Source organism: Buteo buteo, chromosome 2 (genome assembly GCF_964188355.1).
Source record: "Buteo buteo chromosome 2, bButBut1.hap1.1, whole genome shotgun sequence".
In the NCBI taxonomy this organism is placed as follows: Eukaryota; Metazoa; Chordata; class Aves; order Accipitriformes; family Accipitridae; genus Buteo; species Buteo buteo.
The window spans coordinates 59,434,261-59,489,136 of record NC_134172.1 but is presented as its reverse complement, the minus strand read 5'-3'; the positions used below and the strand labels follow the sequence as shown (position 1 = coordinate 59,489,136).

At 42.3% G+C, this 54,876-nt stretch overlaps 2 protein-coding genes across 3 annotated transcripts; one reads left to right on the top strand and one right to left on the bottom strand.

The window, feature by feature from the left end:
• Positions 1-6,338: 6,338 nt before the first annotated feature.
• Positions 6,339-17,229, bottom strand: SFRP4 (secreted frizzled related protein 4). The gene is made up of 6 exons (XM_075022525.1): positions 16,486-17,229; positions 16,249-16,329; positions 16,101-16,166; positions 13,228-13,426; positions 10,064-10,127; positions 6,339-7,568 (listed from the first exon to the last, which is right to left on the bottom strand). Exons 1-6 carry the CDS (start codon positions 17,045-17,047, stop codon positions 7,380-7,382), a joined length of 1,161 nt encoding a protein of 386 aa, XP_074878626.1. The 5' UTR covers positions 17,048-17,229; the 3' UTR covers positions 6,339-7,379.
• Positions 17,230-18,551: 1,322 nt separating this feature from the next.
• EPDR1 (ependymin related 1) lies at positions 18,552-52,428 on the top strand. Of its 2 annotated transcripts, XM_075056711.1 has the most exons (4): positions 18,552-18,992; positions 20,145-20,249; positions 47,166-47,374; positions 50,271-52,428. In XM_075056711.1, exons 1-4 carry the CDS (start codon positions 18,616-18,618, stop codon positions 50,459-50,461), a joined length of 882 nt encoding a protein of 293 aa, XP_074912812.1. In that variant the 5' UTR covers positions 18,552-18,615; the 3' UTR covers positions 50,462-52,428. The 2 variants fall into 2 exon arrangements, with proteins under 2 accessions (XP_074912812.1, XP_074912821.1); XM_075056720.1 differs by lacking the exon at positions 20,145-20,249.
• Positions 52,429-54,876: the final 2,448 nt, after the last annotated feature.

Here is a 54,876-nt window from a genome sequence, read left to right as displayed (position 1 = left end):
AGTGCTGAAGGGTAGTGGAGGCACCACTACAGCATTGGCAGGGAGCAGCAGCAAGTGTGAGAATGCCCTACATGGGAGAAGGAGCCAGGAGCCAAGCATGACCATAGTCCCACAGCATCCAAGCAGAACTGGGTAGCCACATCCATGAAGAATCCCAGACAAAGCAAATAATGAACCAGGTCCAGGACCCATTCAGGGGTCCAGTCAGGAACAACAGGCGAGAGGGCCAGAGACAGGTATTCCTGCAAAACAGCTCAAGCAAGGATTAAGCCCAAGTGTGAGCTTAAATGGGGCTCCTGGGCCCATTGGCCAACAGTATGGGTGTGCATCTGGGTGAGACTGCTCAGGGCTATTAAGGCCTATTGGTTCCCTCAGGGCCCTGAAAAACATTTGCATTGTTTATTTATCCTTTCCCTAAACATCTTCTAACGATTACTCTCACAGGTAGGATAACAAACTAGAAGGTCCTTTCCAGTACATTTACTGAATTCAAATATATCAGATGAAGTAAAATATAAAGTCAGCTCTTACATAACAGCTATTCCTGACATATACCTCCTTGCCAAACTAGTGAATTTGTATCCTGTCTCTGTCTAACTTGGCTGGCCTTTCATGAAGAACACAAATATTCTTCTGTAGCTGATATATTCTCACTTTTGCTGTCTGAGTCTGTTGAAGGTTGAGATACTGAAGAATGGCATTCAGTTAAAGCAATGTACTTACAGCATTGATTATAAGTGCAAAGTCCAGAAAGAGCGAAGTCTTTCTCACGCTTTCTTTATTGTTCCTATTGTATTTAATACAACTAGCTGTTATAAAGAGCTTCCTGACAAATGTTTCTGTTGTGATGGGTCATTTGTTATTATAGACATTCCTCCATCAGAAGTTGGACTGAGCATTCTCCTGGTGGCCCATTTTCACCTACAGCTGCTTTACTGCCATAAACTCAACTTGAGGCTAGCTAGCCTGTAGGAAGTTGTGATTAGCGCAGAATTTATATGTCGCCTCGGTGAGGTGAGTTCTGAGAAGCATACTTCATAGTTGCTGTATATTCTTTGGCTTGGTTTTTGCTTCAAAAACCCATTAAAACTGTTCTTCCTGGCATCATTTCAGTGCTCTGGGTCTTTTGGGTGCTGGCACATTGTACTTTAAACCAAGAAGCAGTCTCAGAAAAGGCCTGAGTAGGGCGATTTCACATACATCAATTCAGCTCATTTCCCAAGATCTTTGCCAAGTTAATGGCTTCTCTACCAGGGGGGCAAATACAATATTGAAAGTTTAGATGGGATTATTTTTTGACAGGAGCAGAAATGCTGAAAACAGCAAAATGTGTTTATGTCTTATTAAGAGTTCATGAAACTTCTGATGGAAGTTCACGATCAAATAGCTTGATAGGTATCATACACAGGTTTTGAATACTGTGGATCACTTATTGCACTGGTCTTAGAAATTGCAGTTAGCTGTAGGGGTACAGTAGCTCTGCCTGTTTAAGTGTGATAAAATTTTATATACTGTGTTATTGCTTGTTTAACCATCATTCTTCATCCTCTGTTACATCACCCTTAATCAATATAGCATTTTTTTTTTCAGTTTGGTTTAACTTTTAGTTGTTGAAAGATTCCATTTATTTGGGTTCATATATTCATGTGTGTCAATTGTGATCCCTGTTTTGTGCTTGGTTAAAATTATGCGGTTGGTTACATTGAAATATTTTGCATAGATCTACGACAGTTTTTATTCATGTTGCATAAGTATCCCAGCCCAAATTGAAATGTGGGAACATTTAATTTATTAATGCTTATTTTCTTCTTCTAAATATGTTCTTGATCTTAATGTCTTTCAGCAGCTTTGGAAAGGAGGAATTTAAGAGATACATTTCAAAACAATAAAAATAACTGTTTCAGTCAGCTGATGAAGAGATCTAGATTCATGAAGGTTTTATATCTTTGACATACAGACTTTTGTAGAATTATTAAAATCTAATGCATTCAAAAGCATGATAATTGAAATATTGACAATATTTTAGGAGATTACTTTGTCTCTTTAAAAGTTTAACTCAACACTTAGGTATTGTACACATAATCTAGACTGCTATCTGCTCTTCTCCAAATTTTACATGACCGTGACGTAGACATGGATGTAATTTTTAAGAATTGAGCACTTGTGATGGGATCAGCAAGCATTTGCATTTATAGAGTCGGGAGGAATGTGTTCCAGCATAAACTCCATTGAGTCTCACAGATTAAAATCTTCTCACAATTAAATTTACACAACTCTTCTGCCTACGAATTTAACAGAAAGTTTGACTCTGTCCTTTTATCCATATCTAAATGCCAGATCGAAGGAGAATGTGACCTTCACAACTGTTTATTTAGAAAATATCTTGTGGTTCAGCATAGAATTAGGTGGTGCAGAGATGTGATGAAAATTCGTCCAACACTAACAACAGATAACATAATTATTCTTCTGATTTTTGTCCCAGCAGGAGAGAAATGGAACCACAGGGCGTGTTTATTTGTACAACAGACCACGTATTTCCTTGTTTAGGAACTTTAATGAAATCATAATCTGACACTAAGACTGTATTAAAGATCTGTTTCAGATCAGAATGATAAAGAAGCTGGTTCTGAATCCCAGAATACTGTTTAAGGAGAATTAGTATGTCTGATTGTAGTGAGTATTTGCACTGAATTACTGCATAATGAAATAAGAGAAGTGGGGAAAAAGCTTTTTTTCCCCGCCAAGAAGATGGAGTCAATCAGCTTGTGGTTGTGTACCGCTGCACTGTTTTTCCTTTCCTCTGGCTGCTGAATGAGCTACACTGGCAAGTCAGACCTTGTAAGCATCTATTCACTTTATCCACAGTTCTTTGTCAGCAAATGATTAGCTTTCTGATTACCTTGCTCAGAGGATAAATACCGATGTGCTCTGAGCATCTACAAATGAAAGTTTTCATCATATTCTAACCAGAAGGGATGAAAATACTTCAGGTATTGGTCTGTTTGGGGCATCTCTTGATCACTCCGATGCATCCATTAACCTTCTATCTGTAACATAGACCCTCTGACATATTTAAGGTACTTTTGGGTTTCGATCTTAGTATTCTCATCTAGAGAAAAGGAGTGTGTCCTCCCTTCCAGATGTGTTCCTTTATGCTTATCACCATACTGGTTTATCCACAAGCCTTCTGGTAACACCAGCCAGTCTGGTATTAATAGATTACCTGGAAGCCTCTGAATTTACTGCATATGTAACAAGCAAGTTTGAAATCCTGTTTCACCTTCCAATATGGCTGGTGTTTAATTTCAGAGATGTTACAGGAAATATAGTGTCAGCAGTTGAAATTGAACGTGGTTTTTCCACAGAGCTTTGACTAGGTCTAATTAGAAGTAATGCACCTCTATAGAAATTAATAATTGCAAGTAATTGTTTTTTTTTTTTTACTATAAATGGAAACATAGTTTTGAATGTTTGTTGACCCATATTGATGCATTTATATTTATTTACAAAATTTATTGGAGCTGATGTGGTTTACCAGAAAAATCTGGTGAAGGAAATGTTTTCAGATGTGCATTTACATTCAGCTACTAAGCACAACCAAAAAGTGTGTCTCGGTTGTGCATAATTGGAGTAAATATTTTTTCAGGTTTCATTCATTTGGAATCTAAGTTACAATGCTGGATAAAATAATTTAAGAGCTGTTTGAGTATTTTGGACTGGAAAATCTTCTTTTTATTTGTACAGGAAGTATTTCTCAGTTATATGCAATGGCTGGACAAAAGTAACGAAGTTGCAACACTGAATTGAATTAAAGTGACCGGGTCATTCAGGTCTTGTTGAAGGGAGGTTTATAGGGTTTTTTTTAAATGTGGTTCATAAAAGAGTTCTGATTTGCATTTACAGTGACCTTCTAAAATGGTGCCAATTATTCACAGTTAGAGTAAATATTTTTTCAGGTTTCATTCTTTTGGAACTGAGGTTAGAACATTCACTGAAAATATTCAATGGCACCGCTTACTAAACTGGGCACATGTGTGGGAGGTAGTAAGAAATGCACTAGAAGCATATGTTCCATGTTCCAGGCAATTTTTATTTTATATTAAAAAAATGCCAAGCCCCTCAGTAAGAAGGCAGTTGTAACACTGAGAAAAAACATTTGGCACTTCCAAGTTTTGGCCTGTTAACTTTTCAGCTGTAAATAGGTACAGTAATTACTTTGGTCCATCAGCGAACTATTAGCCCGCTCTACTAAATCAAGGTTTCATGACTCTGGTGCTGGGTAACACAGCAATGACTAACCCTGGCCATGGATGCACATGAGGAGAGGTGAGTCTGACTTTTTGATGCATGCTGGGGAGTTGAAGTGGTGAGTGGGCCATGTGGGGATGCAGGAGGATGCACTTCCCTGCTCGAACAGCCCTCGCTCCTCCAACATCTGTTTCACACCTTCACAAGGGAAGGGCAGCGGGCTGGAGAGTGGGGATGTTCTGGGTCTGGATTCAGATGGCATTTGATGTTGCAGTGAGTTAATAATTGTAAGAGATTTTCATAATGGAGTGACTTACATTAGTCTTGAATTGAGTTGGCCCATGGCTTCTTAAAAAGTAGAAAAAAATGGATTTGGGAAAACACACTACCTTACTAATCCATCCCCCCTGTCTGCACATCTGTTCTTTATATTATGATATCCCCTGCTTTTTGTGGTATTGCCTTTCCTTCTGTATTTTTACCATATCATAATGAGAGTTAGTCAGCATAAAGCATACATAAAAATGTCAAGGGGTTTGGAAACACCGGGCTCGGTGCATTGAAGTTTATTCCAAAGTACTGGAATGGTCAGTCTAGTGACAGTAACTTACAGAAGGAATGGTGACTATTCTCTGGAGGAAATAATTTTTACATTTTTTTTCTCTGACATCAAAAAATGAAAAGAGTTTGATTTTAACAGTTGTAAAATATTATATGATGTTGCTGTGAAGCTTAGCTAGCTGTTCCAAAAGTTTCATTCAACAAACACCACACTTGACCATGTTCACAATAAAATTGGTTAAAGTGAAGTATCAGAACTTTGGTATTTGTTATTTCAACCTCACATTAATAGGACTGTTGCTAATTTTTAATAGCTAACCTCATAGATATTTATTGAGATACTTTAAATTGGGATCAATAGGTAATCAAACTTAACAACTCCTGCTACACAGTAGATAAAGCTATTTTAGAAGCTTTCCAATCATACTGATGTTTCAGATCTGATGACACAGATTAAGTCAGCATTTTCAAACTCACCTAACTTAGTCACCCACAGTGAAATTCTGTCTCCTTTGATTTCGATTTCAGGTTTTCCGTTTCATTGTACAGGATTAAGGTTTCACCTATAGTCTGTATTTAGGCACCTGTCTGTGGTCTGGTTTTTTAGACATGTCAGACATTCCCCCTAAAGTCAATAGATTAAATATATGTTCAGCATTCCTGGCACCTGGATTAAATTTTGGATGTAATTCTGCAGGTGTTCCATGAAGATAAATTTCTGCATCTGCCCAGATTTAGCAGGAAGGGCTACATTCAAATGCTGACCTTTGCATATTTTAACCAACTCCTCAAAGCTCAACCAGTGATCACGTAGGGTGGGGGTTTTTCCCCCAAACTACCCTATACACTATTATTCCATTTTTCTGTAACACCTCTGTCCCTTTGTTACAAGCATTCTAACTTGGCATCTATGTCTTCAGCTTGTGTTAGCATATTACCCAGTATATTACTGCTGCTACCAGTATCACTCCAGCATAGTCTGCCTTCAATTTCACGCACGCAGATTTAATGGGAATTCTTGTAATGACAAAGATCAATACACTGATGTGACCAATTGCAACTCCTTGTATTAACCTCCACAGAACTCTTTTTTTTTTTCCTGACATAGACCCTCTCTGTTTTAGAAATGCTCATTTTCTTTTATAGATACCAGAATTGCCAAGTCTAGTCCTTAGTTTTGATGCAGGAATTCTTGAAGCTCTTTCAGATGTCCATCATGAGCTCTTACAATGTTAATGTAGGTGATCTTCTTATGTGTTAACAGAAATCAGACTGTGCTATCCATACTGCCTCATCCAAGTACAGCTTGGGAGGAATAGCGTAAATGCCATCTTGGAGTTATGTCGATTAGATTTATATCACCTTTGCTATTTTAATACCTCACATGGCAAATGTTAAGTCAGTAAAACTTAGTACATAAATAAAAACATCTGCTTTGTCTGTGACCCTTTGCAGGGTAAATGTTACTGTTGGATCAGCAAAACTGCAGATAGCCAGTCGTTTTGAGAAGTTCATGAATAGGGACAAGCCTTATTTATTTATTTATTTATTTATTTGGTATCAGAGAAAGATTTAGAAATATGGTGTCAAATGATAAAAAATTATCCAAATGAACACTGAGCCACATGAAGCCCTATCTTCTCCTTAACACTGTACAGTAGCTGTCAGTTATGTTTAGAATAATGCTTCTATTCCAGTTTTCATAACAAAGCTATATTACAGCAAACATAAGTGTTACTTTTATGAATTCTACAGATCTTCACTTAAATCTGTCCTTTTAAAAAATACTGATTTTTCAATTAGATGCTTAAATATATTTGAAATTATAACAACAGAAGCCAGCCTGAAGTACAATAAAAAAATGAAATGTCTGCTTTCAATGCATTTTGCTACATGAACCCACAAGATCAAATACTAACACTGTAAGCATATTTTTAGCACACAGAGAAAAATAATCACATAATGCATACCCAGATGCTTACTGGTAAACTATACTTTTGAAGGCTCTGAACAAGGGCTGTGATTCCAAAGAGCAGATAGATTCAGCTCCAGCAGCTGCACTAGTTGCTGCCCGAGACGTCTGCCAGAGGTTGCCATTCTTCTGCTTCTCCCTCAGCTGCTATGGCTCTCAGCTCACCAGACTAATTCACAGACTAACTCACAGAATAACTCGCTGACTGCTACAGCACTGCACTTTCTGAGGAGAGAAGAGATGCCCGATGCAGCTCGCCAACCTCTGGCAGGGAAGCAGAGTAGGCAACGGGCACAAGGAGTTAAAACCTCTGGCAGGCAATTCTAGATCTATCTAGAATTGCAAATCAGACCCCTAAGATAAAGCTCAGTCAGCTTGAATACGCCTACCACATATTAGTGCAAACCTATGCTCTGTGGCTTGCAGTGGCTTGAAAGGAAAAGCAAACCTTTTAAAAGTCAAGTGCAGCAAAAAGGTCTATGTAGAAACTGCCGTGAGTTTTTAAGTCAATGAGTTCTGGATTAATAAAACAGGCCGAGCAAGCCAGATTGTGACCTTCATCGTGCAGGGAAAGTCTTTCCTTCTGGAAATTTCATACTCATACTTTTTTAGGGTTGATTTCTTTCTGGCCATTTCTTATTTTAATGGCCTTTTTGGGGCCACTGACCAGTGGGTTGGTGTTCTTTGTTGATGGTTTTGGGGCTCCGCTCCGACCACTGCGTCCTGCGTTCTGGTTCTTACTGCGGGCTGTTCGCAGCTTTTGTTCTTGCAGTCTCTGTTCCCACCTCTGTGGAAATGAGGAAGACAAAGAGGCTGAGTTGGGGAAGGACATAATCATAAACAATTATGTCTTAATCAAAGCTATGCTGAACCAGTGATACTAATGCGGCTTTTAATGGGTTTGTGCTCTATTCTGCGGGGCCATCGATGTCAGTGTGTTACAGCTGTCTGCAGGGGGAACCTGCCACATGATCGTGGGTGGGAGAATTTCCACGATATCAGCAGATGACAATGACAACTGCACACCTCGTGTGCAGTGTGTGTGTGATGTGTGTGTGTGATGTGAGTGTGCATCTCACGCCTTTTCAGAAAGCCAGGGGAGCTGGCACCATGCCATCAAAAAGACAGGGTCTGCACACTGGAACTCCTTTGCAAAGCCCTTCTTTGCTGTCTTACTGAACGTGCTACTTAACTTTTCCTCAGAAAAGTCTGCAGAAAGCAGACTGTCCTTTCATATATTTAAACACACAGCTACAAGGGAAGGTGGTATTTATTTTCTGCTTCTGCTATTCTCTGGGGTGGAGAGCACTGGGCATGAAAGAGCTTATGTTATGGACAGACAATGGAGATGACCACTGAAATCACAGTGTTCAGTGTTGCAATGGGATGGTTGTGAATAATGTATCTGCAGCTTTATTCAGCAGCATCCCTGAGAAATTTTGAAAAGCAATGAGATCAATGAGCCCACGAAAGAGAATAGCTGTCTGATTTCCAAACCCAAAAGTGCAGTGGTTAGAAAAGAGGTTAAGCGGTTAGGTGGTCCAAAATATGGAGAGATCCACAACACTGTGGCAGAGACTGCAGTCTTTCACTAGAAGTGAACAGAAATACCTATTTTAAGGAAAGCATGGTAGATAGTAGAACCTGGAAAGAGTCTCACCTCTGCCCTCTATTAATGAACTTTCTCTTCTGAAACTCCCAAAGGCAGGGGCTTTGCCCAGTGGTCAGAGCAAGAGAAGTGCTGTCCAGCTTTCCTATTTCATATCTCTGCACTGACCCTGTTGCAACTCAGACTCTTGCCCTGGCTAGAGGAGAGGCCAGCCATGTTGTGGTTGTGTTAACAGCTGTCTTCTGTAGTTCACAGACAGCTCCAAACATTCATTTTAAGTGGTAACTCAAGACAAAAGTTGGATGCAAGTCTTCAGGGATGAATGATGGGCATTAAAATGAAGCCACTGTGATACCTAGCTCCATACAGCTATCTTTGTGTCATCAGGGTCATTATATGTATCTTTATAAAACAAAAAAGGCATTTATACATGTCCCAGTCAAACATGTTTAAATGAGGATTTAATTTATGAAACTATTAATATCAGAGGGAATGACACATGCTTTGAGAATTATTTTGTTTGGCAGTCATGCATCTATTTGACAGTCTGGAAATGAATGTTCAAACAGGTTTCAAGACACAATTAGAAATGACAAAACAGTGTGAGGAGGCCACTAAAACACACTGTGTGCCAGTAACAGGCTATTAAGTTGACAGCTAAGGGATTTCAAGAGTCCAAGTCATACGTCAGTATTCTCCTAAATCCCTCATGGTATCATCTGCAATTGCAATGTATTTATTTTTTAAAGATTTAAAGCATGGTTTCTTTTTCACACATAGGTTTTACGTAAGTAAGTGAGGAGAAAAGGGAATGATAAAAGCATCAAATACAATTTCCACAAGGAGTTGGTCTGTAATCTAAAAGCTTTTGCGGATAGATACATACATCTTTTTTCCTCTTCTCTATCAATTGCCAATCAGCTCAACCCTTTCTGAGTTCCAGAGATAATTTTCTTCCATCTCTAAAAGTCTGAGGAAGACTCAGACACTGTCTTGATCCACCCTTTCTTTCCACTATAAAGAGGAGTTTTCAAGCAGGAAGTGATAGCAAGTGCTACCCTGAAGCCCCCAAAAGCAGGGGCATCTGCTGCTCCTGCCTCCCACGTCTCCATACCATAGACTTTTCCTTCCAATGTTCCCTGAAACCAGTGAGGGCCAACACTTTCAGTGGGTCTTTAGTGGGAAGTAGCCAGCGAGAAGTCTGCGCCTCCCACCTGCAATCTTTAATGCAGCAAAGCCCGTTTATCCAGCACAGTGGATTTTAACTTCCTTTCTTACCTAAAAGGTGAACTATATACTCCTCCGCATATCACCTACCTGACAGTTACTTGCCTTAGCAGTGATAGGAAAGAAATTCCTAGAGGCATTACTGTAATAAGCCAGAGTTCACACAAAGATCATCCAACCATAATATTTAGGGACAGTTTGCAGATAAAACAGAAATAAAATGGAAATAAAACTTTAGAGACCTTAAAATGCAAGACTAAAATTTTCAAATTTTCACTTACACTTCTATGTAATTATGAGGTATGAAAATGTTGAAGTGAAAATAATAATACCCAGAGGTGTTATGGATATCTGAAAGTCAAGCAAGTTATTCAATGCTGAAGCAGAGCGAAGGTGTTTAACTTTTTATCAAGAATATCAGCATTTTTTTCTTTGGTTGTATTTACCTTAAATCTTTTGTTTAGTTGATCCTTCCATTTTTCAACTAGACATCCATCAAGAAGCATCAACCTGAAAATTAAGAAATAAATATAAGTTATAGATATTTCTGGTTTTGATTCCCAAGATGCCATTCCAGATGATTTAACACAGCCCGAGGTTGAAATGCACCAGCAGGTACTGGTACTGACAGTTTCTCAGTATGGGATGATAGGCAGAAAAATATTTTTCTCCATGCGTAAATGCTTTCTAATGGATTTCTATAGGCTTATACTGATATTTCTGAAATCCTATTCTGTAAAAACAGAATACAGTTTTCAAAAGAAATCAGATTTTACAGCCAAATCTGCAGCTCACAGCCAGTGTTCAGAAAACATTTAGAGCCCTTTGTCCTCACCTGCAACTATTCTGCAGGGGGAAATTGTCTTGTCTTGATCACTGTTAACAAAAAGTGATGGGTTGGGTAACATCCCATGAAAATGTTTAAAGGTATATGTACATGTATTTTTACTTATGCCCACTATATATTTCTCTGTGTGTTTGTGTGCAGAAGAGTACTTGAAAGAAATGTAATTTACTTCTGAATTTTAAAAAAGCTGTTTCACATGCACCAGTTAATACAGCTTAGCTGACGAATGGTAACACCTTACCTGATCACTTACAACCTTCTCCATTTCTACCTATAAATACATGAGGACGGTATTATGGATTTCCTACATGTAACTACTTAATGAGTGCTTTAAAGTGAATTTGGAAAATGTATGGGCAGTGATATTGGCCTACCAATGAAATCTGGCTAGCTCCTGTATGAAAATACTGAGTCTAGGTGTTATGAAATAAACAAAACAAAAATGTAACTATTAACTGTAGATGCCTTAAACAGCTTCTAAAATAGTTTATTCTAAAGCAGTTTGATGTCACACTTTCTAAGTCCCAACCTAGAAGCAACTATTTTATAGCACAGGGATGCCGGAATTTCTGTATCTTCTCCACTGCTAACTATTTTAATTTTTTTTTTCTTTTCTTTTTTTTTTTTTTTCTAAGATACTGGGCCTTAATATGCCCTAATATCATTTCCCTAATTCTGGAAGGTTTTACTTAGACATCAGCGTTGGCTGGAGACATCAAAACATCATTATGTATGCACACAATTTCATACAGCACTTTGCTGGCGAGTGAGATTTACGCACCATAGCAGGGCCTGGCCTGCAGTTTCCATGAACAGTGTTGCTGCTCATACCAGTTCAAAAAGAGTACAAAATGCTGCCACTCGTAGCCATTAGCCACTGTGCATCCACTTTGCCCAAACATAAAAGGACTACAATGAGTGCAAGCCCTGGAGAATCAAGACCAACATGACACACACCTCATTTTCTTTCCCAGGAGAGGTTAGGTAATTAACATATAGGATTGAAGCTAAGGCCACATCATGATGAATGAAACCACAACACAGTGTGCATCTGATGCAGCTTCTGTTTGGGCCAAATAATGGAGTGAGACCCTAACCCTGCTGATGGGCAATGGGTGTTTTGCCATTGACTTCAGTGGAGATACAGCTTCTATCCGTTTTGCTTCTGGCATTTTTAAAAGCTGCTGTAACTCAAAACCTTCTGTTTGCATGCCACTGAGTTCAACAGGAAACACATATAATAGTTTATGTTTCTTTTTCAAATCCATTTTAGTACACTATATGAAATTAAAAACCTCAGTGGCCTTTAGAAACCATCACAAAATATTTAGTGAATGGTGTGTTTTTCCATAGTAATGGAGAAGCAGATTGCGATCTTTCACTTTTGAAATCTCCCCTCCCTGACAGCCTCCTGAGGGTCCTCTCCAACAAAGCTCTGCAGGTCAGAGCTCTTCAATTGCAATCTTGGCCGTGGTCCTTCTGCGTGACTCAGAGCATGTGTCCCTAAAATGGCTAACAAAAAGTAGAGCACTCTAAATTAATCTTTGTGAAATATTTCCAGACCTGGAGGAGCAAGGTGCCATGTAATAATAAAACACTGTGCCTGCTGGCTCACAAAAAAAGGGTAAGGTAATAAGGTATCAGATATAGAAACACCTATAAAACATATATCAACATAAAACTCATTGAAAATATAGATATGGCCCATCAAGTTCCACACATAGGTGTTCTATGGTCCTCAACAAGTGCGCATGATCAATTAACAGTCACATCACTGTGTGCAAAACCAGCCTGCACATTTTACAAACCTGCCTTACCTCTGACCCACGGCACACAGGCACATGTACCCACCACGCCACAACCCGTCCTGTTGCCATCTGTTGCTGCTGGTACATTTGGGGTGCTAACGGGGACGAGATGTCCCCTTCTGCCTCAGGGACACAGAGAGAAAAGGGAGCTGTGATTCATCACTCCCTCCCCTCCAGATCAGCATGCTGGATTTCCTTCCATGCCTGGGGCTAGGCTGACTGCCAGATGAAAGGTCTGGTAAAGTTAGTTTTGTTTTGCCTTTTAATCATACAGCAGGACTGGCAAGCTGCTCTGAGAGTATTTACTTTTCATCTGCCATCCGGGAGCCGGAGCTCCAATGGCTGCAGCTTTGGCTGGTCCCGGTACAGCTGTGGGATCAGAAACATCTCACCAATGGCACCGGTCCGAAGTATGGATAGGCCAGCAGAGAAAGCCTGGCTCTGTCTCCAGCAGCTCTGCAGACAGATGTGTATCATCTCTTATCCCCTTGCCGGAGGGGTCGGTGAGGCAGAACTGTGCCTTCCACGTGGTCCTGCCACTATGGACCACCACCTACAGCCACCATCGAGCTTGTAGCATGTGAAGCAGCTCATGCTGATGGAAAGCAGTCCTGGAAAAACACTCCCAAAAAGGCTGGAGATGCCTGAACTGCTGCATGATGCATTAAGCAATATGCTGCCTGCACCCAATGCCACCAGAGTTTATGCTCCACATGTGAGCCAGGTTTTGTAAACACTGCATCGTGATGCAGAGCTGAGGCTGATTAAGTGGAAAAAGTTAATTGCGAAGGTAATTGAAACATGTAGGTGTACATGTGAGTTATCTTAAGAAAAACTATCAGCAGTGTAATATTAACTATAACTCACAAAACATGCTCGTGACCAGAAAGAGAGCTCCTTCCCGTCTATCACAGCTAGCTATAACACTTTTCTGCACCGCATCGCCCGGGCTTACCTTGAGCGCCATTCATAGCACATGATGAGAACATCCTGCTTCGGTTGGAGAGGTGGACACTGGCAGGAGGAATTTGTAAGAAGAGGCACTTGAGACAGAGGAATTGACGTCGAAGACTTAAGTATGTCTTTGACTTCAACCAGAGTCGTTATCTCGTTGCAGTTCCCTCTTTCTATGCTTTTTACTTTAGCATGAATGACTGCGATTAGAAAAAGAGAGGTGTGAGAACAACAAACGGTCTTAGAAATTTAAACATCTCAAAATTAAAGAAAACATTAAATTGAAAGCTGTTGTTTCGGCTGTGAAACTAGAATTACTGCTTCATGTGAGGGCACGTACAGTGGCTTAGAATAACAGAGGCCCGATCCTGATTTGGTTTTCAGTCAGACTGTTGACAACTGTGAAATTAAACATGTGCTTAAATCTTTGCCAGATCAGGCCAAGCGATCTCGCCTGGAATCGCACACACTAACAGCTTCTTCGACTCAGACTTGAACAACGCCTCACATAAATCGGACCCGCTCTATAGCCGCATTGGCCCTTTTCCAATTAAGTAATGAATAATTTACCTCACAGACAGCTAACATGAATTCAGTCTTCTCAATAATAAAATCATTTCCCTGTAGGTTGCATCCAGGAACTAAAGTCTTTTCTTAAATATAAGAAGGGAAGGTTTGAAACAAGTAGTCAAAAACTAAGAGGCTTAGGATTGTGATTTACTCGGTCTATACTTTTTTCATCTTTTGCCTTTGGATTAGTCATCATTAGTAAGATCCTCATACAAAACAGACTCCAAAACGGGTTCTTCTGACTCTGAATACACAAACATTCATATCTTTACCTTTTCTTGAGGAATACTGCATGTCTGCATGGATGCAAGAAGGTGAAACTGTGTAGATTGCTCTAAGGATGAGCTCCCTAGCTAACTCTGTACCTGCGAACCCTGGCAGTACCTACCCCTGCAGCATTTTACCCCTTCTTCCTTGTGAGAAGTACCAAATCAGAGAAATGAAGCATGTTTTTTTACACAAAGGACTTTGTCTCTAGGAAATGTCAAAATAGGAACAATCCTATTATCACAAAATTCTTGAGTGGAAGAAGCGTCAGAAGTGTATGTACCATAGGGTGACCAGCCTGTATTGACTCTGCCCCTGGCAGCCACAAGGTCAAAAGCCTTCAAATGGACCTACAAAAGCTTGGAATAAACTTCACTCGTAGAAAACAGGAGACCAGCAATTTTAATGCTGTCTGGGTTTTATGTGCTAACTTTATCAGGACATGTGTAACAGCCACAAAACACATGAGGGATCTCAGTTTTGGAGACTCACAATGCATTTTCAAGTCTAATTGAAACCAAGTTCTGGCCAGCTAGAAAAGCAATTCGGCTGTATATATTATTTTTAAAGGATTTCAGAAAAAAGTGGATTTTATTTGCGACTTGTTCTGCCTTGCCTTGTCTCTGAATTCTTTTTCCATATGAGCATGTCCATTTGTTTCAGAGGAGGCTGAATAAAAATCTACCTCTCAAAAACAAAATCTTCATTACACAAAGTCAATGGAATTAAATTTTGGATCCCAACCTACAGTTTTTATTCAAGCAACACTCCCACTGAAGTCACTGGAATCAGTTTTTATATGACTAACACCTCTATTTCATTTCAGAATAGTAATTTTATATCACTGCTTTTTCATACATTTCAGACAAGTGTGGAAGTTCATTGTCCCACCTGGACATATCACTATATTCTCCTGAGATAGATTAAGGAATTATATAGAAGAAATATATGATATAAATGCACCAAAATGCCATAACAGAAAAAGTGTACAATTACCTAAGTTAGATGTTCAGCTTGATTATTCCCACCTAACTGGGGTCTGGATTTTTTTCCCTATACTAACAAAGAAGCAAATAACTACAAACTTGCTTTCATTTGATATCAGACAGAGAGGAATTGACTGGATATAATAACCCTATTACATAAGAACTCAATACATTCCTTGAAGAAACAACTTTTATCTGAGAAAAAGCCCATAAATTTCAAAAGACCAGGAGACTGCATGCTAAATTCACTGTTAATAGGGGATTTCTGTTGACATTACAAATATTTAATCTGGTATTTTTCTAATGTTAATTAGACTTTGTCCTGGCTCCCAGCATCAGAAAACCAGAGCGGGGGGAGCCAGGGGAAAAGAGGGGTAAATGCTTACTTATATTGCCAATAAGCCATGCAACATACGATAAAACTATCAGCCAACTCCTCAGCCGGCTGGTGCAAATTGTCACTGAATTCAGTTAATCTCTGACAATTCCGCACCAGATGAAACTCTGGCTAGTAAGTAAAAGAATATAGGAATTTCTAATAATAACTTTTTACCTTGCTTCAGCTTCGTTCACATTTACAAGTTTTGTTTGGGTGATAAACCTCTGTTTATTCCACCTGCTAGATGAAAACCGGAGCTGGCCAAGCAGCACATGGTCATGCTTACATCTCTGCACTTACTAGAGGGACCTTTGCAGTAGCAAGCACCCTTTCTGCAGAGCGACCTGTTGATGCCAGTGCACATTACTGACATTTCACTGCTTTTATCAGAAACACACCATCACCTACGCGACAACTGCTACCGCCTGCGCAAGGTGTGCGTGAGTGGCGGGTTTGGGAAGAGGACGGCTGGGTGTCCTCGGGCAAAAACCCACTTGGAAAGGCTGCGCTGGAGCGGTGTCCTCACGCTGCACTTGCTGGATGGGGCCTGGTGTGGGTGCAGCACCCAGCTGGAGCTGCCAAACTCGCGGGGGGGGGGGGGGCACGAAGAGGGGTGGGACCGGCAAAGCAAAGTATTTTTACACACTCCCCCCCCCCAGCCCATGCACTTACTGTAGCTGTAGTTCTTGGCCAGGTAGGTTGACAGCGTAGGCTTTGTCTTTTTGCACCTGCATCGCTCTTCAAAGGAAGAGAAGGGGAAATGGTTGAGGGGTGTCAGAGGGGGCCTGGCTCCGGGGATGGGGGGGGGCCCGAGGCTCACCCTGGCCACGGCTCCTGCAGTCGGGCTCCGGGGGTCTCTCCGGCACCAGCACGCCCTGCGTGAAGTCCGTCCACTTCACATCTGCAAACAGAGGGGCGGTGGGGGAAGGAAAGCTGTCGGGGAGAGGCTCCCGGGGCAGGGGTCCCGAAGCCTCTCCCCCCTGCCCGGGACGCCCGGCAGGGGGTAGAGGGTCTGACGGCCCTCCCCCGCCCCCCCGCCTCCCCCCGGGGCCCTCACCCTCGGGCAGGTCGGTGACGATGGCCTCCGGGGAGATGCAGACGCCGCGGTCGTAGACGGGGAGGTCGTCGCAGGCGAGGCTCTCGGGCCAGCTGTGGTTGTAACGGCGCATGATGGGCTCGCAGCCGTCGCGGGCTCGCTGGCAGACGGAGCGGCAGGGCTTGATGGGGTCGTAGAGGAACTCCAGGGTGCAGATAGGGGCATACATGGCGCAGAGGAAGAAAGGGAGGACCGGGCTGCAGCCGGTACCCACCAGCTCCTCGTACTGCTCGATGGCGAGGACGGCGTTTTCCTGGGTGCTGTGGTGGAGGTGGTTGGGCATGCGGGTGATGTTCCAGGGCATGGGGCGGCACATGGGGATGCGCACCGCCTCGCACGGCGCGCCCTGCGCCCGCGGGCTCACCCGCAGCCACAGGGACACCGCCACCAAGGCGCGCAGCATCCTCCTCCTCCTCCTCCTCCTCCTCCTCCTCCTCTTCCTCCTCCTCCTTGGCCGCCGCCCGGCTGCAGTCGAGTCGCGGGAGCCGCCGCGCCGACAGCCATGGACATCGCAGGACCGCATTTATACCGGTGGCACGAGTGACGTGGGGCCGATCGCGCTCCCTTGGCAGCACCGCTCCTCCGGGGGGTGTGTGTGTGTCTCTGTGTGTGTGGGGGGGTGCGTGTGGGTGCGCGCGCGTGTGTGTGTTTTGCTGTGCAGGCACGGTGACATCACCTCCACCCCGTTTTAATCCCCCGGCGACATCACTGCGTCTCTCCTCCGCGGCTCCAGCTCCGTTTCAGTTTTCATCTGTGTCATAAATTCCTTCAGGTGGAAGGAGCGGGGGGGGGGGGGGGGGGGTAGTGGTGCTGTGAGAAAAGCAAACCCAAACCACACGCATCTGCCGCGGGGCTGCGCGCTCCCACGCGGGGAGAGGGGAGGAGGAGGAAGCGGGAGGGGGCGCGGGAGCCGCCGCCGGAGCATCCCCCCCCCCATCGCCCCCCCTCCGCCTCCTGCGGGGCTCAACTTTACGCTGCGTTTTCCGAAGGGACACGGAGCAGAAACTTTTTGCGGGCTTGGGAGCTCGGCACGGACGGGGAAACGCGTGAGGCGGACCGGGGTGGAGGAAGTTGTTCTTTGCCCGGTTTGGTCAGGAAGGGGGAAACGGCGGGGGTCGACCCGAGGCGGGAGCGGGGCAGCACGGGGCCGGTGCGGGGCTGCTCTGCGGGCAGTCACCCCCCCCCGCTGCGCTCCCCCCGTCTCTGTCGTCCCCGCCCCCCCCCCCCAGTCGCATCTGCAAATGGGTGGAAGAAGGGATTTCAGGCTTTTCCCAAGCTGCTTTTTACTTTTCTTTCGTTAGTGGTCCACGGCCACACGCCCCTGATGCAGTGGAGTGGCATGCCCCCGCGGGAGCAAGGGGCTCCCCCCTCCCCCCCGCGCGCGCGCAGCCCCTCTGCACGGAAAAGACCGATGGGCCCTTGCAAATGCCGGACCCCAGCCTTCGAGGCACCCGCTGAGAAAACGGGATTAACTCCATGCCGGGTTATTGCAACGGCCTAGGAAAGCCCCAGCGGGGCTCCGGGTTAGCAGCTCCCGGGCCTGCCCTGGCCGGGTACCGCGGTACCACCGGTGTTTTCCCCTTGCAGCCCCGGCAGAGGTGGGTGCTGCAGAGCCGGAGTTATATGTGGGGCACAGGCTTCCCCCACCCTTTGTGTGCGAGGGAAGCTCATCCAGAGCGGGCAGGAAACTACAGCTGAGAAAGCTGAGAGGGCAGCGGGAGATGGAGGGATGCATGTGCAGGGTGACACTGTCTGTCCGTGGGGACCTGCTGCAATTCCTCCCTCGAGAGCAACGTTAAAGCAGTTTCACCCAGTAGGTCCCTCCTGGCCGTGTATCCCCTCCCTCCCAAAGCCCACACAGAGTGCCCAGAGGTACCCCAAAGCTCCGGCCCTGCAGCAGCCCCTCTGGCATCGCCCCCCCTCGAGGACCCGTGGGCACGGCCAGGGCAAGCAAACCCGCCCGGTACAAGGGGGGGGGGGGGGGCACTGGCGGGCGAGGGTCCCCAGCGCCCGTCGCCCCACTACCTCCTGCTCTCCCATCCCGCTTCTAGACAGCAGCTCGGGCAGAAACCGCCTCTCCCCGCTGTGGTGATGCGGGTTTGGAGACGGACCGCCCCCCCTCCCCCCCCCCCGGCGCAGGCCTGCCCGCCCGCCTGCGCGCCGTGCGGGGCGACCGTGCGCGGAGCGGAGCAGGGCGCGGAGCGGAGCATGGCGCGGGGAGCGGGCGAGCTGCGGCTGCTGGGGCCGGGGCTGCTGCTGCTGCTGCTGCTGGGCGGCCTCCTGGTGCGGAGCGGCGGAGCGGCGGCGGCGGGGCCGGAGCCGTGCCAGGCACCGCGGCAGTGGGAAGGACGCACCGTGTCCTACGACCACGGCACGGGCCGCAACAGGCGGGCCGCCGTCTCCTACGATGGCCCCAACCAACGCCTCCGCATCCTGGAGGAGAGGAAGGCCCTCATCCCCTGCAAGAAGTAGGTGCTTGCCGTGGGACCCCGCGGCCGGGCCGGGCCGGGCCGGGCCGGGCAGTGATGGTCGGCGCGGAGACCGGAGGCGGCTCCCGGGGGGCGGGGGCGGGCAGCGGGCGGGGGGGTGTCTTCCTCGGCCATCCCTCACCCCCCCCCGTATCTCTCTCTCTCTGATTTATGGTCCAGAGTGTCAGCTTTTCACCCCGGGAGATAATTCTTTTCTCCCATTTTTAAATGGCACGGGAATCGAGTCCAAAAACACAGCCCAAAATGTGCGGTATAACCGGTATAATGAAGAGTTTACACTGGAATAATGCCACAAAGGGGTGGGGTGGGGGGGGTGGTAATTCTAGCCCAGTAATTTGCTAACAAGTTTGAGTCACGTTTTACAAGTTCTCTGGTCTTTCTCCGTTCCTGCAAGTGCTAAGTCAGTGCAGGGGGTCAGGATGCATCTGTCACCTGTGGGACAGTGTACTCATTCCCATTGCACAGACTGCCCAGCCCTGGAGGACCTCCCTGTTTTTAATTTATACAGTAGGTATCTGTTAAGCCTGTAACTAACCCAACAAAATCACTGTGTCATTGTGCATTTCCTGATTTGCTGAAAAATAAGTGTAGAAAAAAGCTGACTGAAGGAGGGCCTCCTTTTATCTCCTCAACCTGCCAAGCTCAGGCCCTGACAGGCTGGGTGGAAGAAACAATCAGCCTGGAGAGGCCTGAGTGAGTGAGACATTTCTTGTACTGAGCATCAGTAACTCCCAGACACCCTGTCAGGACATACCTGCCAGTGTGAGGGTAGCCAGTCTGCCTGTACGTCTGCCTCTCCCACCTGAAAATTGTTCAAATAATAGTGCATCAGCCCTGGGGATGTATCAGCCAAGGTGAAGCCCAGCCTACAAATACTGTATCATCCAAACTTAATGGTCTCTGCTATTGAAAGATCAATATTCCTTTTTGCTCCCAGCTTTTTTTCCTGACAGTGATCAATTTCTTACCAACATCACATAGTCATTGTTTTCATCTTTCCAAAGTGTATGCTCTTCCTTGGTCCTTTCTCTGACAGTCCCCCAACACTCTTAAAACTGTTCTGTGTGTTTCATTTTCAAGCTTAGCTTTCCCTCATCGTGAGCTTTTTTCTTTATTACTGTTTTCATATAGGAACCCTATGAAGAATGTTGAAGCCAACAGACAGCTGTTTGCTGGTGGTCTGCTAACATACAATATAGAGTCTGACACTGGCTCTGCTCATACGCCCCTTCTTTTGTAAGTCCTAGGTTGACCTTCATGTTCGACAAGGGTAAAACTGCCCTACAAAGTCTGATGCAAGTGTTTTCTAGCTTCTAAGTTGTACTGAGCTCATTTCTTCAAGCTTATGTTTATTTTATTTGAAAACTTTATTTTAAGATTGAATAATTATTCTACATTTTCTGCTCTGGGCCAGATTTTGGCTTTTGCCAAGATCTGCTCTTTTTACATTTTTTTTGGTAAATATTTGCTCTGGATGCAGTTTTGTCTGGGCTGATAGTGCTAGAAAGAGTCAGAGTGCAGACAGGTGCACTTGAAGCATCTCTCTGTTGGATTTTCCTGTATTAGTTTTTTTGTTGTAGACAATCCCTGACCTCAGGGATCCCTGCTGTTTCCAGGCTGACCACATTTTCTGCCATCCAAAACTGGAGGGTGGTTTTGTTGTGTGCACAGCTAGTGTCTGCTAAGGGCGTGACCCAGCTGCCATTGAAGTCAACGGAAAGACTCCCATTGATTTCAGTGTGTGTTGGATCGGGTCTGGAGTTGTGATCACAACTTCATTTCACTGTGGACACAGTGAGTCATAAACTGAAGCCTTCAGAAGTTAGAGGCAAGGGGATTTATCCCGCCTTTTGAAAAATAACCTCTCCCCCACTCCACTTTGACGTTGGCAAGAAAAGGGTAATTAGGTCAAGGCAGTGACTGACTACAAAAGCAAGAAAAATAGTGCTGTCCTGGTCTCTAGGGAAATTTTAATTTAAATTCTCATGAACGGACACATTTTGCTCCTATCAGATGTAACTTACATGCAGCAATCAGGGTTGGCCAACAACCAAATTTTTGTACACAGCGTTTTCTGAAGCTTGCGACTATGGACCTTAATCAGACCCAGCCCTGTTTAAGTTACTTGACTGAGGTTAATCAGGGACACAAAGACCTGCCTGTGTGGAATGGCTTCCAGGCTCATAGTCGCAGGAAAACCTGAAAATTTCAGTTTTTATTGTAGATATATGTTTCAAATTCATGTAATTTGCTATGTGGCATTTTCATACCTACATCAACCCAGTGTTCTAAGTAAGGTCCTGAAAAGTAACTGTAAGGTAAATATCCCATCGCTGCTTCTTTGCTCACCAGTCATTGTGAGAGTACCCGAGATGCAGCGACTGTGTTGGTAAAGGCTGCCCGCTCCCCATCGGCCCGCTGCAGTGTTGTCACCTGCCACCTGAGCACACACCACGCTCGCTGCACAACCACGTGGAGCCGGTTTGTTAAAGCAGTCCTTGATGGTTGTTTCAGCCAGCTCGTTGGGTGGGTGTTTCTTTGGTTCATACTGTTGACTGCCTGCACTCCAGCTTAGAGTGTAAAAACTACCAATAGTGATCCTGGGCTGAGCTGTTTAGAGGAGAACCCCTTCCAGTTGGATTCATTACTAAACTTTCTTTTTCACTTCTTTTACAGCCCTAGCCTTAGCTACACTTTGCATCTTAGGTTTTCTGAAGTGTGCCTTGCCCCGGTGCTTCTTTCCCCTTCAGGATCAAAATTTTGGGGATAGACAAGGAGGGCAGGGACAGTCTTCTCTTGGTTTCATGTAGCACTCAGCTGAATACCGGGCACAGAGAAAAGAAAACAGATCAGAGGTTTTTATTGAGTAGATTGTGCCATTTCCCATTTGGAGGAGGTCATGCCAGTAGGGTTATTATATGATGTGAAAGGAGAGCGCTTGAAACGGTTCCCTGGAGCTCTTGAGGCAGAGCTGTGTCACATTACCTGTTAAACACAGCACATTTTTTAATCCTTTATTGCCTACTACTTGGAGTTACCTCCTTTTGTGCTCTCTGTATATTAATCTTTCCTTGCTCCTGTTCAACCCTCTGCTGACCACCATCTCGGGACACTTCACAAAACAAGTAACAGTCATCAGCACGGTTTTGCTGTTGCGGCAAAAGTGTTTTATTTTAAGGTAACGTGTACCGGTTCAGATTTGAATATGACATCACTGAAAACCGGTGAGAAATCCTGGCACTACAAAGGTCTAAACCAAAAATCCTACTGACTGCATTGTGGCCGGAACTCCATGTGTCCTGCATCACCTTTCATTTTCTTGGAGAAACAGAATGAGAAGTGTACTGCCTGGCACTGCTGAAGCCACTCAGCAGGCATTAGTGCTCAGTTATGAAGGAAGAAAATCACAAAGTGAGGAGCAGAGCAGAAATCATGCAGGTGGTGTTTGAGGGCTGGGGTGTTACTTATCACATGCCATATTTATAGTTTCACCCTTCTCTTCTGTACTATTTTTCACAGAGTGATGAGGCACTGTGTTCAATTTGTCCTAAGAGGAATGCGATGGTGGGGAGAAAAAAATTTCCATGTGGTCAGGAAAGTCAGTAGGAGGAAAGAAAATTCATTTTTCTCTTCTATGAGTGTTTTTTAACCATAACCTCCATGGGCCGTTGTACAGTGTGCAGCACATCGGGATGCCTATGTATCTGAGACTGCTAGGGGTATTTTCTTAACAACCATAACTGCAAAGCAGAAAACCAACCTGGAGATGTCATATCAGTGTTTATTTAAAAACAGAACTGCATGTTGGTAATTTCTTTAGGGAGGATCTGGGGAACTACAGGCCTCTCAGCCTGACCTTGGTACTGGGGAAGATTATGGAATGATTTGTCTCGAGAGCACTCACATGGCAAGTCCAGGATAAGAAGGGAATCAGGCCCAGTCAGCATGGGTTTACGAAAGGCAGGTCCTGCTTGACCAACCTGATCTCCTTCTATGACCAGGTGACCCAACTAGTGGATGAGGGAAAGGCTGTGGGTGTTATCTACCTCGACTTCAGCAAGGCCTTTGACACTCTTTCATGGTATACTCCTTGAGAAGCTGGTGTCTCGTGGCCTGGATAAGTGCACTCTTCACTGAGTGAAAAACTGGCTGGATGTATAAGCCCAGAGGGTTGTGGTGAATGGAGTTAAATCCAGGTGGCGGCGGGTCACAAGTGGTGTTCCCCAGGGCTCAGTGTTGGGGCCAGTTCTGTTTAATATCTTTATCAGTGGTCTGGACGAGGGGATCGAGTGCACCCTCAGTAAGTTTGCGGATGACACCAAGTTGGACAGGAGGGTTGATCTGCTCGAGGGTAGGAAGGCTCTACAGAGGGATCTGGACAGGCTGGATCGATGTTGGGCCCGGTTCTGTTTAATATCTTTATCGATGATTTGGATGAGGGGATTGAGTGCACCCTCAGCAAGTCTGCAGACAACACCAAGTTGGGAGGCAGGGTCGATCTGCTTGAGGGTAGGGAGGGTCTATAGAGAGATCTGGACAGGCTGGATGGACGGGCTGAGGCCAATCGTATGAGGTTCAACAAGGCCAAGTGCCGGGTCCTGCACTTCTGTCACGGCGACCCCATGCAGCGCTACGGGCTTGGGGAAGAGTGGCTGGAAAGCTGCCCGGCAGAGAAAGACCTGGGGGTGCTGGTTGACAGCCGGCTGAATATGAGCCAGCAGTGTGCCCAGGTGGCCAAGAAGGCCAACGGCATCCTGGCCTGTATCAGAAATAGTGTGGCCAGCAGGAGCACGGAGGTGATTGTTCCCCTGTACTCGGCACTGGTGAGGCCGCACCTCGAGTACTGTGTTCAGTTTTGGGTCCCTCACTACAGGAAAGACATTGAGGTGCTGGAGCGTGTCCAGAGAAGGGCAACAAAACTGGTGAGGGGCCTGGAGCACAAGTCTTATGAGGAGCAGCTGAGGGAACTGGGGCTGTTTAGTCTAGAAAAGAGGAGGCTGAGGGGAGACCTTATGACTCTACAACTACCTGAAGGGGGGTTGTAGTGAGGTGGGTGCTGGTCTCTTCTGTCAGGTGGCTGGAGATAGGACAAGGGGAAATGGCCTCAAGTTGAGGCAAGGGAGATTTAGGTTAGATATTAGGAAAAATTTTTTTACTGAGGGGGTTGTCAAACTTTGGAATGGGCTGCCCAGGGAAGTGGTTGAGTCACCATCCCTGGAGGTATTCAAAAAGCGAGTGGACAGGGTACTTCAGGACCTGGTTTAGTGGGCATGGTTAATGGTTGGACTTGATGATCTTGAAGGTCTTTTCCAACCTAAATGATTCTATGATTCTTTAGTTTCAATTGTATTTGCAAAAGACAGACACAGTTATGGGCAGGATTAACTCCTTTGCTTGACAACAAAAACTGCTTAACAGAGAAGCAGAAAAGCTGTGTTTAGAGAAATATGTCTGTTATACCGGCAGGCTGTTTGCATGCATGTGTCAATCCCTGTCCTTGACTGAAGAGAAGCAGTGTATGGTCAGGTGCAAATGTAACAGCATTCATCTGGAGAAGAGGTGATGACTTTTCAAAATAAACAGAGTGTGGGCACACGTGTCTGACTTAACTACTTCTCAGTTGTTTTAGGATGTGTGATTGTCAAGGAAAAAACAGCGGTGTCTGACCTATTAAAATCATATAATCCATCCGTTCTGTGGTCATTATGGTGACTCAACAGGCTAAGTATTGAGCTACCCTGAACGACTGCAAATTTGTTTCCCAGACTTGGTTTTGGGAGTGGTTTCTGCAGCTTAACGTTTAGGGGAATGAATGATGGTCATCCAAGTTATTCGGGAGCCCAAGCCCCATTTTTTTAAGACTATGTAGAATGTGCAGACTTCTGAGACCCTTAATTTGCAGTGAAACATAGAAATGAATTTTCAGCAAAGCATAGAATTGAATTTTCAGCAGTTTTTCGAAATCTAACACGAGTTCTTGGGATCTAAAATGCTTCATAAGCTGCGGTGTAGGTAAGTCACTTTTGAGAATAAGAACGAAGGGAAGTTACTCAAACCTCCTGCATTTACTTTCTTCCCATAGGTGCCAAGTTCTTTCAGGTGTCTGCTGCTGGTAATGACTGTGAGTTTGGAAAGGTGGCACTGGAAAGCTGCTGTGATGGATGCGGGCTGGCAGTCAGATGCTAGGCAATAGCCTGAAGCATGCAGCAGTTGTTCTAGTGAGCGTTGTGTGTCATAGGGGTATGGAGGGTTGGCTGTACAAGCCTCAAATTTTGCGTTTCCATCATAAGCCAATTTACGAGTCAGTTTACTGAGTCCCTCGGTGATGCTCCCTGCCAAGGCGGCCAGTTCCTTGGAGAAGAGCACTGTACAAGGAGGGAGCCGTGGTCCACGAGGACTGCGTGGAGGAGCACCACGTCTTGCCTGGACTGTTCATTCTGTTTGTTTCTGCCTATGAGAGGCAACAGCCATTTTCCTTTCCAAGTTCTCAATCTTCTGGGAGGTCAGAGAGGCTGTACTGTTCAGGGAGGCAGTGAAGTTAATTGTCTTTGTTGTTACAAGTGGGCTGGGTGGGAAGAGATGAAAACACCGCTCAGGGGAGGTGGTTGAAAGTCTTCAGCCATTGAGCTGCAGCACTAACAAGGAAGTGGACTCTATCAGGGGAAGCTGGAAACTGTTGGCTTACCAATGTGCTTTTGCTGTCTCGTGTTTTATGCTTTTGGTAACTTCCTTGGACAGCAGCATCTTTGTCAGAGTTGGGCGGGGGGGGAAGATAACTGTATATGAATGAGGCAGATCCATTGCTTTGAGATGCCGTATTTTTGTTTAGTGTAGTGTTCTGAAACCCTTTGTTTATGCTAAGTACTCTAGAGCCCTTTCACACGCTACCGAAACACAGAACCCACCCAAACTGCAAAAAATAAAATGGCTCTTAAGTTTGAAAGAGCAGGATCCACAAAACCCTTTAAAGCTGGACAGAATGTGTAGCTAAACAGTGTCCTGTGACCCCAAATTGATAATTTGCTGGAGTGCTGGTTGGTGTGCTTAGAAACTGCTGTCAGGCACTCAGTGGGGTCATTACTACCACATCAGTTATAGATGTTGTTGACTGGATGTTCTTAAAAAATAGATGTTCTCATCAAAAAAGTTGTTTTTCTAAAAAGCATTGTTAAATAATAGGCACTGGCACCATATTGCTGTTCATACTAGTGGATATTGGCTTAAGCCTTTTATCTGTCTGAACTCTTTAAAGTTAGGGGAATAATTCCACCTTCTTATCATCTTTTCCTTGTCTCTTTGAACTCTTTGGAATAACGTGTGTTTGTATTGAAACTTACAGCTCGTTTTGTATTATTGGACATTACAGTAGAAACTTAGAGCAAACCCAGAACTGCACTGAAGATATAATATACCTACATTTCTGCAATTCCAACCAGAGGACCAGTGTTTTCACAAGATAAATCACTGTCATTTTTATTCAGGGCTTTTTTTACTCTTTTTTTTTGGTAGAGACTTAGAGTGGAGGTGAATAGAGAGAGAGATTCAAGTTCATAATTTGTTCTGTGCTCGCAGACAGCATGCAGACAGTCGATGGTGACATGACTGCACAGCTAAACAAACATGATGAAAGAAATCTTTATATTCATGATCTTAATTTGGGCTCCATTCAGCTTGAGGCCTGATGTAATTCAAATGGCACAACTGGCAACATCACACCTATTCTCACAGGACCAAATGCCATTTGTCTGAAAAAGTATCTCCTCTGAAGGATAAACCGTAATCTTCTAATTCAGGGCTGATCTTGTACTGCTGTGAGCTGAGAAAAAAACTGACTGTACATTGCTTTTGGAGAAATTTGAGGGATAAAAGCATCCAAAGGACACTTTACCAGTTGATGCATCAGTCCTTCCATTGTAATCTGTTTAAGTTAAGGCTCCAGGTCTCCTTAATGCAAAAGGGCCAGTAATTTAAAACAGTTTTAGGTGTTCAAGAGCGCATTTACTGAAATGCCTCCAGAAATTTGTCTGCTCACACGGTTAGTATATTCACTATAACCCTCTAGAATCTCTCCTATCTGTAGGCTCTCTGTATCTTCCCATCCCAGTTTGGTTCACTGCAATTACAGTGCACGACACGATCAGGTGGTTTAGGGCAGCGTCTCTTCCCAATGACGTGTATCCATCAGTACACTGTTGAGGCTGTAGCTGTCCCTGGGCTGAGCAGTGGGTATGTGCCGGAGCTCCCTTTGTTGCAGGGTGAGGGAACATGCTCCAGTATTGTCCCAGCAGCTGGGGAGCAGCTGTGGCATGTTCCCAGGAGCAAGATTTAGGAGGTACTACTGCACCCTGGAATTTGGAGAGAGCTAAGACCAGGGGACACACTGAATTGTTCAGTCCCATGGTTTATCTTCCACATGCAGTTCAGCTGTATTTTCCTTGATAGGCCAGAAAGAGAAGGATTTTGAATATGAAGGCTGCACATGAGCATACTGAAAAGCTGAAGAGTTTGGATTAATGAACAAATTATTATTCCCTTACTTTTTGCTTACTTTTTAAACTCAGGGCTGCAAACTTAGTGAATGAGAATTTTGCCTTTGGCACAAGGATCTCATCCCAGGACTTTATGTTAGATGCACATTTGTAACATATGTGGGAGGTATGTACAAGAAATACATTTCTCCGTTTCCAATTCAAACTCGGCCTCAATTCCTGAGGTTGGTCCACACTGCCAAAACTGAAACCATCATTCAGCCTCTAGCCTTATTGATGACAGCGATGGTAGAGCTGTGGTGGACAGCTTTTAATATTGTGTCATCTGAGTGGAATTGGAAGATATAGTGATAAAACCTGTGCCTCTGAATCTGGTCCACACCCTACCTCTGCCAGCACTTCCAAGGATGAATTTTGGTAGGCGATTGCCAGTTAGAGGAGAGGAGGTGTTCAGGGCAGGAGGCAGGATGTTTTAATTATAAGAACAGAAGACTTCTCTTTTTTTTAACCTTCCCTGCATTTCATTTTGCAGTCCATTTGTTCAGTAAGGTACTTAATTTTCATGCTACTGCTGTTCATTGGTTAGTATTGCTATTGATTTGTTCACGTGACAAGAGAATTTATGTATGTTTATTATTTTGTAGTTCAGAGGATGTTCTTCTTGTGCTTTTTCCTGTCAGAGGTCATCCTGCTCTGAAAATTTTCTTCTCCAGCTAGAGAACTGATTTATTTTGCATGTGAAGAGGCTTGTCCATTTATTAACTGGGTGGGACAGGTTTTCAACTGGATGACATTTTCATAGACAAGTGAAGTCAGTGAAATGGTACTAATTTATGCCTTCATCTGTATGCCAGGTCATTAGCTGATGCAGAGTTGAAAGGTAGGGTTCAAATATCCTCCCATCCTCTCCATTTTGTGATGAACTGATGGCTAAACTTGACATGATTAGGTGTTTCAATCCAGAAAAGGACAGTGGCATAGCAAATAATACTGAGTTATTCAGAAAAAACATAAATACACTTCTGTGTCACATAACATGGGAGAAGGTTAAACTTAAAGGAGCTTTAGGAAAGAAGAATGCTTGCCACAGTGGCCAGGGGTCGTGAAGAGGTAAGAATAGGAGTAAGAGGCATGTTAATAAATGTGTAAGATTAAAAACTGATTCAGTCTTAGGAGTGGGCTGTTGACAATTCAGGGATGAACACAGTAGAAAATAGGGCAGGGTTTTCTTCTCAAGCCAGGATTTAGGCATCAGATCTGTGCAAGGACTAGAGGAAAGAGTCTTTTTCCCATGCCTGTCACGCTAGGGCTGCTTTCTGGAGAAATGGACTTGTAGCCATCCGGCCAGTGACTTTCGGGCTGTGGACCTGTGTAGCTGCAGCAGCAATCTAACTCCTGACCCTCATGTTGCCCAACTTCATCCCTATCAGACGACCTTCAGCTTGGCCTTCCCTGTAGATTCGCAAGGAATTGCATGCTCAGCAACTTGCCAACTTCTCTCTCAAAGTGTTTTTACCTGTTGCTCTTCATAACTCAAAGGGGAAATTAATTTCCCCTCCAAAGTGTTTTTAAGGCATGGTATAGTGTCTGGCGTGCTGGGGAGAGGGTGATGTCTGGGTGGAACAGGGCCACCTTGTGCAATATTTTGGCTCTTCTAGAATAAGGAGCATTATGCCCGACATGGCATTGCATAACCAGAAGGTACCACCGGCCAGTGAAACTTCTCCTCATCTCTGCCAAGCAGACCTGTTTCTTTCAGCTGTTTTTGTTTACCACCTCACTTTTATGGCCATGGGGGAGGTGCATGTATGTTGACAAGAGCTCTTAGATTCCGCAGGGAAACTGTGTGTCCTCCTGAGACTCCGGAGGACGGCTTTTTGCCTCTATCTCTGATACTTGAGAGTTACAGGTCAAGGACAGGATTTTCTGCCAAGAGTTTGTTCCCATGCGTGAAAGTACAGAAGGCTCAACATGCGAGACAGCCCTTGTTTTCAGTAATGTATTAATTTCTGGAGTTGGTACCTTTTATACTTTCATACCCAGGAGTAAATTAGGGGTTTCCAACAGCAGCATAACTGTCCTTGTCCAAAACCTAATTTATGACAGGTGGTAGTAAGAAAGAAAGAATCACTTGTTTTCATCTGAACTTGTACTTTTTTCATCTTTTATAAATATAGATCCTCAACAAACATTTATTTGAGAATCAGTTTAATCATTCTTTTGAAGGCTGTGTGCACACATGTGGTTTTATGTCCCATTTGGTTATTAAAAGATGCTTCCCTTGTACCAGAAAAAGTGAATAAGGTAAGAGTAATTTTTGCAATTCTTGCTTTTGCTCTGAGAATTTTATTAGCAACATCCTTACAGTCAGTAGGGCTGTTCCCATAACTTAGCAATGACCATATTTTTGCTTTTTCAGATTTTGGTTTCAGATTTTCCCAATTTTCAGAATTTCTGGCATCAGAACACGAATTTGGCAGGCACTTTCTTCTTGTACAGTGCTCATACTGTAGTTATTACAATTTTTAAGTCTTTGGCTACTAAGATTTCATATGTCTTGGGAGCTACTTAGCTATTCATTCCATGAAAGCCTATTTTATCCCTTTCATTCCTTATGAAATTTACTCTCTCATTCTGGCATCATCCAGACTATATTTCGTGGGCCAAATCCAGCCCAGAGGGAACTTCCATCCAGCCTTCTGCCTTTCCCTGCTGAATAGCTCCTTGTTGCTTTTGTCTGACACTTGGATCCCCCTGCGTCACTGCCCCTGTGTCCATGTTGGAGGAGCAGAAGGGACTGGATGCATAGGTTGGAAATTACCCCGGTGAATCACTCCTGTGGATGAGGGTCAGTGGTATGCACTGCCATATTGGAAGAGTAATGGAAAAATCACCGGTAATTTATGTGGATGCCACACTGCATGTGTATAGCTTATTTCTTTTGCATATAAAACAATGCAGGGTCGAGTGATCTTGGGACATTATTAATTTCTTGTCTGACAAAAAAACCCTGTAGGATTCTGGCAGTTAAGAAGATTTGGATGATCAGATATCCTTCGTAGACACCAAATTATTCTAAAACTGGAGCACTGCATTTTTTTGTAAATCAAGAAAAGAACATGTTTCAAAACTTAATAGAAATACTCATAGAACTGTGTAACTGTCTGATTCAACCCAAATGTCTCCAAAGAGCCATCTAAAAGCTACAGGTATAAAAGCACATAAAGTTTCTGGAATTCTGGAAGAGTAGTAAAAATCTTGATTGCTGCCTTATTTTGAATCTTAGAAAGCTGAAACTGTTTTGCTGTAGCTCCTCCCTAAATTATAAACAAAAGCAATCTCTTCACTGCAGTTGAAACTGTCTTTTAATATGAAATATCCAAGAAGTGACTTATCCTTAAGTTCACTAAACTCATTTGCCCCTCTGAAATGGAAGGTAATATTAGTGGATATCTTATTTTTTACATGTATTATTTATCCTGAGGCCAGTTCTTAATGAAATGTGATATTGTGACTGATAGCAAAACAATGCAGAAGACAAAAATTACCACATGTATTGCAACATCCCATATTAAGGTTACTTACGATGAACATCGTTTCTTTACTCCGTTTAAAAAAATAACATTATAATAATGCCCTGCTATTTACCTTTTGGTCAGTTGAATAGTTCACAAGTAATTCATTCCAAAAATGGCTTCACTGACCCTTGTTGATTGACTTCTTGTGCAGTAACAAGCTCTTCAGAATCTGCTCCTTTATAGCTATTGCCAGATATTATTTCATTTTTTTGAGTGCATGTTCAAAACACACTGTCAACTGCTTTACTGGAGTTAGCAGTAAAGCAGAAGTTTTATGACATCTGTAACTAATATTCCCAGGTTGTCTATTGGGAACAAATTGTTTTCTAATAGATTTTTTTTTTTTTTTAAAGAACAAACTTACTTTTTCTTAAGGCTTTAATGGGGTGAGAAAAAAAGCCCCCCAAAACACCTCCACAGAATGGTACCACTTACCAGCAGGTTAAAGAACAAAAACCTCTGCCTTTGTTCTGCTCTATTCTTCTGAGCTTGGGACCAGCTGCAGAAAATAAAGGGTGTAAGATAGCAATGAAGACATCCACTTACAAGACTTTCCACCGAGGTTTCGGTCTCTGATGTTGCCCATCCATTTCTCTGTCAGGTCTGGCACTTTCACACTTAGCAAGCCTTAGCTGCTGTCCTCCTGTCCATTCTCTGTGGGAATTCATGGCAAGGTTGCTGCTTCATCTGAAAATCAGATAGCTCAGTAGATAAGAGGGTTCCTAAAAATGTGGTGTGCTTGGCATTTACCATTTATTTTGGTCAAACGCTACACAGGGAAGCTGGTGTGAGACCTGTATAGTGTTTAGCTGCTGAACAGCTGGGAATTTCCCCTTAAGTAGTCTGTCTGCATGGAAACCTGCTGTTTGTATGGATAGCTGTTTTTTCAGAAATTAATGTTTCTGAGATGCAATGGTCAGACTTTCCCCAAACTTTTCCAAGGGCAGTTTTGTGCATGGCAGTGCTAAAGGCTTTTACACACTCATATGGAACACAGTCGATACAGTGAATGCAGCATACAAAGATCTTATTTTTCATTCTTTCAGTATCTCCTAATACCATTTGCAACTGTGGTTTTATTATATTCAGATACTTTTCTTGCCAGGAAACTTACGGTTCTGCCATACTTTTAGGCAGCCAGCACTGGAAAGTTTACTCATGCTATGCAGTTATGGTAATTCTCAGAGGATGTTTATTATTTGGAAAGCAGAGGATGCTTACAGGATGAGGAATTCTTACTACAATTAGTTCCCAAATTAATGTATCACTATTTAATTAGACCCAGATTTGTTGGTCTGGATCTTCTGTACAAGAAATAAATTTCTTTTTTCTTATCTGTGGTGGCATCTGGGGACTTGGACGCCTCCTTGTATCACTTTAAATACCTGTGCACAAAAACACATATGGATATGCAAAGTCAGACTGGGTTGTTACCCTATCTGTCCCAGAAAAGAATGAAAGGGACAAATTCGGATAATATGCTTGATAAAGTGTGAAGGTGTGGCATCTCCTGTACTTTTTTAGGGAGGGGAAAAAGAATTAGGGAGAGTAAACAGAGATAAGGGTGTGAGTGTGGAGATTTCCCTTGCATTTTGTTCATCCCCTTGTTATTGAAGACTGAAAATGTAAGGGACCATCTAACTGCCTCAACATAGCAGAAGATGAAAGACTTGCTATTTTTTTAATTTATCTTCTGGTCTGCCTGTCTCCAAAACCAAATGCAAGCATGTAGGTATTGATTCTCAATACATGTATATGTATTCTTTGTTTATTGACACATTTCTCTTAATTTTTGGTTAGTTACATTGCCTGTAAGAGTAGGTGATTTCACAACATACATACATCATAGGCAGGTAATTTTAAGCTCCTAAATCCTTAATGTAAGTAATCCAGTCTTCTGCAGTAGAAAACAGTTGGCCATCAGAGATGGAGGCAGAATTGGGTATAATTCAGATATGTTCAGGGTACCCAGTCTGTCACATCAGTTGTGCTAATACAGTCAAGCCAGGTCAAAGGGATGTACAGTCTGGCATAGAGGCACGAGCTGCCATTTGAGGCATCGCCAAATGTAGGTACCACAACGGCTTAGTTGGAGCCCGAAGAAGGGATCCATGGTGAGTCAAGTGGGATCTCCTCTTTTACTCTGTTTTGGAAGTCTACCACATGTCTGAAACACAGTTTGGTTCTCCAGATTTCCTTCCTCTGAAAGAATGGAAAAATTCACTTACAAAGCTTGTATTATGTCTCTGCAGGATATGTATTATAACTGAGATGCTTATATACTGTAGCAATAGTAACTATAAACATTGTTCAGTGTATTCAATGTCCTTTGGATTATTTTTTTTAACTGTGGAAGTGTTCCTTAAATATCCAGTTTCTCCTCCATGTTGGGCTAATGAATCATCTGCTGTTTGCAATTGCTGACCCCATTTATAATCAGCCTGGTCTTCATAATTCACCCCCCCCATATTTGAATGCAGTTTCAGGCTGTAAAAATCCATAGATCATTTTTGTATTTTTTAAAATATCACTTAAAATATTATGAAAAGAGGGAAAACATCCCATCATTACAATATGTGTATGATGTTTCTGGGAGATAAGTATAATGTATGAACAAGCATCAAAGATAAAGACAAAAATCTGCTTAAATTGTTAGCCCGCACTGTTTATACTGAAGCAGCGTAGGTGGAAATTAAGCTTTGTTAGAGCTGATCATAGCAGCCTCCAGCTACAGTGCCCTTGAGATACACCGATACACCTGCTGTGTAGAGGGCTGGGGCAGGCAGTGGCAACATGGGGCTCGATTGGCGCAGAAAGCTTTTTCTGTCCTCTGTTCTTCTGGTTGCTTCAGCAGCAAGCCCACTGATCCTGCTGGAGGGTGGCTGGCTCTGCTGGGAAGAGCTGACCCGTGCCACTGGGAACACCGTCAGGATGGGGACCCGGAGTAGCACAGCAGCACGTCTCTGGTCAGAGAACCTTCTGTCCAAAGTTTGGCAGCGCTAATAAGCAGTTTGCTGGAGGAGGTGGACCATATTGTCACAACCAGCGTGTTATAAAATAACTCTTGCTTGCTGCCCTGTAAAGCTGTAAGGATAGGGAGGGTTTCCAGGGTGAGAAAAGTGGTATATCACACAGGTCTCCTCTGAGGACTTGCTAAAGGCTTTGGACATACCTCTACCCAGATGCTTTTTGTAAGAAGAGGTGAGCAGCAACTGAATCACTGTCTTGGCCAGACTGAGTTTCCTCTGCGATTTTTGCTTCTTACCAGCTCCCTCTGTCAGAAATAGCTTTCCTGTTCCCTGAATGAGCCCAACTACAGGGTTAATGCAATGCAGAGAACCTGGAAGAGCGAGTACCCCAAGAGATACTGCAGACCAGAAAACAAATGGATAAATGAAAATGCTGCAAAGATTTCTCATGAGCTAATTAATTTTTCTGAGTTTCTATACTCTCAGAGCTGTAGGATTTTTGTCAAGTTAGCTGTAGCAAATGACTACATAAAAAAGGCCCCAAAGAGGGTTTTTTATGACAAAAAGATGTTTCAAATAATTTAAGTGTTTGTAGTTAAGGATGTAAAGATATTAATTACTTTGCCTAAAAACAAAGCCCAGAACATTGTGGAGAAGAGAACAAGAAATATCACAAGAGCCAGAATATTCACAAGTCAGCTTAAACTTGTGGAAATACATTTTGGGGAGTTGAGAGTGCATAAAACATGTCATGTTTGCCTGGAGCGTCTCCTCAAATTGCCCATTTGAGATAAGTTGATAGCTGTGTTAGGTTTTAAACATTTTTCAGCTTCTTTTTTCTTCTAAATGGAACAGCTAATAAACACCTGATGTAACATCTGTAAAAATCAGTGAATTTTTTCTGGCTGATTTCACAAGGCTTCAGGTCAGGTTAATGTGTAATTTTGGAGAAGTTATACAGCCAGATTTATCTCTAATTACATAGCTGGTAGATGGAAATTGTAAACAGCGGCAGTTACATGAGGATCTGCTGTTATGATGTGGAAAGAACAATTGTCTCTTGACAGCCAGGGGAAACATGAGAGATGGGAGGGAAAATCTGATGGGCAGAAAAGTGATTTCTGCTGATGCACGTCTCTGGGAAGAGAATTCAGGAGTTTCTTCTGCAGAAAAAAAGTGTCTAGTAATGTTGGGCACCTCAGTTTTGCAATGGTTACACTGACACACTGAATTTTAGAAAATACTGAATACCGTCCCTCTGAAAATTTGTCCTTTTCAAGAATCTTCATGTTAAACATCCAAAATAGGAAGCTGTTCAAAATCACTGGTCAGTTTTGAAAATTTTGCCCATTAAATGTATAAAATATTGCAAATGGAAACAGCAAAAAACTACAATGTGCAAATATGAGATTCTGTGTAAATTTTAGATAATTATAAAGTCACTTGTACTTTAAAAACAAGAGTTATTTTCATATTTGTTATGGTTATAGGAATGGCAAAGGAAAATAATTTTGGAATGTACAAAAGTTCAGAATTCATATTAATCAAGAAAAGCTCCAAGAAAACTGTGCCTCCCTGGCAATGTATGTATGACACTGGGCTCTGTGTTCAGGAAAACAGCCCCAAATTAGGTAGGCATACCTGTTTGCTAAAGACTTCAGTTTGTATTTGTGTCAGATGCTAAATGGTAAAGCTATTTCTGTCATGTTTTAAGCAGCATGGGTAGTCTAAACATGTTCAATAGGTCTAGTGACCTTTTCCTGAGTAATGGAAAACTTTCAGCTGTGCCAGTACAGTATATTTATACCAATATTATTTACAGGTCTTGCCCTCCTTGCTACTGCTTCTTAGAACTGTCCTTGAATGAAAAATAAATGTGTCAGGTTTTTAATACAATTAAAAGGGCTATAAACATTCTTAAAAATAGAAGTGTATTCTTAGCCATGCTTACTTTAGCTGGTTGCTCTGTCTTCAGCAACTGTTGTTTCTGTGATGGACTAACAGATAACCTGTGAAATGGTTCTGCATCAAATACACCGATGTGTATCCTAAAGCAAGTACTCAATAATTTGAAGAGAAAGGTTTTGAAATTTTTATTCATCTATTAATTATTTATGTATTTGCAGTCCAGCTGATTTTTAAGAACATACTGAGGTCTGCCAGTTTCTTGTGATGCATCGTGTATATTGCTTATGGAGGATTCCTGAAAGCAGTGTATGCGTGGTGACTGCTGAAAGTCCCCCACAAAAGGCAGACAAGTTGTGGATTACTGGAGGGTTGTAATAGTAAAAAGCACAATAACTCCACAGAAGACCAAAAAAACCCAGTTTTGTGAAGAGCAATTTTAACAGATAGTTTGACCTTTTAATTATTCCCTTTGGATGCTGAGAATGTATCATTTGAATCCTGTCTCCCCAGTCCTGATTTTAGACAGTATTTGTCTTTAACTCATTCAGGCACTGAAAACAATGTCATGGTGTAATTAGTGTTAAGTGTAAAAGCAAACAGAGCTGAGGATCATCAGTGTGCAGGAGATGGCACCATCCCTCAAATCCCCAGGCTCTCTGTGTGAAATAAGATGGAGGCTGAGCCCTCCACTGAGGCTCCTCAGAGAGGATGCACAGGTGCCACCATTGCTTTTGGGAGATCTCAGAAAGTGATCCCCAAGGGTTGTTCAGCACCTTTGGGCAGGTAGCAGTGTCAAGGATCCAAGTCATAGAACTGATAATATCAGGACTAATTGATTAAGCTTGTCTGTTGCCAGAAGAGATGAGCAGCCATTGATATTCTCTAATCACCTATGTGTAAGGCTGGGAAGGTCTCCAAGTTGCCATATAACCTCTTCCTCCATCCTCGAGAAGCAAAGCTTTATTTGGGATGTCTCTGACCCCTGGTTTTGTTACCAGTACTTGTAAAAGCTGGAATGTAAGAAGGCACACAGAGACATTTTCAGAGTGTCTCATAAGTAAACCCTCCTTGCTTAAAGTGATGCCGTTTTCTTCCAATGATATCTTCAGGTAACATGGAGAAAAACTGGTATTCTTTCTTAGCTTTTTATATACTGGACAGCTTATCATGTGTCCTACCTCAGTCTTCCTTTTGTAGACTAAATATGCTGTTTCTTCATAGGTCCTGTTTCTTAAACATCACACCATTCTTGCTGTTCTCTGGACTATATCCCATCTGTTTATCTGTTCCCTTAAGTGTGGCATCCAAAACCAGGAACAGCATTACCACTCTGACCTCATCAGGGCTAAGCAGAACAGAATAAATGACCTCTCTAATTGAACCAGAACTGTAAACTTGCCTTTCTAAATCATTACTGTGTACTGTACCGCATGTGTTCAAAATGCCGTTTGCTTTATAATCATGGAGCAATTAATGTCTGTCCCTAATGATATGTTTTCTCTTACACAGACATTCCCTTCTTTCCCGTAATTCTTTTATTTTGCACACTTTCAGTCAGCTCCGCCTGAACTTTTAACACATCAATGCTTTGTATTTGAATCCAGTCACTAATTTATGCACTCAGCAAACAATACTACTTTTGATTGATAGCTGCTGAAGGAAGAAGAAAAAGACTTCTGGATGAAATGAATACATTATTTTTACCTTGGAGGTGGGGAGGGAGAACAAAGTGCAGTGCCAGGACTTCAGGTCGCATTTATTTCCAGTGAAGTGAATCTCCATCTTTCACAAAGTTTATTTAAAAATAAGCTATACTCAGATCTTTGGATAAAGATGTTAGAAAGTTAAAGTGTACTTAGCTTTCAAACTGTGTTGTCTGATTATCCTAGCTGGCCCGACTTCCAAACTCCCTTGAAAACAGACCTAGTATTTTTTATTTTTTACATTGGACAGATATCTGAACGACCTGAATCATCCCTCTTAAGAAAATCATTGCAGATGGAAGGTGGAAATCATTACATCTTGGGGCAGTAATCTGGTACAAGCACATATCCTCACAAATTTTTCCAGGGAATATTCCATCGTGAAAAAAAAGTTTGCTCTATCAGAACAGGGACCTACTCCCGATCTGTTCCAAAGGGCAATCTGTTCCTCAGACTTCTTTGTGATTACTTTTTATACGGGAATGCATACTGAAAAACAACTAACTGGCCAAGTATATGCGTGACAGGATTTACAATATCAATGAAGAGCAATGTAGTACCTGTTCATGGTATCTGAAGATCCTTCTCTGTTTATACACAGAAGTTAAGATGTGTAAGAAGCTGCAGTGCCCAAGTCCTATCTGAAAAAATGGTGTTTACTTTTTATTATTCTTTTATTCCTAAGTAAGCATCTGGAAAAGGGAGATTGTTTAAGTTTAGTTATTTGTGATTAGGGACCTCATTCTGCTATGCCTTTCTGATGTGTAAAATAGATATTACCATATTGGGCCAGAGCTGAGATCCAATTTAATATCCTGTCTCTGAGCCTGATTCAGAGAAAGGTGTGAAAACCCCGGATAAACCTGACAATTAGAATCATAGAATCAGAGAATCATTTAGGTCAGAAAAGACCTTTAAGATCAAGTCCAACTGTTAATGTAGCAGTGCCAAGTCCACCAATAAACCATGTCCCTGAGCACCACATCTACATGTCTTTTAAATACCTCCAGGGATGGTGACTCAACCACTTCCTTGGGTAGCCTGTTCCAATGCTTGATAACCCTTTTGGTGAAGAATTTTTTTCTAATATCCAATCTAAACCTCCCTTGGCACAACTTGAGGCCATTTCCTCTCGTCCTGTTACTTGTTATCTGGGAGAAGAGACTGACCCCTACCTCACTACAACCTCCTTTCAGGTAGTTGTAGAGAGCCATAAGGTCTCCCCTCAGCCTCCTTTTCTCCAGGCTAAACAACCCCAGCTCCCTCAGCCGCTCCTCATAAGACTTGTGCTCCAGGCCCCTCACTAGCTTCGTTGCTCTTCTTTGGACACGCTCCAGCACCTCAATGTCTTTCTTGTAGTGAGGGGCCCAAAAATGAACACAGTACTCAAGGTGCAGCCTCACCAGTGCTGAGTACAGGGGGAAGATCACTGCCCTAGTCCTGCTGGCCACACTGTTTCTGATACAAGCCAGGATGCCGTTGGCCTTCTTGGCCACCTGGGCACACTGCCAGCTCATATTCAGCCGGCTGTCGACCAGCACCCCCAGGTCCTTTTCTGCTGGGCTGCTTTCCAGCCACTCCTCCCCAAGCCTGTAGCGCTGCATGGGGTGGTTGTGACCAAAGTGCAGGACCTGGCACTTGGCCTTGTTGAACCTCATACAATTGGCCTGGGCCCATCGATCCAGCCTGTCCAGATCCCTCTGTAGAGCCTTCCTACCCTCGAGCAGATCAACCCTCCTGTCCAACTTGGTGTCATCCGCAAACTTACTGAGGGTGCACTCGATCCCCTCGTCCAGACCACTGATAAAGATATTAAACAGAACTGGCCCCAATACTGAGCCCTGGCGAACACCACTTGTGACCCGCCGCCACCTGGATTTAACTCCATTCACCACAACCCTCTGGGTTTGTCCATCCAGCCGGTTTTTAACCCAGCAAAAGAGTATGCATGTCCAAGCCATGAGCAGCCAGTTTCTCCAGGAGAATGCTGTGGGAAACGCTATCAAAGGCTTTACTAAAGTCTAGGTAAACAACATCCACAGCCTTTCCCTCATCCACTAAGTGGGTCACCTTGTCATAGAAGGAGATCAGGTTAGTCAGGCAGGAGTTAAATCCAGGTACTGCCTAAAGGCTTCTTTTAGACGTGGCAGGGGGCATGGCCAGCGTTGCTCCTGGCCTGGCCCAGGTCCTGTCAGCCGCTGTCGGGAGAGCTGTGGGCTTCCAGTGGCTCTCTAGCAATAAAATTAAAACCAGGTGTGTCTTTTATGTGTTTGGTGTTTTTTTTCTTTTTGGAGATACTCTCAATCACTGTAACCATTATTTTTCTGGTGCTCTCTACATGTTAAATTTCTGCTTCCTTTTTCTTACTTTTTTCCAAGCTCATAGAGTGCCTTAATATAATTGCATGCTCAAAAGAGCATTTCTGTGTCTCAGTTTTGAGCATCCATTCTTTCTATTGAGTTATTTACTTCCCTTCTGTATATAGCACAGAAGATGAGAAATACAATAAATAAATCATAATGTACCTCTGTCATTTACCTCCTTATTCTTCTGTCCTTCCTAAGGTCTTTAGTATACATTGAGAGGCAAGTTCTGGCCTTCCTCATTCTTTTTGGTCTCCTCTAAGCCCTGCTGTGATTTTCCAGTAACCTTTATTATTATTAATGTACTCAGGGCAGCAAGGCCTCACTCTACTAGACTTTTTTACAAACCCAGAACAGGAAAATAATGTCTGACCTCAAGTATAATTTGGTATCATGTGGTTCTACTAGTATATACCATATTCCCTTGGAGGTGATTCCATCGATTCATTGGAAAGCATTATGGTATTCTGTCCACATCTTCCATTCCTTTCCTTTTGAACTATTCTGTTGTCTGCTGCGGGCTCCAATTCACAAATATACCCTTACTTATGTAAACACACTGATGCTGTCTATTAAGGACAGTGCATCTTTTAGCCTCTTGCAAAACACAGCTCCCTTAAACACAATGCTTTATTGTTTTCCTGAATTTCAACTTCAATTAGAATGTGTTGTTCTCAGGGGTGCAACTTGGTGGATCAGACTGATTATTATGGAATGTCAAAAAGTGAAAAAGAGACAGCAAGGGAAATGGCTTTCTTGCTGATGAATTTGATTTCCAAAGTAGCTAATCTAATTCAAGGGAAAACAATTAAAAGAATATGACATTGCATAATTTTTTTATTGAGTTTCATAATTAAAGTCACAAAAAATGTCACCCTTTAGCTGTTGTAGCTTTGAATTTCCAGCTATTGATTCCTATATTGAAAGGTTTTCTTTCTACATGAACTTCATAATTAACAGGACTTAAGCTGCCTAATTCTGTCTGCTTTGAAAACTGGTAGTGCTGTCAAAGTTCCTTATATACCGTGCTAATTAGATACTTGATGCAGGGAGCTTGGTCGCCTTGAAAATAAAAAAAGGCCTTTACAATCTGTGAGTGATTTAAGTCAGACTAAAAAATACTGCTTTCACACAATATCAGATTACATTTACTGTCACGTATTTGCACAATACTGTGTTTGTACAATATACCATAGTCCAGCACCACTGCCAAACATGTGAGATCAAATATGGTAAATTACTGTTGTTGTTGAGGTCTGATACACCAGAAGAAAAACACAAGTCTGAAATTACCGAAAACTTCATGGGAAAAAGGAAAGGAGTTCCCAGAAATATACTGAAAAACGAATGCTTCTCAGTTTTGAAATGAGCTCACCAGGGCTTTCCAAAAGCAGATGAATGTTCTTGACCTGATGAGTGTTTATCAACTGTCTGCGTGTCTGCTTGGCAGCTTTGCTCCCTTGAAAATGTTCTTAATCTGAAGAGCTGAGAAGATGAGGTTTTGTAGTCATCCTTCTAGTAAAGGTTCCCATTCTCCCAGTACATCTTTCTTCAATAACAAAGAAATAAAAAAATAGTGGTATTGTTGTGGAGTATGTTATCAAGAGGATACAAGATAACTCAAGAATTACATATTTGGATGTATCTGTCCATGCACACTCGAACAGAAAATTTGTTTGGGATCTTTTTAGTGAAATTTCTTCTAGTTAGAAGCATTTCTAACTTCTTTCACAGTGTTTAAAAATGCCTTTTTACAAACAGAACTGGCAAAGAATTAAGTAATAGCACAAAGGCAGACAGATGCTTCAAGCTTTCAGTTAATCTCAAAAGGTGAAGCAAAATTAGCTTTGGAATAATTGCAGTGACCTCAACTTGATATCTTAAATAGCAAATACTGATCCCTGCTGTGTAATGCAATTGCTCTAGTACAAATCATACATAAAATTTTGCTTTCATTTTTCAATTGCTTTATAATACTTACTAAGTAATATAAATAAGTCCTGGCTAATGCAAGTGGGAGTTTTAAGGATACAATAGCTGCAGCTGGGAAAACTGAATCAACAGGTTAAAGCCCTGGATGCATGACACCTCATATGCCTTTGCAGGAAAGGAAAGTCTGTTTTACAAGAACCATTGTTTCATTGTTTTCTGGGGTAGGAACTGTCGTTTTGTTCTTTATTAATACAATGCCTCGCCCAACTGGTTCTTGATCCCTGATTAGTGTCTCTTCAGTGCTACACCAATAAATAACAAGAATGGCATTTTAAGGCTCCGGTACTGTAAGTTACTTGTCCAAAGCCACAGAGTGAAATGATGCAGAGCCCAATTTAGCACACAAGGAATTTCTTTCACCCAGTCTCAGCCTCAGACCATTATTTTGCTTCTCTCTAGCAAGTGACCTTGTCTGATGTGCCTTGATACATCACGTGGCTCTTGGCATGCCACTGCCGGCACCTCTACTCCTCTGACTCACTATGAAGGCAATTGGACAGCAAGCAGCTCCTTCCTTCTAGGTTTGACGATCACGAGGGAGCCTTCAGAAGTGCAGAAGGGAGTCATGCGGACGTGTTAGGTGACGGGCAGGCTTGCATGCTTCAGGACTGACAGCTGGGAAGGATCTCAGCACAGGGCAGTTTTTGGCAGGACTCAGTGCAGACTGAGTACCTGAAACAGAGCTGGTAGCATGGTCTTGAGCCTAATGACTTTTTTTTCTGACAAATGTTAAAAAATAATTCATTGTTTAGACTTGCATTAATAACATACAGAACAATAATCCATTCAAAAGACAAGTCATTAGGTAAGTTTATTGGTTTCAGTCATTTACAAGAGTCCAAGAGTCTGTCTGTATGTTTTCTGGGCTGCCTCCTGGGAGGCACCTCTAACTATGTCCCCAAATTTCAGGACAAATCTCAGAGGTAGGACGGTATTTGGATGCACAACCACTCCTCACAGTGTGTCCTCAATGCAAGTGCTTCACCTCATGATTGTGTGGGCACGGTATTCTGCCCTTGCATTAAATTCAGTTGAGCTCTTATTCAGAAAAATACTTTCCTTAGCTCAGGAGAAGAGAGTACTGAGTGCAGCGTGTATCCTACCTGCCTGACGTGATTATTTCCAGCAAAGTCAATGGAATTATTTGCACAGGATATGGTCCAGTGTTAAGAAATTCTTTAAAGCATAGGAGCGAAAAACATGTGTGTGTCTTTATATGCTGGAATTTATCCATTTTCAGGCACAGACAAGGGGATTATTAAGGACCATGAGAGAGTCCCGTTAAGGGCATAGTGTACAAAGGGTGTGAAGGATAGGACAGAGTAGGATGGAATAGGATAGGAAAGGAAGGGAAATAGTCTCAGGCAAATAGAGTAACTTCTCCAAGTAACTTCTCCAAATCTGTTTGAAGGAGCCCAGTGAACAGGTTGGGGCTTCCTTGAAGTTGGAAGTTTAAGGAATGAAATTATTATTAAAATAATATTAGAGGTGGGCACAGGCTGCAAATATGTTACTTTTTCTGAAAAAACAAACTAATTAAAAATCATTTCCTCTTCTGTTTCTTTGCCAAGACCTATCTTCAGGACTCTGTGCTTCCCCCCAAGTAGCCAATGAAATCTCAGGCACCTAAAACAAATAGAGGCAGTATACTTAGAACTTGGCCAGTAAAAAAAAAAAAAAAAAGAAAAAAAAAGAGGAAATTATTTTAAAATATTTTGCTTTAAAATATGCTAGATTGTAATTTTTATATTCATGCACATTTTGTTATTAATTTTGGCTGGTAAATAGTTCTCTTTATAAAACAACCATTCACCTTTCATATCCAGTTAAACTCAGATTCTATGTAATCTTAGGTTTCTCTGCTTGCTAATTCCAGGATACACAGGAACAATTCTCTTTAAAACTTGAATGTGAGGTACATCTGGGTTGAATAATGACAGTGTAAATCATGTTCACTGCTTACCCAGGGCTGCCATGCGCAGTGAGTAGAGCCACACTCTCTGCAGTTCTCATCTTGTGTGTGTGCCACCACAGCTGCTGACTTCATCCCAGCAGCACATCAAATCGTACGACTTGTGTCTGTTCCACATATGTCCACTCTGCTTCTGTCAGAACCAAAAGTGTAGGTGGTGGAGCCTCTTGCTCTGCAGAATGGGTGCTAGAGAGCTGCTTGGTGATGGGTTTGATTTGTTTGGATTTTTCTGATCCTTCTTTTCATTGTTGTTTCATAATGCACATCTTGCTGTCTGCATGGAAGATAGCAAAGTCAAGAAAGTAGGCTTTTTTGGGTTGTGGCCCTCCTTCTGCAAGTGTTCTGGCCATCTGTTGAAGTCACAGAGGCTATCCATGTGCTGGAAGTTAAATACATGCATTTGTCAGACTGAAGTTTGAACTACTGTTTCACTTGAGTAAAGGTGGCACATGTCCCTCAAACAATGATATCATTTCACAGGTTACAAAATTTAGAACAAAAGATATTTATTCCATTAATTAATTTAGAAAGGAAAGGATAAGGAAAAAGAAAATGTGAAAAAAATTATTGTTAAAAATGCGAATAAAATTCTGTGTGAAAAAAGTTTTAAGTAAGAATTTAAAATAAAAAAAGAAATTTAATTGTTTAAATTTTATTCCCAGTAGTTTGTAATGCTTCACTAATATATTGCTTTTTTGTTCTTTCACAGAATGACTGTATTATTACTCAAATATCTCAAACATGTTGATAGACTCATCTGTAAGGCATTCCCCATCCCACTTTTATGGGAGCTACTGGGCAGCCAGCTGAACAGTAGTTGAGTCATTAGAGCCTGGCTGCAAACACATAAATAAGTGTATTTTAGTGTTTTTATGAGTAGGTTCTCTGGACTGAACGTGATATAAAAGTTACGTATGTCCTTACGTGCTCAGAGGCTTGGGTTTACATAAGGTACCAGTTTATATATACTGAATTCTTCAGTAGCATCTCACAACTGTGGAGACTTTGCCTTTGACTAAGAAAATGGCAGGTGAATTTAGCTTGGTAGGAGTCATTACAGTAGCATGGATATTTTAAGATATGGGCAGGAGAACGATTTACCACAGGGAAGCTAATATGTAATCCTGCAGCTTCTCAGCCTCTCTGTGTGCGTCTTGTTAATGTGTGGGAAGTTCCTGGTGACTGACTCCCTCAGGGAAAGTGGGACAAGCTACCTCCCATGTTGTGCAAGGTCATGCGTGAGAGGTATGCCCCAGCTTACCTTGTGTCAGCCTGCTTGTCCCCTTTTACACTCTTCATCCCCATTCAGTTTGGCTAATGCCATTTAGCTTGCCTGTGTTTCCACACATGCTGGATAAATGATCCTCTCAAGAATTGATGGGAAAGTTGCTCAGATGCTTTTCACCATGCTTAGACACTTCTCATAGTGCAACCTTTAAATGCCTGTGTTGATGGCAGATGAAGCATTCCTGTCTGATGCAATTGTATAGTGCAACAATTAAAACTGTAAATTGTTTTGTTGTCAGCCCTCTTGTATGTAAACTTCACATCCTCCCCAAAGGAATGTGAGAACTGCAAAGAGAAACATGCAGGAGTTGGGAAATACCACAGAGAAGGTCCCCTCTTGCTTTTGTGCATCATCTCTAATTACATGGATTATGCACTGTTTTCCACCAGCTTCCCATCTTGCTGATGGCACAGGATGAATACTGTTAGGGTCTAGCACCAGGTTTGTGAAGTGGAAGTCACCACTGTCCAAAGGACACCCAAGCCATTTTTTTTTTTTTTTTTGGCAGGAAATGGAGGCAGCATCATGAATGAAGCAAGAAATTACAGATGGAAAGAGGCACTATTACAGATAGGCAAGATGAAGGTGTTTGTGGTAATTAATACCATCCCTTCCTTTTCTCTAGAGTCACTGCATAACAGTAGATTGTAGCCAAATACTTGAGCTGAGATATTCACAGGGAGCCTCTAACAATGAGTGCACAGTTTTGGGGGGTTTAGAGAGTGGCTCCTGGCTCTGCTTTGCAAAAGGTGCAGCACACACATGAGGATGCTTTGAGTTGTACTTTGAACAACTCATCATCTGTTTGATAATACTAAGTATCCTGGAGAAGTTAAGCTTCTGGTGTTTCTGGTTGTGTATTCAAAATCAGCTCATACTTCTGATAATTTTGATTTCAGTTTCTTTGTTTCTGTCCCCTGTTATAAGGCAAGAACCATACCGCTTCCTTTTTATAGGTATGGAAGCAAAGTCACAGTGTTTGTGGTAGACCCAACTACTATAACTAGTAACTAGATGAAAATGTCCATGAAAAGGTTTATCATCTCTCCTAAGAGCAGGGCTTGGTCACTTCATATTCTATAGAAGATTGTTTTCAAATCCTTGTTAACTATCCGTTTTGTTGACCTCACCTTCTGGCCTCTCAAGCTCATTGATCTCCACACCTCTCCTTATCTCTGCCTTACTATTTTGCTCCTCCGCTTTCTCTTTTCACTACTTCTTGAGTCTGGTGCTTCCAGAGGGAAACTTTGCCGTTAGCAGGGAGAGCTTCTCAGTTCTGCACTTGGGACCAGGTACTTCCCCCTTCACCAACATGTCCCACTAAGCTACATGGGTTGCCATGGAGGAGTGTCTGTGAGGATGCCAGATGCTACATCTAACCAGCACAGAGAAAGGCTCTACCACATTCATGGGGAATTGAATCTATCCAGCCTATGCAAGCAGATTTTTTCAAAGGCTTATAATTTAGCCAAATCTGGGCAACTTTTAATAAAAACTTTTCCCCTGCCAAATTTCAAGTCCTTTCTCCAAAACATGGAGGCACTAGAGCTTTTTAATGAAACAGTTATTAAAAAACAAACCAAAACTAGGACTAACAACATGTTTTTCTCCTAGTTGTTCTCAGAAAAGTTGTTCTGTTGTTCTCAGAAATGGCTGAACCAGTTCAGCCTGATTTATTTATTTTGGAAAGAGTCAGCTGAGACAAATTTTCAGCATGGGAAATTTCAGCCCAACTGGTTGGTTAGCCTTTCTCAAAGTTTGGCAAAGTTTAATGCAAATGAAAATGGTCTTATACTGAGAAGTCAATGGCAAGCTTACTTATCAGCAATGCTTCTTGCTTAGTATAGAAAAAGACTGTATATATATAACTGCTTTTTTTTAATGTTTCAGATTCTTTGAGTATATATTGCTCTACAAAGATGCAGTGATGTTTCAGATTGAACAAGTTACAAAGCTTTGCTCGAAGATTGCTCTGACAGAGCCATGGGATCCATATGATATTCCTGCCAATTCAACTTATGAAGATCAGTACTACATTGGGGGACCTGGAGATGAAATTATGGTACAGGAATGGTCTGACAGAAAACCAGCCAGGAAACGTATGTGCATGCTTTTGTTTCATCTTAATAGTAATCATTGTCTCTGCTACCCAGGGAAAAATAAAATTACTCATGTTTCACCCCAGATTTCCATATTTCTATAAAGTTTGCTGGAAGAAATAATATATATATCCTGAGAACAGTATATCATTTTATTATCAATGTATTTTATTAAGAAAATGTGTTATATCTCAGCAGGATCAAATATGTCCAAGGGACTTGATTGTGGTTTAGTTCATATCATACAGATTTTGGCATGGAACAGCATCATTTTGCACCTGAATCAAGCAGCCTGTATCCAAAATATATCTAGAGAAGAATTGGCGATATAATTAGGGGCACACTCAAACTAGAGGATGCATAATAGAAACAAAGCAGGTGTCACTGTGTGTCTACACACAACTATCAAATGTTATCGCAGAATACATCCAATACATGGTTCTGCAGCAATGGACATCCTTAATATGCACCTAAATTTTGTTATCCACTACACTAGTAAGAAACATCTGCTTGCAAGACTTAGTTCTGCACTTGGCAGCTGAACACCTGCATCATAAAAGAAAGTAGGCTGAATTTTCCAAGGTACAGTATGTTAGGTTTTGGATGCATAGCAATTTACTAGCACATTGGCTTCAGTTTCGTCTATGGTTTACTGATGACCCAGGCAACTATAAAAATAATTTTAAAACCCCCATGAAATTTATGGCACTATTCAGCTCATGCAATACTTATGGTTATAGACACCTAATATATAGGCTGGTTATGAACCTGAGCATTTAGCCAGGGGAAAATATTTCTTTCTTGAATAAAAGTAGAAAGAATGAAGCAGAAAATGAAGGATAAGATGGTTAGACCTCTGTAACTAGGTCGATATACCTCTGCTATTCTACAAGACACAAATTACCACTTACTGCAAAAATTTTGTTTTTCAGATCCGATATTTTTGGAACTTTTATGGAACTTAATATCCAGATACATTCAGTTAATGATGTCTGATTTTTATCCTGTATCTCCAGTGCTTTTCTGTATGATCATTCATGAAAATAATGTCTTAAAGTTGTCTACCCATCCACCTTTCAGCTAATGTTGGCTTGAATTCTAGAAATTATATTTCTGTTAAAATTATAAAGGTTTCAGTGGAGATACAGGCTACCTTGGTAGCATCATATTTTACCTGAATTTTTTATTCAAAATTCTGATAGAAGACTTATTGAGGAAAAGAAGCCTCCATTTCTGGATACTCAGAACCCAACTCATTGAGGTCAGAATGGTTTTGGTATATTAGGATGCCCTGGAGAGGTATGTTCAAATATTGCTCAGCTTGCCACCCTTTCTTTAGATACTGTATGTGTGTTTCATGTCACAGCTTATCTATTTCTGATAATGTGATTGTGGTACAGCATATGACGCAATACTGGAAGGACAGAAAATAAGTATGTTTGCTGCTGAGTGAGAGAAAATAAACCTCCTTGGGGCTGGAAAAATTTGTTACAGGCATCCCTCAGAGGAACTGATTTATGATCACAGTAGGTAATTTTGTATTTTAACCTCATGAATTTCTGCTATCAAGAGATCTGAAATACATATAACGACTGGATGAAGTGGTGTACAATGGAAGGGGTAAAGAAAGATCACAGAAGAGGTGCATAGGGTTAGTAAAAGAGATTTAAAAGTGAAGGGTATTCAAAGGAAACCACCTCGATGCTACTGACTACAGAAATAGCATAGTGGTGAAAGTAGAGGTGATGGCAGAGGACAAGGGGGAAAGAGAGTGAGGGAACACCTCTGAGATAAGCATGTTGTGGAATTAAACCAAAGTTAAAAAAAGGGACAGACTTGCTACATCACATACATGGAGGAGATCAGCATTGAGTGTAGTCTTGAAATAATTAATGAACCAGTAGAAAAGTTTGAGAGGAATAGGAATTAAAAAGATTAACATGATAATGATGATATGAGTAGATTACGGTAAACAGAAGGAATAAATTAAAAGAAGCAATGGAAGCACTGGAGTTGTATTTGGGAATGTTCCTCTTCTAATGAGACAAAACCTCTGTGCTTGAGAGAGTAAGATGGAAAAAGATGAAGCAAGGTCGTGTTTATTTGGATTAAAGATGTGATAAGTATCATCAGTGTAAGAATGACAGCTAAGATTATAAAGGACCAAAAGCTGTGGAAGCAAGACGCTGTGGCTGTCAGTTCTGGTGCAGAGAAGTCCCCAGCACCACAGAGGGCTAGTGCTTCCTTGGGTAGGTGAGTGCAAAACTTCCTGTGCATGGGAAGGAATCGGATGTCCCACATAGTTGGGGGGGGGGGGGGGACGGACAGACGGATGACTAAGTGGTTTAGAGTCAAAGGCTGTGTTGAGGGACAACATTGTGAAATGGACCACAGGTTTTCAGTAATCACACCTTTCAACTTGTCAAGGACAGAGTGTAAGGTAAAGTGTCCCGGTGCTACCCAAGGTGATGGCACCAAAATTTGCCTTCTGGGAAAACACAACATTTCATTGCTTTACTGGTGAAGTGAGTAAGTGCTGACATGAAAGTGGCATGAGAGAAATCAGACTTGTGCAGAACACAACTATATTTGGGACTGAGCAGAAGTGACGGTCCTTCAGTAGAGGTATACTTGAAAGGTGGCATACCAATGCCATGACAGTATCATGATTTGAAATGTGCCTAACACCAACATGTCCAGGTTTAACATCATTGCAGTGTCTAAATTATACCAGTTTTGTGGCCTTTCTTGGTGTTGCCATGCATATGGACAGGACTATGGGCAGTTCAAGCCTGTATGCTTTGCTTGAGAAATAGCCATTTTTTTGACTGACATCATTGTGACACATTCATTTATTCTTGTTATCTAAAGTAGTCACATTTCTGCTTGGTTACAGTGGAATCCTGGGTCGGCGTTTACACAGTCAAAGACTGTTACCCAGTACAGGAAACCTACACGAAGAACTACAGCGTGACAACCTCCACTCGCTTTTTTGATCTACAGCTGGGCATTGCTGACCCCTCCGTGTTTACCCCACCCAGCACCTGCCAGACAGCCCAGACGAGGAAGATGAAAGATGAATGCTGATTATGGACACTGGCTGCCCCGGGCAAACAAATATTAGCCAAGAGGATGGTTATTAATAGCCAGCTGCTGACGTCTAACCTGATTTTTCAAGCTTATTGTTGGTCTTTGGGGAATTGTAAGTTTTCACTTGAAGGAGAGCATAAACATTTAGCTGAGTAAAATATGTAACACAGAAGATCTCTTTCATCACATTAATCTGTTCAGTGATGCACTTGCAATACTATATAGTTACCACTAAGATAGTATTTATAGATGCTATTTATTTAAGCTGTGGCTGATTTTCCTTTTGGAAAGGTTTCATTATTTATTTTTTCAAGAAGACAAAGCATAAGAAGACTGCAATAATGGTAACATCTAGAAGTAAAAGCTAGATTTTGTTGTTGTTGTTACTTCTGGGGACTTCAGGGAAAGGGAAGTATGTCCTGGGTAAGACCTCATCCCTAACTGAAAAATACCCTGTTTTAAAAAATGAACATCAAAAGTATGGAAATCCATTATCTTAGTTTTGTTTTGCTTTGTGGTTTTTTTCTTTCTGCCCTTCAGGAAGCTGGTAGTCTAATGTTTGAGCTGATTTTTTTTCTTTCTGAAAAGAAACTGGAGTAGCTCTATTCATGTAATGCTAGCTAACATGCAAAAAGTACTTGTCTGTTTCTTGGGAGAATGGCATGAAAGGAAGGGAAGGAGGGAGAGGTACACCCCCAAAAACTAAGCCAAAGTTTTCTTGCATTTACAACACTTTTGGTGAAGTGTTCCAGTAGGGTGCAATGAGACATTTTTTCAGTCATATTTTACTTTAGCACCCACTTTTCAAGGCAATACTAGTTTTGACCTATGCAAAGAGATTAAAAGGTACTGCACTCTAGACAGCTTTAATATTTTGTGACTGTTTTCAAAAGTCCTTACTCACAGAGTATGGAAACACCTTTATAATTCCAGGCAGAAGTGAAAAAAAAGCCGTTCTTAGCGCATAATTAGTAAAGGCTAAATCAGCATCCACACAGTGCCTGGTGATCTGGATGGAATGAAAGACGGAGCTGTGTGATTAGCGTGGGGAGGTGGGAGGAGGAATGGGAAGGAGAAGGAGAGTTTTTAGATGTCCTCTGTGCAGTGTGGCTGCAAGGCACTGCAATCTAAGCAGAAATGACAATCTTGCTTTATTTTGCACCCACTCCATTAATGCCTGCCTTATTTGCTGTTCCATCAGCATCTCAAACCTTATTATCTCTGCATCCTTTTCTGGTGGGCAGAGCAAAAGTTTCCTTGAGAGGAATAAATAACTAACCAAAAAAGCGCAGGAAGCGCACATATTTTGCTTTAGAAAATTCAAACCAAATCTTCATGCACCTTCAGGCCCTCAGAAGTGTGGAATGGTGATGGGTGTTGTGCTTTTTCTAAATGAAATTAATTGGCCTATTCTGTAAGTCTAGGCATGCATTTTATTTATTATTTGCAAATATGTTTAAAGCCAGATTCTTGTCCTCTTACACATGTTGGGTAGTTACTTGCTCCAGAAATTATCTGGCTGAAAACAGTGCAACACTGGGAAGTTTGGTGTCTCTGGAGGAGAGATGCTGGGCAGGCTTTTAGTGCTTTATATGCTCATAGCTTTTTGTACGTAAGCAAGTGGTACAGTGGTTATTTTGCTTTCACAGTTGTGGTCAGAATGGCATTTTACTTTGCCATGTGCCTAATGAAAGCATATACACATACCTGCTAAAATTTAGGTAGTTCATTAAAAATTTTCTCTCAGACATGACCATTTCACTGAAACATGCTAGTGGAAAGAAGGATTGGGTTTCCTTGAATTTAGAGTGCATTTAGTCTGTACTCTCCTTCTGTATTTTTTGTGACAACCTAAATGCTAACTGCATATTGTTCTCATTAGGGCAATGATTAACATGCATTTCTTAATATCTGTGTCTTGTTAGAATCTGGAAAATATAATAAATCTGGCTAGCAAACATGAAGCTGTGGTACTGTATCATTTGGGATGACTTTGTTGTGGTAGAGCAGATAGCTGAGTAATCAGGGTGTTTGTATTATGTTTTGCTGACAGTGATATCATTTCTAGCAATAACATTAAATGTTCCTTTAAATATGAATTTGTAAAAGTCTGGTACACAGAAGTGCTTTAAAAATGTTGCCATGACATACAGGACAATTTTATATGGCTAAATATGTATTTCTAAAACAATGCTGTTGTCTTCGTATTTATGCTCTGCAAATTTAATAGAGTTGTCAAAGAGATGTCAAACAACAAATTTTTGGAATACATTTTTTAAATTAGCCATGAACCAAATATGAAGCACAAAATAGTTTTTGTTATCATGTACCACAAGAGACATTTTGTCTTTATGTGAAAATGCTAATGACTCAGTAAGAATGAGCATGAAAGGACTTTAAAGTAGCCACATAGTGTGCTGTCACAGTAAAGTAAAAATGGGATTCTGATATGTCTGATAGCCTGGGGAATTTGTTTATCACAGTTCCCTAGTGGAAAATTAATAATAAATTGCTATGGACATGAGTTACATTGTATTCTATTGGGTAACTGTGACAGAACCTGGGAGCTGGGATAGCCTGTGAGACAAAGCTGGTTTTGTGAGATTTCCAGTACTTCCTGGTTTCAGCTGGGACAGAAATAGTGCAAGCATAGATCTGCCTGCCATATTTTTGTATTTCTGCTTGGAGGCTTCGCTGAAAGCAGGATGTGTAGAAACACAACATTGTTTTATTTAAAGTTAACCAACATTCCTGAACCTCAAAACAGGTTTAGTTTGAGTTTGGGGAGGAGATCTGGGCATTTGGTTCAGTTCCTATTTTAACAGTTTACTTAACTCTAGTATTAGGGCCAGATTTTGCTGCCTCAAGCCATGCTGCACACCATGGAAGTGCTGCCATTTACCAGGGCATGCCAACTTTCATGAAAAATGTAGGAAGAAATATAATAATCTGCAGTCAAAGTAAATTTTAGTCAAGAAATCTCTAAACAATACAATATTCTTATTTTGGGACACTGTAACAAAATTAGTGTGTTTTCCACCTTGAAGTTCATTTCATTCTAGTGCTCACACTTACACATTGCATCTCTTTTCCCACCACTCTATACTTCACAATGTCAGTGGATAATGCCACTTCCAAAACAATTAGAACCCTCGATTGCATTTATTTCAGTAGGAGTTCAGCACTTAAATGCCTGATGGATCTGATCTCTAATTTTGCCATCAGTCTTATCTCAAGTGCAAGACTGGTGCCAGCCATAACCAAATGTGAACAACATACACTGAACTATGTGTAAGTGGACCAACAGTGAGAGCAGCATTGGCTCAGGTGCAATCACTGGTGCCCCAAAATCCCAGTCGATGAGAGGTCTCAGCATGGCTCCTGCATCACATCCTGCATCTCCTGCATCCTTGGCTACAAACTGGTGCTGGAGGCAAGCTGCAAGACGTTCCCACATGACAGAAAGGCACATCAGGTAATCATCAGCTAGTTGCCTGCTCCCTAGCCATGAGGAATAAAGATATCAAAAAAGCACCCACACAAAAAGACAGAGGTCCCTGACTGTAAAGATCCCAAGGTCTCCCTTAGCTACCTTTCCAGGAGGCTGCATGTATGGCGTGGACTTGGGCACATACAGATTTAATCTTCACATCTGCACTTCAGCATAGGAACAAATGAAGCAAGCTTGGAAAGCTCTTTAAACACTTCTGAGCATTTGCTGCTTTGTAAGGGGAGAGGGAGAAAATCTTATGATCCAATGAGTAGTCTCAGAAAACAGTGACAGCTACGTAGGATAAGAATGATGACATACTGCTATGAAGCTGCTAGGGTAGATTTCCAAACATTGTGTTGAGTGCATACTGGTTTAACATGCTCCAGAGTAAAGATCCATGTGGTTTGATATGGCTGTTTCAGCACAGAGCCTGAAACTGCATACTGAATGAAATGATGCACATAGTTTCAGTATGATATTTTGTTTGAAGTAAGGACAAATAGCCCAGCAGTGCACATTTTGCAGGCATGAGTGAGTGACTGGTGGGCTTTCTGTTTAGCTACAGGAATATATGTGCCTTTCAGGAGGGGTGCTGCCTGCTGCCTCTGAGTGGAGGCTGAGTGTGTTGGAGGACAGAATTATTCATCACCCCATCCATGGGAACCCACTTTCGGGTCCTTCTTTTCCTACTCTGCAAAGTGGGGCCAATAATTCTGCTTTCAACCTGCTCTTGTCTTCCTGATGGTGATAGCCCTGGGCCAACATCACCACCTCAGCCAGTGGGGCCCACAGAGTCTTGGAAGCATTGCTGAAATAGCACAAATGTTACAGGGGGGGTCCCAGCCTCTGCCTTAAAACGTGTAATGAAATTATGAGTGTGTGTTATACATGTGGGCTTACCCTTTGCACCCCTGCATGC

Coding starts and splice junctions, on each gene's coding strand:
- SFRP4 (XM_075022525.1), bottom strand. CDS start 17,047: ATGCGGTCCTGCGATGTCCATGGCTGTCGGCGCGGCGGCTCCCGCGAC. Junction 13,427..16,100: donor GGCCAAGAACTACAGCTACA/GTAAGTGCATGG, acceptor TTCTAATCGCAG/TCATTCATGCTAAAGTAAAA. Junction 10,128..13,227: donor TGCTATGAATGGCGCTCAAG/GTAAGCCCGGGC, acceptor CTTAATTTTCAG/GTTGATGCTTCTTGATGGAT.
- EPDR1 (XM_075056711.1), top strand. CDS start 18,616: ATGCGGGTTTGGAGACGGACCGCCCCCCCTCCCCCCCCCCCGGCGCAG. Junction 18,993..20,144: donor GCCCTCATCCCCTGCAAGAA/GTAGGTGCTTGC, acceptor GTTTTCATATAG/GAACCCTATGAAGAATGTTG. Junction 47,375..50,270: donor CAGAAAACCAGCCAGGAAAC/GTATGTGCATGC, acceptor GCTTGGTTACAG/TGGAATCCTGGGTCGGCGTT.